The 71,218-nt window shown below is 48.5% G+C and overlaps 1 protein-coding gene and 1 long non-coding RNA gene across 3 annotated transcripts; one reads left to right on the plus strand and one right to left on the minus strand.

Moving 5' to 3' along the window:
- Positions 1-2,318: 2,318 nt before the first annotated feature.
- On the minus strand, positions 2,319-60,466 carry LOC310696914 (mitochondrial adenyl nucleotide antiporter SLC25A23-like). Of its 2 annotated transcripts, XR_014520786.1 has the most exons (11): positions 59,903-60,466; positions 34,746-34,872; positions 22,040-22,127; positions 21,811-21,922; positions 14,809-14,967; positions 12,430-12,582; positions 12,021-12,128; positions 10,905-11,072; positions 10,372-10,522; positions 4,231-7,985; positions 2,319-4,032 (listed from the first exon to the last, which is right to left on the minus strand). XR_014520786.1 is itself a non-coding variant. In XM_083483104.1 (10 exons), exons 1-10 carry the CDS (start codon positions 60,095-60,097, stop codon positions 7,801-7,803), a joined length of 1,446 nt encoding a protein of 481 aa, XP_083339230.1. In that variant the 5' UTR covers positions 60,098-60,466; the 3' UTR covers positions 2,319-7,800. The 2 variants fall into 2 exon arrangements, 1 of the variants encoding a protein (XP_083339230.1); XM_083483104.1 differs by having other exon boundaries at positions 2,319-7,985.
- On the plus strand, positions 26,165-43,980 carry LOC310697046. The gene is made up of 3 exons (XR_014520902.1): positions 26,165-28,964; positions 33,224-33,300; positions 43,890-43,980. It is a non-coding gene; the product is annotated as an uncharacterized lncRNA (long non-coding RNA).
- Positions 60,467-71,218: the final 10,752 nt, after the last annotated feature.

The raw sequence follows: 71,218 nt of genomic DNA on the forward strand, positions 1-71,218 counted from the left end.
TTCCTACTGCCTAGTGTGTGACAAGCTCTTTAAAGAACGGTTAAAGGTGTTTATTGTAAGGATGTCCTGGCTGTGTGCAAAAGGTTCCGTTCTGCTCAGTAGTGTTCACTGGGCCTGTGGATGTTGTTCAGATGTCCATCTTGTAACTGGATAGATGGGTTATTTGTTCCAAAGGTAGGGAGGAAATGTCCTAGTTCTTCAGAAAGAAAGTTATGCTAAATAATGCGCTGTGAAACCCCAGAAGATCATTAGGGGGTAGTTTTAATAAAACTTAAAAACTATGATAAAGTAACATTAATAATTCTGCCATATACCCTCTGAAATGCTTTTGCATACTCCCTGGGGGTTCATGTATCACACTTTGGGAAGTACAGTGGTACCTCGGGTTACAGACGCTTCAGGTTACAGACTCTGCTAACCCAGAAAAAGTACCTCGGGTTAAGAACTTTACTTCAGTATGAGAACAGAAATCGGGTGGCAGCAGCAGCGGGACGCCCTATTAGCTAAAGTGGTGTCTCAGGTTAAGAACAGTTTCAGGTTAAGAATGGACGTCCAGAACAAATTAAGTTCTTAACCCGAGGTACCACTGTATGGCCCTAAAGTGTTGCACCTCTTCCCAGTTTTGTATCAACCCTTAAGTCCTGAAGAGCAAACATGGGTGTGGTTCCCTGATAGTGCCTGGTTGCTTGTGTAGTTGAGGCAGCCCTGAAATGCAGGCCAATTTCTAGCCAGTTGCTCATGCAAATTATGAAGTCTTAGAACCATAGAATTGTAGCGTTGGAAGGTACCCCAAGTGTCATCTAGTCCAACCTCCTGCAATGCAAGAATCTCATCTAAAGCATCCATGACAGGCGGCCATCCCAGTGTCATTTGTTCAAATTGAACAATATGCAGTTTGCAAGTCCAGAATTTTACAGAGATGCTTAATGTTTAGAAATCATCAGTTGATATGTCCTCAGTGGGTAGAATGTTCATGTGTCTTGGTGACTGAATAATCTCTCCTGCTTTGTGATGGTAACACACCTCAGAAGTAAGGGCTTATCTATACTTAGCTTTCCTCCGCTCTTGCCAGGCACGGTCCATGCTTTAAAGCTCCAAGTGCTCCCCACCTTTTCTCTCTAGAGCTTTCCCTGCAAAAGCCTGCCCTTCAATGCTCAGTCAGAGCAAATGGCAATCAGTGAAAAAACTAAATTGATGTTTGCTCAGGTTGAGCACTAAAGGGTGGGTCTTCGCGGGGAATGCTCTGGGGCAAAAAAAATCCCTCAAACCAAACCAAATAACAGATATGGAACTTTTAAATGCGGACCAGTGTCTGGATAGTATGGGGAAGAGGTTAAATGTGGATAAGCCCTAAAAGGGAGCGGCAGCTGTAGCCAAATTCTGTATTTTCAGTTTTGGAGGCAGAGAGAGCTGTGGGTAAGCTGCAATAGAAGCATTATTGGGAGGCTGTGGCTCCCTTTGGGAACTTGGTGCACAGTCAGCAGGCTTTGTGACCCTGCTACACCGCTGCCTGCTTTCACCAGGCACTACTTGCAAATTGCATAAATTGAATATTACAAAGACACCCAGAGGACTTATTCACACCTCTGCTTGCCCCACCACTTTCCCCCCGGGGAAACACGATCTTCAGCACTGAATCAAAACAAACTGCAATTGGTTTTTCCATGGATTGCTATTTGCTCCAGTTCAGTGCCAAAGAGCTGCTTTTCTGGGGTAATGCAGCAGGGAAAAGGCAAAACCACTTGGATCCATGCCTCGATAATGAAGGATGAGCAGAAAACTGCTTGGGCCCATGCTTTCCAGGCATGGAGAACTGGAGGTGTGGACGAGCCCTAAGTATCCAGTACTCTTCCCTCCAAAGGAGCCACGCTGTAGTGCAGGGATAGTAAGCCCGTGGTCCTCCAGATGTCGTGAAATGCAACTCCCATCAACCCTGACCATTGACTATGCTGGCAAAGGCTTGCAGGAACTGGAGTTCAACCACATCAATGTTACAGGTTCCCCAGCTCTGCTATAACATGATCCCTGCAACTTCTCACAGTTTGGTGACGCGAGTGAGTAACAATACTATACAGTTGGAACAGATGCAAAATGTTCACTCCAATCAAGCCATAAAACCACACTGTACTGGCAAGCCAGGAGGGCTGGTGAACCTTGCACAGAATTCTTGTCTCTCTTGGGTCAGGAAGTTAAGAATAATGAATTTAAATGCAGCTCCTAGTACAAAGGCAACATAGATATGGTTGATTCCTGCCCTAAAATGTTTGTACTCTGCAACTGAAACCATTTTCATAATAAGCAGACCAAGAAACATAAAGGAAAGTTTAGAAAATTTATTAGTGTGTGTTCTTTTTTCCCTTTGAAATACCAACACAAAACGCAGCAGCAACAGATGTATGGAAGTAGCCTTGCTGGAGTCGGATTCAGGCAACATTTATAAAGAAAGAGTGCAAGATGAATGCAAAAGCTGTGGGTAGGACTTTCCACTTTGCTCTGTCCCTAAAAAATGGATTCTGTGTTAGAATCCAGCCCCCACACTGGTTTTCCTGGGAGAAAGTAACAAGAGGTAGCTGTTTTCTCTGTAGAAAATTTTAGTCAGGGATCATTTGATATTTACACCTTTTCAATGCTCAAAGAGTCATGCAGCAGGAAGCCCAGGGCCACAACTGGATAACAGGATATACAGCTGTTTTGCAAACTCAATGGCAGGAGGGGATCTGAAGGCTAACAGGTCCTTTGCCCCACAGTCAGATTCTCCAAACTTTTACTTACATCTACACCATGCTTTAGGTCACATACCAAATTAACCCTCTCACTAGGGTTGCTAGTCTACATCTCAAATATTTCCCCTAAAACACCTTTAAATGTGCAGCTGACAAAGGAGATGAGGCAGCGACAGCTTATCCCACTCATTTTCTTCCCGGTGTTTTTATTCACACACATTCTGGGCAGCACACCTGGGGATCTTGCTTGCCATAGCTAGCAGAGGAAGAAGCATAACATGGGAATGGGCAGCAGAAATGGCCTCTGCTTTTTCTCCCAATTTGTTGACGGGAGGGTGGGGACCTCAAGGCTGCAACTGAGCAATCCTACCTGTCCTCCCCAGTGTTGCAAGCAGGAGAGGGGCGAGTTGCCCCAAGCATGAGATGCCAGTCAGGCTCAAGGAATACTTTTAGTTTCACTTCATCCCTGTAAGCTCCCAAGTATTGCCTGTTTCTTAACTCCTGCTCTCTCCCTTTTGCTACTAAAATCAAAGTGCCATTAACCTCAAATCATAAGTTTCCACTGAAAACAATATTAAACATCTTTCTAGCATTGCCTCAGTTCTGTACAGTGGGTTCCCCACCTTTCTATCTCTTCTGGATTTTTGTACCATCAGCCCAGGAACACAACCAGATAGGAATACTGGCAGGTATATACATTTATAATTGCTCTTCATTTCTTATAGGTAAGGTCTCCTGTTAAATGCTCTGAAAGAGAGAGCTGGTATTCAGCAACTACTTTTTCCTTCGCTGCAATCGGAGAAGCTACAATTGTGGAACTAATGTCTTCCTCAAAGCTCTTTAAAGGGATCATAACCCCCATCTAACTTGGAATAGGTTCACCATGCCCATCAGGCAACACAGAATCATAGAGCTGGAAGAAAGGCAAAGGTCATCTCATCAAACCCACCTTCAATGAAGTAGTCACAACTAAAGAATCCCTGAAAGATAGCCACCCATATCTCCAATGAAATAAAGTCTGCCACCTTCCTAGGTTGTTCATTCCACTGTTGAAAATCTCTTACCAGGGCTTTCTTTTAGCTGGAACTCAGTTCTAGCACCTCTCAAGTGGGTGTCATTCTAAGAGAACGAGGGAGGTATTCATGGTGAGTTCTGGCACCTCTTTTTCTAGAAACATAGCGCTGTCTCCTCCCATCTGTCCTCACGTTTAGTTGGAATCGCCTTTCTTGTAACCTGAAGCCATCTGGGGCAGGGGAAAACAAGCTTGCTGGCTCTTCCATGTGACACCCCTTTAGCTATTTGAAGATGGCTATCATATCCCCTCTCCAGGCAAAACATACCCAACTCCCTCAACTGTTTTCATAAGGCTTGGTTTCCAGACCCTCGATCATCTGGGTCACCTTCCTCTGCACGTTCCAGCTTCTCAATATCCTCCTTAAATCGGAGACAGAATATTTCCCTTAGCCACAGGGAAATTCAGGTTCCTCACACTAATTACTGCTAGTGCAGTGAGCCACCGGAGAGTCGTGCAAGCTGCACAGTGTACTGACAACCGCACAAATTCTCTCCTCTTTCTTTGGCATCTCTTTCTGGTGAGGCTTCCACACTGACACAAATGCTATCTGGACGAGCCCTTGAGGCTGAGATTCCAAACCTGTGCAACACAAGAGGGGCCCAAGCCAACGTCATGCACTGCACTCTGTTGCCCCTTGAAACATGTGCAGCATTGACCCCCTTCCCTCCCAAGACACCACACATCCACACCATATAGCACATGGCTCCCCCCTAAAAAAATCCTGGGAATGGTAGTTTGCCCCTTGCAGAACTACAGTTCCCAGCGCCCGCAACAAATTACAGTTCCCAAGATTCTTGTGGATTCTTGTGCATTAAACATGACTAAAATGCAGTGCTCTTTCTACTTTTGAACACATGGCTTATAATCATCAATCTTGTTTAGAAACCTGTTTGTGACAGACTGCTTATATTTATTTATTTGTTTAAATTAGAAGTGATGAAATATTTTTATTGTTAACGTCAGCCGGAAAGTCTCAATTTTTATTTTTCTCTTTTTGTTATACAGTACCTTGGTACTCGGAATGGTTTGGCTCCTGAACACCGCAAACCTGGAAGTAAGTGTTCCGGTTTGCGAATGTTTTTCAGAAGCCAAACGTCCAACGTGGCTTCTGCTTGAGTGCAGGAAGCTCATGCAGCCAACCGGAAGCCGCACCTTGGTTTTCGAACCGTTTTGGGAGTCAAACAGGCTGCTGGAACGGATTACGTTTGAGAACCAAGGTACCACTGTGTTTGCATTTTTTAAAAAGTATTAAATACGGCCATGTATATCAACCCAAGAGACTGATTTCCTGACATATGAATTCCCAGACAAAGCCAGGGGCAGATTTAGGACAGCGCAACTGGTTCCCCTGGCCAGGGGGCAGGGGCCAACGGAGCCCCTTCTTGCTTCCTTCCCAAAGTCTAGTAAGTGTTTGCTTTGGGAAGGAGGTGTGAGGGCTCTAACAGGTTAGTGCTTTCCCAGCTTTGGGAAGCCTGGCTTTGGGAAGGCAGCACAAGCCTCGGGGAGGAGGGCAAATTCACACAGGGCGCCATATTACCAGGGTCCACCCCTGACACAGCTCGACACTACATCTGACACATTTGAAGAAATCACAGAGGCTTCACTGTAGTCCAGAGATCACAATCTCACCCTTGAGCCTAAAGGGAGGAGGGAACAATATGACCTGCAGTTACAAGGTTGTGTGGGTGTTATGGGGCAGAGCCTCTCTGCTGCCATCAACATTGCTACTGCTTGTCTGGGGTCTGAGGTCCCACAGCTTCAACTTACTGCAGATGCCACTGTTGACTTCCTATTGTCTTGGAAGCTGATGAAAAGTACAGGTGCACCTTTTTGAGCAAAAAAGGATCCCATTAAAACAACAACCATCCTATCCACATTTGTGTCCCAAGTACAGTCATACCTTGGAAGTCGAATCTGTTCCAGAAGTCCATTCGACTTCCAAAACGTTAAGAAACCAAAGCGCTGCTTCTGATTGGCTGCAGATAGCTCCTGCAACCAATCAGAAGCCCCGCCGGAGGTTTGGCTTCCAAAAGAACGTTCAAAAACTGGAACACTCACTTCTGGGTTTCAATCGTTCGGGAGCCAAGGCATTTGAGATCCAAGGTACGACTGTATTAAAACTCTGAGGGAACTTGGGTTATTGTTGCCTTCTTGTGGTTACAAAAGTGCCGTCTCTAACATTTGGCGGCCTTCCCTGGTCCTGCCCTTTGGTTGCAAAGCATGGGAGCAATGCTTGCGGGAAATCTCAGCAGCCAGCGAGGTTCCTGAATGTAGCTGCTGGTACTGGTGGTGGGAGGAATTTAGTGCCCTTCATATCTTCTTGCCCGTGATTAGCAGAAGCAGAAATGACTATGAAAAACAAAGATGAAAGCTTTTCTTGCCACAGATTTTTTTCCTGCTGTTAAATGTTTTTAGTGCGACTCTGGTTACACTGTACAGATCCCTTCAGCCGAGGCTTGGAACCCTAATGCCCCAGAACTGTACACATTAGAAGATAGTGCTGCGGGTTATCTTTTGAAAACAGGTTTTTATTTTTATTACTATTACTATGATTGCTGGGTGGTGGGTGGGGAGGAAGGTATTTCTGGGCAATCTTTCTACCTGCCATCCTGACTCTTCTACATCTTTCAAAGCAATATCCCACGGGGGGCGGGGGGGGGGAGAGGAAAAATAAGTTCCTACCTCCTTTGTATTGCAACTTGCCAATATTTAGAGGTAAGCAAGACAGAAGAGGGCCATGGAAACCAGGGAGCAAGGATTCAAGGGCTATTGTTGGGGGGTGTGTGTGTGTGTTTGTGTGTGTCACTTCTTAAGCCGCAGTGCTGCTGTGAACAGCGCAAACATCTCCCAGCAAGCAGAAATGTGTTCACACAAGAAATCCAGAGACCTCAGGTAATGTGTGTTGAAGACGACAGCAAATAGCCCTTGAAATGTCTTTCTCCATTGTCCACCACCTCAGAGGGGAAAGGGAAGGTTTGGGGATGGGAAGACATTTCAGTTCCATCTCCCGATGTCTAGGTCGAGAAGAGAGTGCAGACCAGTCTTATAAGTTAAAAACAAGTCAACGTGCAAAATATACAGACACCTTCCACATATGTAAATATAACGCAGTGCTGGGCTGAAATGCAACTCCTTGGCACTCCAGCGCCCCCACAGGATGTGGAAGAGAGAGGAATGGAAGAGGGATCAACGTGGTTCAGTTTTTGCAGCTGGATATCTGGGGTGGAGTAAGAACGTGTCCTCGGGTATCCTCAAACCCCAGATGCCAGGGTGTCAACAAAAGGGCTTGGAAAACTCCTGGTTGCAATCACTGAATTTTCTAACTCCTCCAGTGTATGGCAGATTGTCCCTGAATGCATCATCTCCAGTGCTGAGACACCGTGGGTGAAGTGGGGCGAAGAGTACCTTCCCCATTTTGCTTACAGGATAGCTGCTCATTCCAGATCTGGCCAGAAGTCACGGGCGATGAACGTCGGTGGGGTTGGTTTCCTGCTGGATCGCGGTATGGCTGGCAGAAATACGCAGAACAGGAAACATGCCGGGGGCGGGCAGGGAAGAAGATGACACACATGCAGCGAGAATGGCAGGCTCCTGGCGAGTAGCCTTGACTCAGAAGCAAGCCCGTTTGAGGTGGCCGTCCCCAGAGACTCCAGCACTTGGGAGACCTATGAAAATCTACCTCCGAAGGGCCATGGCACTTCCCATCCTCTGGTGTCTGGCGGTGGGACGGGGGACACCTTTGTAAGCAAGTGGGACAGGCATCCTTGCTCCTCCTTGCTGAGGAAGAACTCTGCTTTTCTGGGGATGAGGAGAACAAGGGCCCGCTCACTCCAGCACTCTCCGGCCTTCCTCCGCCCAGCTGCCCACTCCCTGCCCCACAGGGCACTAGAGCAGAGGAGGTACGTCCCCACCTACTGCTGCCTTCAGGACACACTGTCGGGAGGAGCGGTCCTTCTTGAGAGGCAGGTCCTGGCCACTTTGGGGAAGCAGGCTTCATCCGCTTCATCTGGACGTGACCCCCAGAGCCTGCTTCATGTTCTCATACACAACGTAGCTGATGCTGACGGCGGGAATGACCTTCATGAAGTTGGGGGCAATGCCGCGGTAGAGGCCCAGCACCCCTTCTCGAGAGAGGATGTGCCTGAAGAGGCCCAGCATGCTCAGCTGTGGGGCACCTTCAATGGTTGCTGCAGAGAGAAGGGAAAGGAGCAGAGAGGTCAGGGCCACATGTTTGAAAGCTTATCCAACAAAGTTCCAGGAGAGGGTCGCTTCTGTTTCTGTAAATGGCCCCAGCTTTTAATTAACGTTAAAGCTGTTTCAGCATAGGAATGGAATGAGAACGTTCAGTGAGACCCGACCAAGGAGGTTCCTGCATCAACAGTGATTGGATGGAACCCACCCCTGCTCGGGCCCACCCGACCTCTGTGTGGGAATGATCAGGGAGGCAGGAGAGGATATATTGTTTAATAATATCCTTCCTAACTTGCTTTAGCAAGTCCCTTTACTTAGCAGAGTACATTCCCCTTTTAAATGTGCACAGCAGTTAGGTGGTTGCAGGCTCGTATAAGCTTCTCAATATAGGATTCCTGGTAATCCCCTTTTCTCCCCCTTAAAAAGAACAGACACAACACAATCTTGTGTAAAAAGTATAAAAGAAGTTTACTCACACATTCAGTTCACAGATGGATCCCTGAAGGCAGATTTAGGTTACAAAGTATATACACGTGGAATCTATCCCATATGGAGATAATCCCTTTGTCTTCTGTTGGCTGAAAGCCAACAGAACATCTCTAGCTAAAAAGCTGTTGCTTCTCCAATGAATGGAGTCAAAGAGAGAGAGGGGGCTGTATGCCTAGTGCTTTTGTTACCTGCACAGGTAAGGTCATGCCCACCTCTAGTCACATGCAGAGGAAGCCTGTCCCAGCCCAGGAGGAAACATGAAGTTTTCTACTAGCTGGAGCAAACATCCCCTTTCATGTCCACTCTAGGAATGTTGTATTTGACTGCTCTCTGTGTATCTTGGTGAGGCCTATCCAACAATCCAGAGCAGAGTTGTCAACTTCAGTGCCAGCTCCAGGTTTCAGAGGGCCCTTGGCAAGATGTCCTCAGTAGGTGTCCCCCCCCCCCGGATCGAGCCCCCCACTCCTCCTCACTGACAGTCTCTCACTGCCCTCTTCCTTTGGGCCAAATCCCAAACTGCCCTGAGGGCGAGTGCAAGGCATGTGAACGATGGCGCTGTGTCACAGGCCTGGAGAACCTCTGCCTCCCGGGCCGAATCAGGCTGTGTTCTCTAAGCCACCTGCCCCACACCTGATATCATAGGACATTAGGTGTGGGACAGGAAAAGGTGTAGCTGCAAAGGAGCAACATGTGCTCCTGGTCTTTCCCTGCCATGCAGGGCTTGCTGTCAGTGCTAACAGCAAGCCTTCCTGGGATCAGCTGTGCTACAGAGTCTCCAACAAGGAACTCCATGGTAGAGCTGATCACTGCTGAAGGCAGGGCTTGCTGTCAGGAACAATCAGCTGACCAGCGCAGACAGCAAGCCCAGCTTGGGAGCTCAAAAGTGAAGGGGTTCTGTGCAAGGGAACGTTTCTCATCTGCAAACCAGCTTGAATTCATGGGAGGCAATGATGACTTCAGGTGATTGACTTGTGAGCAACCTGATGCCCACCTCTGATACTTGCCTCAACCACATCCCTACCTGCTTGTGCACTGTCTCACCAGAGTGTTACATGTTCTGGCGATCTCCTGCTTGGACTACTTCAATGCGCTCTGCGTGGGTCTACCTTTGCAGGCGACTCAGAAACTACAATTAATCCAGAACGTGACTGGTGACTGGGAACAGCCTCTGGGACCATATAACACCGGTCCCGAAAGGCCTACACTGGCTCCCAGTAAGTTTTCGACCACAATTCAAACTGTTGGTGTTGACTTTAAAAGCCCTAAACGGCCTTGGCTCTGTATACCTGAAGGAGTGTCTCCACCCACATCGTTCAGCCCGGACACTGATGTCCAGCTCCGAGGGCCTTCTGGTGGTTCCCTTGTTCCGAGAAGTGAGGTTACAGGGAACCAAGCAGAGGGCCTTCCTATCTGCAGAATGCTGTCTCATGAGATGTCAAGGAGATAAATAACTATACAACTTTTAGAAGACATCTGCAGGCAGCCCTGTACTGGGAAGTCTTTAACGTTTGATGTTTTACTGTGGTTTTATAATTGGAAGCTGCCCAAAGAGCCTAGCGCTGCCTGATGAGATCACAGAGCAGAGTCAGGTGAAGCCTGACGGTGTGTGTGTGTGTGTGTGTGTGTGTAGAGGTCTAAACTGAAAACTCATGGTCAGCCTTGAAACTCAGCAAGGATGAGGAGATATTGTTATGTTAACAGGCCATTGTTTCTTAGCCCTTCCAGGCTCTCTTCCCCCCTCCTCTCAGAGTTTCTTCCCCACACTCCTTATGTCCCCCTATTGTTAATGGGGCTTTGCAGTTAGTCCAGCCTCCTGCTCATTACACCTGAGTCACAGCCACCTTCAGTGCTCTCCTTGGAGGCCAGACTGTCTGGACGATGCTGCAATCTCACCTTGGGCTTGCATCCGGGTCCGCACCAGAGCTAGCGGGTAGCTGGCGATCTGGCCGCAGGTGCTGGAGACAGTGCCACAGCCCAAGAGCACCAGAACGCCTGGGTCAGCTGTGTCCTTGCTGTACTTCTGCAACCAGGTGTTCTTCAGCGTCTGCCGCAAAAGGAAGGGGAGAGGGGAAGTCAGTAACTTGGGAATCTGGCACAGGTGCATCCCAGGGCCTAACACAGATGGGGAGGTAGCAGCTTTCATGCCGAGCCTTGGAATCTGGCGAGATTTAGCCACTCAGCATGGGAGAGAAAGGGTTCCTGCAAGAGTGGTGGCAGTGTCTTTCAAAAGGGCCTCCAGGAGAAAAGGCTTCCAGGTCAGTATCCTTCCTCACAGAGGACTAGCAGAATGCTGTGTTACTTTTATGGTTGTTAGCTGCTCTGAGCCTGGCTTCGGCTGGGGAGGGCATGATACAAATTTATTATTATTATTATTTGAGGTTGAGTTTCCCTTGCTGTTTGTGCCAACCCCATGCCCAGTCACTCACCTCGTAAACTGCCAGGTCAATGCCAGCGTAGGGAATGATGCCCAGCATGTTTGGCAGGTAGCCCTTGTAAAAGGCACGGATCCCTTCCTTCCGCAGGACCTGCCTGGCACAGTCCGCCACCCCTGAGTACTGACCCGTCTTGCGGAGGGTGAGCCGGGTTTTTAGAACCTGGAGAGGGAGGGGGAGTCAGATGAACTAAGGCATGAATATCCCTCTTTTATCCGTCACCCCCTCATATTAAGCAACAGCACCCAGTCTGCAATCACGACAGCCATGTTTCTCTAGATGGCACAGGGAAAGAGACCGGTACAGTCATACCTCATGTTACGTTTGCTTCAGGTTGCGCGTTTTCAGGTTGCGCCCTGCGGCGACCCGGAAGTACTGGAAAGGGTTACTTCTGGGTTTCGCCGCTCGCACATGTGCAGACGCGCAAAATGACATCACATGCATGCGCAGAAGCGGCGAATCGTGACCCGCACATATGCAGATGTGGGTTGCATTCTTTTCAGGTTGCGAACGGGCCTCCAGAACGGATCCCGTTCGCAACCAGAGGAACCACTGTACATCTGAAATGAAACTTTGTTAAATAAAATCCCACCATACTGAAAAGAAATGATCAGGACCTTTCTGTCCCTTAAATACAAAATTTCCTTCTGGTGAAATGTCTTCATAGTATCTGTCCACAAATTAGCAGGGACAATGGAGAAATTGCACTGCAGAGGTCTGCTTGGTTGGGGCAGAGGGGAATACTTCTCCTAGGCCTGTATTAGTTAGCAGTACAATGGAACATCGGTTCTCGAACAACTCCATTGACGAAAGTTTCAGAACCCAAACGCTGAAAACCCGGAGGTAAACGCTTCCGTTTTTGAATGCACCTCGGAAGTTGAGCGGCTTCCGCTGTGTGAAAATTTTCTCGATTGAATTTGCTGACAGCCCTTTGCGCCTCGGTTTTCGAACGTTTCAGAAGTTGAACTGTCTTCCAGAATCGATTACGTTCAAAAATCGAGGTTCCACTTTAGTGCTAGGTTCTCACATTCATTTGGGCGGATATCATGGATGAAGTCAGCAACAGAATAAGAATCGGCCCCTCAAGCTCTACTACCAAAGAAAACTTACCTCCATGGGGTAGATTATGGTCTGTGCTGTGGCACCAGCCAGGGAGCCAGCAATAAATCTCTCCTGCACCCTCAGTGTTTCCTGCTGCCCACGAATTGCCCGCTTGATCTGCAACGATAAGCAATGGATTGCGAGCCACAGATAGATTTGGTGAACTCTCCCCTTAGGCACTTTGGGCTGAGTGAAGGCAATGCAGCTGAGTAAAAGAAGCGTGATCCTTTTAGGGCGAGTTCTTGCAATAAAGACATGCCCAAGGTGGAGTTCCAGGCACTTAGGTATGGGAAATACTGTGCAGCATGAAGTCATTGCTCTGTCCAGTAATGAAGGACTTTAAAAAAAGGAATTAAAATGCTGTGCGCACGTGCACAGGGACAACATCCAAAGCTGCAGCCCCGTCCCCAGGCCGTACCTGTTCGTAGGCCATGAACTTGATGGCAGACTCAGGTGCGATCTTGAGCACATTGATCCCGTTGCCTCGCCACAGGGAGCGGATGCCTCCTTCGCGTATCATGCCTCGCAGTCCGCCCAAAACGTTCATACTGTTGTTCTTGGAGGCGTGAACCTACAAGCAAGATGGAACCACAACATCAGGGTCTGGGCAAGGAAAAGAGAACCGCCCCTTCTTCTTGACAGCATAAGCAACAATGGGCATTTTTCAGGGGTTGGGGCATCAATGAAAAGCCAGTGTGTGTTGCGGGAGCTGCATCCCAGTATCCTTTGCAGCATTCCAAAAAGGCCCCTCAAATTTCACAATGGAGCCCACTGGGAAGGCACAGGAGGCAAGATTGCTAAATGCACAAGATTTAAAGACTCCCAGAAGGTGTTGCTGCTATTTTCTGGGAGAAAGGAGGAAGGATGCAGACGGAAGTCAAGGTTGGCGTTTATCCTATGGAAAAATTAGGAACACTAGGAAAAGACTCTGACACAGCCATGTTCTTCTTCATTGTGGCTGATGCAACTCTTTGATTGCACACAGTGTCCTCTATGGTGTGCAGTGGTTAGAGTGTTAGACTAAGACCTGGGAGAGCTTGGAAAAAAGCTTGGGATATGAGTGCAATAACTAAATACCGTATTTTTTGCTCTATAAGACTCACTTTTTCCCTCCTAAAAAGTAAGGGGAAATGTGTGTGCATCTTATGGAGCGAATGCAGGCTGTGCAGCTATCCCAGAAGCCAGAACAGCAAGAGGGATTGCTGCTTTCACTGCGCAGCGATCCTGCTTGCTGTTCTGGCTTCTGAGATTCAGAATATTTTTTTCCCTGTTTTCCTCCTCCAAAAACTAGGTGCGTCTTGTGGTCTAGAGCAAAAAATACGGGTAAATGAAATCTGTTTCCCTAAATGTTAAGGTTTGCTTAGGGGAGTAGATAAGGTTTAACACTTGTCAGAAAGTAAGCCACCTTCTGCGAAGGTATAAGCTCTGTAGGTCTTGCATGCACCTCTCCACTTCCCCCAACATCCAGTCTCTCCTCCCATTTGCTATCTTCAAATGCTGCGGGCGAAGAGATTGGTCTTTTTCAACAGTTCCCAAGGCCAGTCTTTCAAAACGTACTTCAAACAGTGGTCACGGTATTTCAAAATGTGTTTTGGGCCATGCCATAGGGAGCTGTGGTCTCCGCTGGGAGTTTAATGCCAAGGGCAGAAGCTAAGAGGCGCAAGAAGTTTTGAACTCACACGCCGACTTTCAGCAAATGGCCAGCTCTGCTGTAGTTGAGCCTGCAGATAATAGCATCGCTTGCACTCATCAGTGTGCTGTCTTTGGACTTGGTGGAATTCCAAGACCAGTAAACCCAATGAGAAGGCTAATTTCCCCTGTTTCCCCTGCCATATTTCAGGAATGTAGCTGTTTCCCCTGCCATATTTCAGGAATCAGGGAGGTACCGTATTTTTCGCTCTATTAGACACACCGGACCATAGGACACACCTCCCGCAAAAGCCAGGGATAGCTGTGCGAAGCCTCCGCAGGGCAGCAGGATGAAGGCTTCCCGCTGCCCTGCGGAGGCTTCGTGCTGCTAAAGCAGAAGCTAGAGGGAGCTCTGTGCAGTGCTCCCTCTAGCTGTTCTGGCTTCTGGGGTAGCCCGTGAAGCCTCCGCAGGGCAGCGGGGAGCCTTCATCCCGCTGCCCTGCGGAGGCTTCGCGGGCTACCCCAGAGCTGCTCAGGAGCGCAGGGCATATGCGCGCAGCCTGCCCGCTGCTCCCAGGGCTGGAGGGGGAAGCCCGGGTCCCCCCCCCAGCCCCAAAGAGCAGCTCAGGGAGCAGCCTGCCCACTGCTCCCATAGCTTGTTGGGGCTGGCGGGGGAAGCCCCAAAGAGCGGCTCAGGAGCGCGCATCTGCGCGAAGCCTGCCCCCTGCTCCCAGGGCTGGAGGAGGAAACCCCGGTTTTCCCCGCCAGCCCCAAAGAGCAGCTTAGGAGCGTGCCGCACTCCGGCAATTTAGCTCCAGGGACCACACATTCGCTCCATGAGACGCGCAGACATTTCCCCTTAGTTTTTCAGAGGGAAAAAGTGTCTCTTATGGAGCGAAAAATACGGTAAGTGAAAGACCCCTGAACCTGTTGGCTCCTGCCCTTTGGGGCAGCCCTTTTTCTCCTTTTATAGTCTTCGTGTGTAACATGCTATGTAAAAAAAACAAAACTGGTCATAACATCCTCAGCATGGCATTCTGGGACAAAACAGAGGCCCTTTTGAGTTTGTCATTGCCCCACACCACATGAACTGATGCCACCATTCCAGGTCCCAATGCAGAATGAAATACTGTTTCCCCTCCCTCCGTAATTCTTAGCAGCTCCTTGCCTGCATGAAGACTTTCAGTCGGTCCAATGGGGCAGTTCCAGTCCTGGAGACAGCACCAGCCATGGCTCCAGCAATGAGCTGCTTCCACCACATCCCTGTCTTCTTCTCCTTCTCGGAAAACTCATCTGGGACGGTGAGGCACTCGCCAATGTCAAGGACCTGCAGATGAATGCGGTCAGAAGAGGAAAAAGCTAAAGAAAAGACAAGCAGCTCTGCCCATATTTGACTGAGAAGCATCTGTTATTAAGGCGACACCTCCAGGGTGGAATCTAGACACATATAAAAAAAAGTTGTGAAAATGTTTTTTAAAAAAACAAAAAACGCTTTGAAAAACATGTTGAATTTGCCATAGCTCACCATCACCATCTAGTGTCTCATTTGTGTAATGCCCTTTGCAACACACTTAAAACGTTTTATTTGCAGCTGTCTAGCTGAGTCCCAGGTCTGGATTTACAAATATTCTAAATGCTCCAAAACGTCAATTTCCACCACATTTTAGATTCAAAATTTCAAAATGGAATTTTGTTTAATGGGTGTTTTCTATTGAGCATTGAAATCCGAGTACTTCTCAAGTATTCGTTGGACTTTCTTGCTTATTTTGACTCAGGCAAATGTAATATATGCCATTTCATAACCTCTCAACTTTCAAATACTACATGATGTCAGCTGCTGTAATGGTTCTAGGGGTTGCTCGTGTGTAAATCGGCGCCACACCTGGCTGGGTTGCCTGAGTGAACCCTTTCTGTCTGGACAGCCACTCGCCCGTGGCTGTCTCAATCGCTGGCAGAATCCGTCAGTGGGCGTTTCTTGAACTTCTTCCAGCAAAGAAGCTCTTTGACGCCTAGTCTCCGCCTATTTTCCCTGCGCGGAAGCCTTCTGCGCAAGGAGGGTGTGGGCATCGGAGGACCCGTGCTCTCCCCGCTGGTCCCCGGCGAGGAGTCTTGGAGCCACCTCGCCGATTCCCCCATCTGCCCCCTTTCTCCACTGGTGCTACGCTGATTTCCTTCCCCAGAAGATGTGCTGCTTCTCTCCCTCCTGGGACGCTCTCCAGCATCCCTCTGGAGCCCTCCCTCTCCCTCTGGCTCCGATGGCAGTTCACTGACAGCTAGCAAATGCTATCGCATATCAGTCGTGCAGTAAGAACGAAACCTGCTCCAAGCTTCCAGCATTCTAGCCAGTGAACACAAAGACACTGGGAATGACTGAGATGCTCCCGAGACTTTGTTTTCTTAAAATCGTTTAATTAAATCAAATCACTTTGACGCTGCAGTCCTACAAATCAATGGAGTAAACACAGGAGGGCTTGTTCTGAGCAAACATGGATGGGATTGAATTGCAAACATATTCAACCTTATATTTAGGCTTTTGCTCGTTTGGATTGACTTATAATGCTCTCCTATTCCATGCAGCTGCGGTGGAATGTTTCCCTGCCTCCCTTCCAAGAATTCTGCCAGTGGATCTGCCATAGCCCATCCCATAGCAGGGAGTGTAAATCACAGTAGATCACAGAAGCCTTGGCTACACCAGCCAGCTAATAACCTGCAGCAGATCCTGTTCAAGGGCAGCAGGAGTTTAATACTGAAAACATTCCTGCGCTCAAGGACTCACATGATTTAATAAGACTAAGCAGAAGATCAGACACATGCAAAAAAAGATCAGTTTGCAGAGAGCTTATTGTAGCGGCAAAAGGCACGGCCGATATTAATGTCGTCAGAGCACCAATGTCCTTGGATCTCCTCACTTTGGTAAATATTCTCTGGTCTGTTTCGGCTAGAGAGAACCCACACCTTCGCTATGCTTGCATTAACACACACCGATAGTTACAGCTTCCTTTATATACTGTACATTCTCCCTCTTCTCAGGATGATAGGTTTAAATAGATATAATATTCTCTCCCATATATATATATGAATGAATATGAAGTGATTATTTTAGGAGAGATGTGGGGTAAACGAGTCTGTGCAATATCAGCAGAAGCAACACAACACACACATGCACAACGTTCTCAAAAGCAAAGAGCAGTGCTGGATTTACGTATAAGCTAAACAAGCTATAGCTTAGGGCCCCAGTCTCTTGGGCCCCCCCCAAAAAAATTTAAAGGGAAAAAACCCTGAATGTACATTTCCAAAATATAAGATAAAAAAGAAATAAAATAAAACCCGTATTTTGTGTTGTGTAGGCTCCTATTTGTTATGTGCAAATGGCTTTTGATACCTATTAGGTCCATCAATTACCATACAGCATATATTCAACACAAAAATACAGCGACAATTTGTTGTTGGCAAAGGACAGCTGGACATATCAAGGGCCCCATTACCTTCAGTAGCTTAGGGCCTCATCAAACCTAAATCTGGCCCTGGAAAAGAGTGACACTTCTATAGTGAGATGGCAAATTTGTGCAATTTTTATTATTATTATTGAAGAAATAATATTTCGCTGAGAGTGAAATAAGGCAAGCAAGGCCGTGGCTGGGTTATAGGACACAAGGAAATATTTTAGCTAGCGTTGTCTAGAGTGTTTGTCTAGGAACCAGGGAGACTTAGGGTCAAATCTTCACACAACCACAAAGCTCACTGCCTATCGCCACCACAAGCGCCTGCCCACAGCTGCCACAGGAAGCAAGGAAACATGGCAACACCTGGTTTGGTCCTGAGCGACACAATGGAAATTGAGCATACTGGCTTAGAGAGGTAAAAGGGGTGGGGAAGAAACAGGGAGCCTGGATCCAATAGAGTAGACCTGTTGAAATCAATGGATCCAATTTAGTCACATTCATTAATGTCAATGGGTCTACTCTGAGTAAAACATAGTGGAATGCCAGCCAGGGATTCTGGAGAGATGCCTTGGGACCTCAAGGCAGTCTGTGGGTTAGGAGGGGGAGAAAAGAAAGCCCCAGCCACAGAGACTTAGCCCTACCATCTCATGCTCCCCCAGGATGGACTCGAAGCCTTTGGGGCGCCTGTAGTCACTTTCCCACAGCTCAGCCAGGGACAGCAGCCATGAATTCCCATGGATCCCCGAGGTGCTCTGGCCATCGGGGCCCTTCCTGACGGGAGACAGGTCTTCCATGCCGGGAATGCGTAGGAAAGTGCAGGGCACCACAAGGAGGGCACACGATAAACCCTCCTGCAATCTCCTAATGGGATTGGAGGGATAATCAGGGGGAGGGGCTTGGGTGCGAGAGCCAATCCCATTGGCACCTACGGATTAGGACTGCCTGGGCTCTTGGCCTCTGACCCATTCCACCCACAGGCTCCCCAGTCCTCTCTGTGTCGGGCACTCAACACCTGGAGTTCCATCGGCCGCCATCTCTTATCTCTCTCTCGAAGTGCAGCAGGGGAGAAAGGGATGCTGGTGAAATAGTCAGATCTGAGCTCAACAGGGCATGTTGGAGAGCGAAGAGTGTAAGGTAGGATTGTGCCTAGAGGGCCTTGAAAGTGACCAAGCCCCTTCTCCCCTGGCCTTCCAGCTGACACTATGGGCAAAGTCTGGCAAACAGGGAGGGGAGAGACACACATTGTGTTTAAATATAAACTTTAATCTTCCCTGTTCCGATCTGCTGATGAGATTAGCGTGGCTGGAACAGGACAGTGAAGAAAGAGGGCCTTGGCCAGCACCCAGTCCAGGGATCTAGGAAGGGAACTATTTCCCTTCCTATTTCCTCCCGCCTCCTGTAGAGTTCAGGAAGGGTGGAAAGGGAGATGGGGAGACATCACAGGAAGCTTCCGTCCTGTTCCCTGGAAATCCTTGGCTCCTGGCTATGCTTCACGCTCCCTGCTTCCTTGAGGGGCAGGCGATTCCAGGAGCAGCCTTTTCCCAATGGCAACTTTCTTGTGGGGATGGTTTCCTACAGGTTTGCTGCATTTTAATGAGGATTTTATTCACTGGTTCTGAGCGTGGAAAAGCATGAAGTACAAGACAGACAGTACAAGCCTGGTATTTGCTTCCGGCGGGGATGTCCCTTCCCCTAAAGTAACAGATTGATACTCTGGGAGTACTCCAGTACTTCAGGATTCTGATAGGTCAGCAGAGTAGCTTCTGCAGCTAGGAGTGCTTATGCCTAGCTAGCTTGGAATGTTTTGCCAGCTATGGCTATTCCTAGATCAGGATAGTCCAGCCTCCCTTGTTCATGCTCTGATGACCTCCCATATGGATTATGGTAATGTGCTGTGTGAACTGTGGGAGGCAGTGGAAGGCAGGAGTGCCTGGCATGCTCTGGTCCATGGGGTCATGAAGAGTCGGACACGACTAAACTACTAAACTACTAAACAACAACAACAACAACAACAACAATGTGCTGTGTGTAGGACTACCTCAAAGATGGTCTGCAGCAGAGGTTGTCAAACTAAGGCCTGCAGGCTGGATACGGCCCACCAGGCTCATTAATCCGGCCCGCTAACCTTGCGAAGCCTGCCGCCCGCTTGGTCAGTCCCCGCACTAAACAGGCGCGGCACAGAGGCCTTGCCGCATGGAGACTGACTTCAGCGACGCAGCATGGCTTCTGATTGGCTGCAGGAGGCAGCCGAGCAGGAGAAAGCAGCAGCGGTGCGGAGGCTGCCCAGGCCAGCGGTATCTGGGTGCCGCCCCTTCCTTCCCGCTAAGGTGGCCAAACGGGAGGAAGCGGCCGAGCGGGAAGGAAGTGGCAGCAGTATGGAGGCTGCCTCTGCCACCCAGACCAGCAGCATGGGCTCTGTGCCCTGCCAAGACAGAGGACACTGATGCTGCCAAAGACAAGGCGGCAGCGGCAGCATGAGTGGTAAAGGCAGGAAGGGGGCCTTTTGGGAGGGGGGGTACTGTGATAGGAATTTTGAGGTCTTAGATATATGCTAAATGTTCATAAGTGTACCAACCAAGCACGTACATAGATCAGCACAGGAAGACCAACCTGGAACCATTTTGATTCCGAAACTGAGTACCGTATTTTTCGGCTCATAGGGTGCACCTAGTTTTTTTTGGGGGGAAATAAGGAAAACATTCCCCCCCAGGCGCGGGGCTGGTGTGGGGGAAGCCCAAGCTTCCCCCGACCCCAGCCCCCAGAACAGGCAGCTCTGTGCAAGCCGTGGGAGAGCTGCGCGACTTCGCGCAGCCCTCCCATGGCTTGCTGAGAGCTGCGCGAAGCCCGAAGCCTGGGGGGTGCTGAGCTCAGCGCACCCCCAGGCTTCGGGGTGCAGGTAGCTCTCCACAAGGCTTGCGAAGTCGTGCAGCTCTCCCATGGCTTGTGGATAGCTTCCTGAAGCCTGGAGAGCGAGAGGGGTCGGTGCGCACAGACCCCTCTCGCTCTCCAGGCTTCAGCGAAAGCCTGCATTCGCCCCATAGGACGCACACACATTTCCCCTTCATTTTTGGAGGGGAAAAAGTGCGTCCTATAGGGTGAAAAATACGCTAAATGTTTTCTCTACAAGGTCAAAGTGGGAAACCTCCCCATTGTCTCTTTCCTCACAAATCCTGTCTTAAGGGCACATTTAAGATATGAATAGGGTGTGAGCCTGTGACCTGGCCCAGAAACTAAGTATTTATCACTACCAAAGAATGGCCAGGCTCCCAGGAAATCCAATCAAGTAACCTGCCAGACAGGAGAAAAACAACATTCAATATCTGTTTTAAGACCGCCTTTTCTGTGATGTAGGTATGATGTATCTGAGGGGTGGTCTTAGGTTACACCCCTTTTGTGATGTATGTATGATGTTTCTGGGGGTGGTCTTGATCTACAGGGTGGCAATTTAAAAAGGCCTTGCATGCCATTTTTCTGGGTTCTTCCTCCTCTCCTGCGGGTGAGGGGAGCACCCTGTTGCAACAGATCAATAAAGATCAAGCTTACTAGCTGCTCTGCTTCTCAATATTCTCTGGTTGGCCTCTGTTATTCTCTCCTACCAATAGGGAACCTATGTAAGGACTCTATATGGGCTCTTGGATACCCCATAAGGGAAAAGGGCATATTTTTATTTACAACAGTACTTTCAGGAGGTGGTGGGTCTGGCTCCCCACAAGGTCTGAGGGACAGTGGACCGGCCCACTCCTGAAAAAGTTTGCTGACCCCTGGTCTGGAGGCTGCAGGTGGTGCAGAATGCCTGATGGTACCCTGCGCAACAGATCCTGAAAGTGTTGCACTGGCTGCCAGTGAACTACCAGTCCAAATTCACATAAAGCCCTAAATGGCTTGGGGCCCAGGTACCTAAAACAGTGCTTTCCATTTATGGAATGTTTTCCCTAGGGAGGTGCATCTATCTCCCTCATTACTGGCTTTCAGGAAATATTTTAAAACATTCCTGCTGACTCCAGGCATTTGATGACTGAAAGGCACTGTTCCGGGCAACCCTAAGCATACTACTACTGCTACTACTACTACTACTACTACTACTAATTTATTATTTATACCCTGCCCATCTGGCTGGGTTTCCCCAGGCACAATGGGCGACTCCTAACAAAATATTAAAAACACGATAAAACATCAGACATTAAAAACTTCCCTAAATAGGGTTGCCTTCAGATGTCTTCTAAAAGTCAGATAGTTGTTTATTTCCTTGACATCTGATGGGAGGGCGTTCCACAGGGTGGGTGCCACTACCGAGAAGGCCCCCTGCCTGGTTCCCTGTAACTTGGCTTCTCGCAGTGAGGGAACCGCCAGAAGGCCCTTGGAGCTTTGAGAAGCTTTGAGAAGAAAGTGAGAGTTTCCAAGGCATGCTCTGGTTCATGGGGTCACGGAGAGTCGAACACAACTAAGACGATTAAACAAACAAACAAACAAACAAACAAACAAACAACATATCTATCTATCTATCTATCTATCTATCTATCTATCTATCTATCTATCATCTATCTATATCTATCATCTATCTAATCTATCATCTATCTATCTATCTATCTATCTATCTATCTATCTATCTATCTCCATTCTTGCAATCTCCATTCATATAACCCTATTTTTTCCATGTTGAGAATCAAGGAATCAGAGTGGAGAACAGAACAACCTCAGGTCTGGAGAGGACGAGGAAACTGGTTTACCGTTGAGTGCTTCCAGTAGTATACGATCTCCTCCATGTTCTCCAACGGGTTGAGGAGGAAGTGGTCTCGCCACTCATGCCAGTCAATGGTCATGGTGCCATCCTTGTCTATGCTGCAACACACACAAAACAGAGTAGAGTGAGACTGAAGGGGGGGGGAGCCAGGGCACACTGGGACTGGGGGGGGTCAGGGAGGTGGGAGTTCAAAGCAAGGGTAGTGACAGCCTCACCTGTGCAAAATTTTCTCCGCTTGCTGCAGGGAGATGTAAACGCCAAGGCTGTGGAAGGTTTGCTGGATCTCAGACACGTCAATGTGGCCTGCAGCACAAGAAGAGAAGAAAAGAGGATCCATCTGTCTGGAGGAGCCAGGGTGCATCTTAAGCTAATGGGTTAGGAGAAGCTGGGGAGCCAAGAGGGTTCTACAGGGTCCCCAATGGGAGGAAGTGGGATGTGCCCACAGCTTCCTGGGCTGCAGACCTGCAGACGCGCAAAAGGACCTAGTGGGTTTTGAGGGATTTCTTGAAAGGGTGGAAGTGGGTGGGTGAAGGGGTAGCAATTTCGTTGCTGGACCAGGGGTGCATGCTGTCACAGTGGGGAGGGAGACACCATACAGGCATCCATACCAGCCTTCGGGATTCCCACACTGCCAGCGTCCCACCTGGAAGAGAGACAGAGAGGGCTACAGAGGGGGGTGCCATCGCCAGAGGAGAAAGAAGGAAGCCTCCTACAGGAAGGAAGAACTCCCCAATATTTACAGCTCAGAGATGCTGTTGTGTGCGCACACACTGGAGAGGACTATTGCTAACGTGGGGACATGAAGCAGTAAGCATAGTCAGAAGAGGGTACCAGGCAATGAAGAAAGCTGCTGCTGACGATGATGATGATAAAGGTAAAGGTAAAGGGACCCCTGACCATTAGGTCCAGTCGTGACTGACTCTGGGGTTGCGGTGCTCATCTCGCTTTATTGGCCGAGGGAGCCAGCGTACAGCTTCCGGGTCATGTGGTCAGCATGACTAAGCCGCTTCTGGCGAACCAGAGCAACACACAGAAACGCCGTTTACTGATGATGATGATACATGGTTGTTGTTGTTGTTGTTGTTGTTGTTGTTGTTGTTATTACCCCACCCATCTGGCTGGGTATCCCCAGTCACTCCGGGCGGCTCCCAAGAGAGTATTAAAAACAAGATAAAACATCAAACTTTAAAAACTTCCCTAAATAGGGCTGCTTTCAGATGTCTTCTAAAAGTCAGATATAGTCATACCTCAGGTTGAAGCAGCTTCGGGATAAGTATTTTCAGGTTGCGCGCTGTGGCGACCTAGAAGTAACGGAGGGTGTTACTTCCGGGTTTTGCCACTTGCGCATGCGCAGACGGTCAAGATGATGTCACACGCATGCGCAGAAGTGGCGAATTGCGGCCCGCGGACACAGGTTGCATTTGTTGTGGATGTGAATGGGGCTCCGGAACGGATCCTGTTCGCATCCAGAGGTACCACTGGAGTTATTGATCTCTTTGACATCTGATGGGAAGGTGTTCCACAGGGTGGGTGCCACTACCAAGAAGGTCCTCTGCCTGGCTCCCTGTAACCTCACTTCTCGCAGTGAGTGAACCGCCAGAAGGCCCTCGGCGCTGGACCTCAGTGTTTGGGCTGGACGATGGGGGTGGAGACACTCCTTTGGGTATACTGGGTTGAGGCCGTTTAGGGCTTTAAAGGTCAGCACCAACACTTTGAATTGTGCTTGGAAACGTACAGGGAGCCAGTGTAGGTCTTTCAGGTAGCCCTCCCTATAAAGTTGGACTGCAACTCCCATCATCCCTGACTATTGGCTGTAGTGGCTGCGGCTGATGGGAGTACGAGTCTAACACCAGCTGGAGGACTGCAGGCTCCTCATCCCTGCTTCAGATGCAAGCAAAACCAGGAACTTTCTGCAGATACAGAACACTATTAATGCCCGCAGCTGATGTGTTTATTATACAGCTGTCCCTGTATGTATACAGCTTCACAATTAACTTTATTCTACCTGGAGATATAGAAGAAGCGGGAGCATTCATTTTGCTAGGAAAGCACAGGGTAGGAAACTTCCTCATCAGGAAATCCTGATTAAGTTTGTAGCAGGAACCCCCCCCCCCCAATCATTCTGTTTGTACAAACTTCACACACACTCACACTCACACATTACATACGCCACATTTCTGTTATAAATTCATAGAAAAATCAACCATACATCGGATTTGCACTGTTCCATTTTTTTATATTACTCCATATGACAAGGACTATCAAAGGGGGGTGACTTGGTTCTGGTCAGCCATAATCCCTTCACCATCCCAGCACATCCACAGGAGCCCTGCCCAGTTGCTATGTCAACCCAGTGTTTCCCAACCACTGTTCCGCGGCACACTAGTGTGCCGCGAGATGTTGCCTGGTGTGCCGCGGGAAAAATTAAAAAATTCGAAAGTTTTGTTTTTTTTAAAGTCAAATTTTCGATTGGGGCGCCGTCACTAGATGACCCCTGGGGTTCCCTCCCTCCCTCCCGCTCTGCTCCTCCCTCCTCCTCCTCCTCCTCCGGGGAAGCCCTTCCTGGCTCTCGGCCAAGGCTTGGCGGCTGCCACTCACTCACTCGCTCGCCCACCCGTCCCTCCATCCCTGCACCCGGCCTCTCCCCCTCCATCCCCGGCGCGGGGGCTGCCGGGATCCGTAGTCCCCTCACCCTTGGGCTCCGCGCCCGCGCGGGGTGCGTGAACTACGTTTCCCAGCGTGGCCTGGCGGGCCGGCCGTTTTGTTTGAAGCGCTCTTCTCCCGGCCATGGAATGAGCGCAGCGGCGGCGGGCGGGCAGGCAGGGGCTCTTCCGCGCAGCCCCCGCGCAGCCCCCGCGCAGCCTGCCTGCGCTCCCGCGGAGATCGGGCGGCAGGATGGAGCCCGGGGATCCCCGCGGAGGCGGAGCGGCGGAGGCGGAGGCTGCCCCCCAGGTAGGGCTGCGTCGGGGTTTTTTTATTTTTGCAATGCTGCATCCGCGCCGGAGGGGACGCATCGGACCGCGGGGAGACCCCTTGGCGTGCGTGCAAGGCAATGCATGCGTGCAGGCATTGCATGGAGTGCAGTGCAATGCAATGGCAACGCGGCGCCCTGCATGCATGCATGCAACTTCCACCGGCGCTCCGGACTTGGCAGGTGAGGGGGGTCCCCAGTGGGCGGCAGAGAGAGCCGGGAGGGCGAAGGGGAGCCGGGGGGAGCAGCGCTGCTCCCCGAGCCGAGCCCGGGGGGAAACTTCGGCGTCGTTGCGCCGGGTGTTGGAAGCGGAGGCTGGCGGGGGCCCCTCACCTGCAAAACCTGGTCGCCTCTCATATATTTCGTGCATTGCATTCATCGCCCGCTTTCTCCTCCAAGGAGCTCCCGGGGGCGCGCGTGGTTCTCCCCGTGTTATCCTCGCAACAACAGCCCTGCGAGGTGGGTCAGGCGAGTGGCCCAAGGGAGCACCCAGGGATTGTCCTGGCCAGGTGGGGTGATTTGAACCCTGCTCTCTGCCCGGTCTTCGTCCTCATTTAGCCCCCACATGTGCATGACTGTGCATGACTGAGGTTTCCCCCCCTCATCTTGGCTATGGTGTGAGTCTGTGCTGTTAATTAATGGGGTTCTGCCTTCGGAGAAGATGAGCCAGCCCTCAAGGAGGTGATTATGTAATTTGCTAGCAATTCATGTCCCTCCCAGTGTGACGCTGCGCGCTGACGTCACGGGGCTGTAATGGTGGTGTGCCTCGAGATTTTTTTCATGAAACAAGTGTGCCTTTGCCCAAAAAAGGTTGGGAAACACTGTGTCAACCTGATAATCCCAGACAGAAGACAATCAAAATCACAAAGAACTTGCATATGGTAGTGGATTCAGCATGGACTGAAACAAAGGACAATAATCAGATCTTCCCTCTGGGGGCAGGAAACTGCAAACTCCCCTTTGTCTCCTGGAAGTGACTCATGGGCAGGGGGAAAGGAGGAACCAGCCAGGTGACAGGACACTCAGGTTACCACCACAACTCCTCCCTCAACCCCTCCTTTCTGTAATGTATGCATGATGTCAACCCCTTCTGTAATGTATGCATGATGTCAACCCCTCCTTTCTGTAATGTATGCATGATGTTTCTGGGGGTGGGCTTGACCTAGAGGATGGGAATTTCAAAAGTTTTTATAAGGTCTTGCACACCATCTTTCTGGGTCTTTCCTCTCTCTTGCAAGTGAGGGGAACACCCTGTTGCAACAGTTCAATAAAGGCCAAGCCTACAGGCTGCTGTTTTGCTCCAAGTTATCCTGGTTGGTGTCTTTGTTTTTGTCCAAGGGAGCCCTCGGATTTTTCCGGTAACAAGTTCAAACTAACTGATGCTGCCAACAAGTACTGTAAGTCAGAGTCTGTCGATTTCAGTCTCTCTGCTTCCCATTTCCCCCAAAGGCTATGTTTGGTTTGCCAAAATTCCCTATTGGTTTGCTGCAGTCAGTACGACGGAGGAAAAGCTTGAGGCAGGAATGCACAGCATATCCCAAAGGAGGCCTATTTAAAGGGGGGCGGATAAGAAAAAGACTTCACTTGGCCCCTGGGGTCCAGATTAAAAAGAAACTGAGAGATTAAGCTCCGGATAAAAGAGAGGTATGTTGCTTTAGTAAGATACAACAAAATGAAGCGCTCCCCGAGGTTTCCAAATGCTTGAAGAAAGCACAGTGTGTGACTGAAATGGAAAAGCTGGCTGTTCTTGTACAAGAGAGAGGTCATTTAACAATTTCATCAAGAATGATCACATTTGCCCAAGAGATTGGAAAGAATGGTGTATCAGAACTTTGGTAGCACAAAATGTATTATTTGAATTCTGAGTATTAAAGAGGCGCTGCACTGCTAAGTGTCCCTTCCCTTCCTTGCATGCTTTCAGCCTCTGAAATGTGCTTGCTCCTAGAAAGAGGAAGCGCTGCTCACTGATTCTACTTTTGCCCTTGTTGAATAGGTTCTGTATAGTTTCAAAAACCTGCAAAGCCTGTTTGGCCAGAGGTGCGCAGAGGACAAAATAAACGCATGTCCTGTGTACATCTTGGCAAGCAGTGCCTCTCTGGCAGAATGTGGGCCAGGATTTAGATCTTCTGCAATATAGCATATTAAAAGCCTGACCTTAAGCTACAGAAAACATACTGTTTGTAAGACACTGCTGTTTTACTAAATGCAGGTGGACATTGTCTAAAACAAGCACAACAGGGATTTGTCGGACTGAGTTTGTAAGAGTTCTTTTGGCCCTTCATTAGAGTGCAGAACTGTATCAGTTCTGTCCAAAAAGCTCAGTATTTCACTAGGTGATTTCCTAAACTCTGGAAAATAGAGGATCATAGAATAGTAGAGTTCATAGAATTGTAGAGTTGGAAGGGACCCCAAGAGTCATCTAGTCAAACCTTCTGAAATGCAACAATTTTTTGCCCAGCATGGGGCTGTAACCCACAACAACCCTGAGATTAAGAGTTTCATCCTCTATCAACAGAGCTATCCCAAGGAATCAAGTATTTCCCCCTATCTACCTGAAAATTGCTAATTAATGTGTTATTGGTTTTGCATTCGTGGCTTTGCATTTGTGGTTGGCTCTAAACAATAGGACCTTCATATGAAGGACATATAATAAATCTAACAAAAACAACATAAAGGCTGCTTCCTAATTAATCAGAGGAATCTTTTTAGTCACCTAAGTTTTAGTCCAGTTAGGTTAACTGACTAAATATTTAAACTCTTGAGTCCTAATAAAAGTGCATGCCAGTCTTCTGGAAGATGCTCAGGTTCAGGCTTTGGAGAGCATCCAGGGTGTTTTACAGTGGTTGAAGTTTCTGAATAGTCATCTAGGGCAGCCCTGAATAACCTTATTGCAGTTGTCTAGGCTCAAAGCTTTAAAGGCAGGAAAAATGGCTGCCATGGCAGCCATCTAAATCCACTGGATTCTTCTATGTCTACATATTGTTAAATCCAACAAGCACACATATTTTTGGAAGCTAGCTTAAGAGAGATGTGCCTTCTCTAGCAATTATCAGCCTACAGTTGCCTCCACACAAATGTATACACACACAGTGTAAAAGGTACACTGGATAACCACAAAGGGCACTGGGCAACGAGAAATCCTGAAACTACGGCAGGGTGGGGTTGAATAACTGCTGGTTAATGGATCTTTAATAGCCTCCATTTGGATCTGGGCCAAAACCAAAACATCTCCCGGAAACGAAACAAGATCATTATCCACATTATGGTTGTTAGTTTCGGCTGGAGGCTGACCATAGTTTCTTCAACTGAAAGCAGTTTGAAAGAGGGAAGCAAAACTTTTCCCAACCACTTCCAACTTTCTTTAAATCAACAAGCTGTCTCTGGTATCGTGTGTGCACAGAGTCCATACGCTCCAACATTTCTTCAATGAAAATAGGGATGTCCCATTCCATAATGATATTTTTACTATTTATACCCCACACATCTTACTGGGTTGCCCCAGCCACTCTGGGCAGCTTCCAACATATATAAAACCACAATTAAATATTAAACATTAACAAAAACTTCCTTTTACTGTACGGGATTGCCTTCTGACGGCTTGGGAGTTGAATAACTCCATACCCTCCGACATTTCTCCAGTGAAAATAAGGACATCCTAAGGAAAAGTAGGACATTCTGGTATCAAATCAAAACCAGGACAGCTTCACTCAAGTCAGGGATATCCCTGGAAAACAAGGACACTTGGAGGGTCTGAGAGTCTGATGACTGACCCTACAAGTAGTGGACAACCTTTTTGTATACAGTGGTACCTCAGGTTAAGAACTTAATTCATTCTGGAGGTCCATTCTTAACCTGAAACTGTTCTTAACCTGAGATACCACTTTAGCTAATGGGGCCTCATCCTGAAGCAAAGTTCTTAACCCGAGGTACTATTTCTGGGTTAGCGGAGTCTGGAACCTGAAGTGTCTGTAACCTGAAGCATCTGTAACCCGAGGTACCACTGTATTTAAAGGAACAGTCAGTTGTTCTCTGTGCTCTTGTTCTCCTCCTCCTCTTTTCCTTCTTCATTCTAATGCCTTTCTTCTCTTACTTTCCCTTTAGGGCAATATTACAGATGTCTACTGCATGTTGCAGAGTCAGCCAAGAGTTGCAAGGTCACAGCAGGACAGGTGGGATCAGATGGGCTTATGATTTATTTAATAATGGGACAAAGGCTTGTTTCAATAAGTCTTTTGAGCTGTGCCTCTCTCTCCACGCCCCCTCCTATGAGTCTTTAAACCTGTGTTTTTGGGTTTTTTTAAAGGAACAGACAGATTAATGGAGAACAAGGCTATCAGTGGCTTGTAACCTCCGTGGCTGTATTGTATACCAGTTGTCAAGAACCACAAGTGGGGCAATGGCTGCTGCCTTAGGCATCTGGTGCCTTAGGCATCCCTTAGGCATCTAGTTGGCTACTGTGGCAACAGGATGCCGGACTACACGGGCCTGGGGGCTTTTCCTATCTCCAAGTAGACAGAACTGCCCATTTATGGCCTCTGGCCCTCTCCCTGGAGTTCTGGCTAGGCAGGAAGACTCGCTGAACAGGAGATGCAGGTGGTCATCTTGTTGAAACAAGCCCCCTTCAGACATGTTTTGGAAGAAACGGAATAGTTTTTGAACTGATTGTACTAGATGCAGGAAGGAGAGGCTTGGCAAAAGCAGTCTGGTGCATTCCAGATTTTTGTCGGACGCCACTAGGGCTTGCAGCACTCACTGACTTCGCGGTCTGTGCTCTCTCCAAGCTTTCGGCTTTGTCCCAAACATTGACCTGCCATCTGGTACGTTTAACAGCCCACTTTTCAAGTCTACCCTGTGCTCTAAAGGGGCTCTGAATCAGAAGCAGCAGGATCGCCAGTGGTGGTTTTTCACGTTGCCTCTCCTCCCCTGCCTTTTAACAGCGAAGCTTTGCCCCTCAGCGCCTGTGAAAGCTTCGCCTGCATAATGTCTGCCTTTCAAAAGGCAAGACTGGTTTACTACTGTATAGCTGTGAACCCAAGCTGTAACACTTTACAGTGGTACCTTGGGTTACATACGCTTCAGGTTACATATGCTTCAGGTTACAGACTCCACTAACCCAGAAATAGTACCTTGGGTTAAGAACCTTGCTTCAGGATGAGAACAGAAATCATGCTCTGGTGGCACGGCGTCAGCAGGAGGCCCCTTTAGCTAAAGTGGTGCTTCAGGTTAAGAACAGTTTCAGGTTAAGAACGGACCTCCAGAACGAATTAAGTACTTAACCCGAGATACCACTGTACATGAAATCACAATCAGAGGAAAGGGGGGGGGGAGGAAAGGCTAAGAAGGAAGACCCCAAAGTAGTAGGAACACATATATTCCCCATGGCCCCATGGCAATTTCCACTTCATAAAAAAGGTCATTGCCAGTCAGTTGTGGATTGTGAAGAGTGTGACCCTCATTCCTGTTGCAACAAAGAGCCCTTCTCTCATCTCCTCAAGCATCACTTGACACATTGTCAAGGGCATTTTCTGTCCCCGTGTGGTGGTCATCCTGTATATGGAGGGGGTCTTATCCCATGGAGAAGTGGGAATCAATCCAAGTGGAAGTCCACTCTGTGTACTGCATACAGCCATTCAATGCGGCCTTCACATGGCGGCTGTAATATGAAGCAGAAGCAGACTTGGCGCACGCACACACACACACACACACACACACACACACACACACACACACTCCATGTGTAGGTTCCTTGCTTGGCCAAGTCTGGGAGCAACTCAAAGCTTAAGATCATAAACCACCCCCACAGTGCAAAGTGAACACACGAAAAACTCACTGTACAAATATTAGCTTCACTCATGTGATCCACCTTCCACCTGCTCTATCTTCCACAGGAAATGCTGTTGAGGCACACAGTCTCCAGGTGTATGACTGAGGGCTTTGTATCCCTCTGCCCTATTTGTGGAGGGTGGGGGCAGGAAGAATGTGGACAATTCAGGGCTTGCTGTCATGCCCCCACGATACAGAGGACTTTGATTCCAGGGCCAGATATGAGCCAGCTCTGAGATGACTTGCTAAACCAGGGGTCTGCAACCTTTAAGACAAAAAGAGCCACTTGGACCCGTTTCCGAAGAAAAAACAACAACTGGGAGCCGCAAAACCATTGCAACATTTAAAACACATATATCTCTGGAGCCGCGATCTGACAGCGGGCAGGAAGGTGACGTCGGGGCGGTGTGTGACTAACGCACGCACCGCCCCCATGCGACGTCACAGCCAGTACAGTGTCCGCCACAGTGGGGAGTGTCAGGGTGCACAATGCGCCTCCTCCCCTCGCTAGTATCCGCCCCGGAGCCGCGGCAAAGGTGTCAAAGAGCCACATGCGGCTCCGGAGCCGCAGGTTGCAGACCCCTGTGCTAAACCAACCAGTCCCCAAGCTGGATCAGTCCCTTTGGAACCTCCACTAATGATGGCAACCTTGGGCCTGAAGGGGCCAAATGAGAGCCTCTCTAGCCACCCCTCAGGACTTTTCCTCCTCTTCCCAGGTCACGTGCCTCAGCACCCCTGCTTTGCACCCTCCTTGAGTGCTTTTGCCGGGTTAAAATGTGTCCTTGAACTCTGACAATGCCTCTTGCTTGAGGACAGGGCCGGCCCAGACATGAGGCAAGGTGAGGCAGTTGCTTCAGGGCAGCAGGCTCCAGAAAACTGGGAGAAGTGGCAGATCCGCCTTCTGCGCTTGTCGGCCCCCTCCTCCTCTGCCCACTGCCACATGGTGGGGGGCAGGGGCATAAGAGTGGGTACATGACTGGCACACAGTCCCCCCCCCCATTTTCTGGTTTGCCTCTAGCGGCAAAATGCCCAGGGCCCCACTTGAGGAGCGTGTGAAAACCAGCCACCTGGTACAAAGGTAAATTGACATTTCTGGCTTTGCCTATTTTTGCCTCTGGTCCCGCCCACCACAGGGATTTGGCGCCCAGAAGGGAACGTGAAGAAGGTACCCCTCTCCTGGCTTCCACAAGGATCATGCGCCATGCCTCAGAGTATAAGACACAGGCCTGGGAGTTCCTTCTGACTTGGCCATAATGGGAGGAAAAGGCACCCGTGCAGGCAGTTGTGTAGCGTGGGGGGTGCAGGGGGGGGCCGGCCGCACCGGGCGCACCATCTGGGGGGGGCGCGCTCGCACTTGCAGCTCTCTGCCCCTACCTGGCTCACGGGTTAGGGGGCGCAAATTACTTGCCTTGCCCCGGGTGCTGACAACCCACGCTACGCCACTGCGTGCAGAGTCTGGCATTCGGGTGTGTCTCATGCATCTATCATTTACAGTCATCTGGTAGGAATTGGAAAGAGCTTCAGGAGGCAAGGCCACCCACTCCTTGGGGCAGAGACTGCCAAGGAGGGAGGCCAGCCATGCCTGGGTTTTGTCTTGGAGCCGTCAAACAGGCGTCCTTTATTCAAGGCTGTGGAACAGAACAGGCACTTCCCGGCTCTCTTCAGCCTCACGGAACATAAATTCCTATGCTCTTTATCCCTGCGCCTCCATCTTTTCTGACATGCAGCTAGCACAAGTGAGTCCCAAATGGAGGAAGTTATAGGTCATTATTCGATCTGCGTTTCTTAACTGGTCCCTGCAAGGAATGCACAGCATGGCCCACATTTTAAGGCACACTATCTGGAGTTGGGGTGGGGAAGCTTGTGCAAACTGAGTTAAGCTGATGATAGGCTGAAAGGAAATAGGGAGCTTTGCAGTTAGGTCTTCTTGTTCCAGGATTGGGGTGGGGGCCCAGGGGGAGGGGAAGAATAGTCATGAACCTTCCCGTGACTGGTATAGCCTTATAGATGGCAGGATTCAATTCTAAAATATTTTACTTTCAACTATCGTCAGCCAGGGACTATTTGGCCACAATTTAAAATGTGGTGACACTTAACTGATGAGTTCCTGGTGTTTTATTTCTTTATTTTTCATTAAAATAAATCAGAACCTCATTTATTATTAAAAAAAAGAGGGGGGGAGGTAGCCAGGGAGGGGTCTACCCAGTCTGTTGTGGGAGAAACAGGAAGGTGTGGGAAAGGGCAGTGTTTGCATGATTGTAGATTTAGTTAGGACAACCACTGTGGTGTAGGGGTTAGACTAGAGGGTCAGATTAGGACCAGCCTTTCCTTTGTGCACTCATAATGTTTTGTGCTCAGGATGGTAACAGGGCAGTTACATGCAATTCCACTTTCAATACTCTTTGTACCTGCAAAGGTTTCACGGAGACCACACCGCTTCGTTTCCTGTCATAACATCCTAGCCACCCAGAGTGACCGGGCAACTCAGCCAAATGGGCAGAGTATAAATAATAAAAAACTATTGAAATTACAAATTATTCCTGCTGAAAGCCTGTAGCTTTTTATACCAAAAAATGTGTTTTGTTCCACTTCTTTTGTCCCATAGCTCAAGAGCGTCCCTCCAGGCAACGATAATGCAGTAACACTGGAGGGACATTGCAGAACATCCCACAAAGTGAAATGGTTCAGGGTCAATCTACCACTAATCCACTGCATCAATGGCATGCTGTGGATGATACTTGCTAAAAACAACAGTCTGAAGGAGCGCTCAATTCTGTACTCAGCCGTGAAGCAAACAAGGGTCAACTTGGGCCAGTTACCATCGCTGAGGATGGCCTACCTCACAGAGTGGTTGTGAGGAGAAATTGGGGAAGGGGAGTTCTATGCATGCTAGCTTATGCTTCTCGAAGGAAACATGTTATAGGAATTCAAAGGTCTTAAATAAAATAAATGTTAAGAAATGTACAAGGCAAACACATACATAAGTATATAACCATGTGTCTGAAATAGTGCAGGAGAACAATCCTGAAGCCATTTTGACTCTCCCAAATTGGCCTCAAATATTTCTCTGCAAGGAGGAAGGAAATGGGAAAAGCTTTCTTTGAACTGTAGGGGCTTACACCTCCCTGTAAATACAGTCTGGCAAGTATCTGTTAAGCTGAACACACTATCAATATGCGTAAGAGATTCAGGAACTAAGTATTTACCACCTCAAAGGAATGGCCAGGCTACCCAGAAAAGGAAATCAAATAATAAGGCGTTATCAGGTATCCTGGCAGACAGGAGAGAAGCAACACACTCAAATTTCTGCTGGGGACCACCTCTTTCTGTGACATATGTATGATGTTTTGGGGGGGTGGTCCTGAGCTACAGGGTAGGCAATTTCAAAAGTCTATATAAGAACTTGCACACCAATGTTCTGGGTTCCTCTCCTCCCTTCCTGCGTGGGGGGAGTGGGGGACCCTGTTGCAAAAATTTAATAAAGATCAGGCTTACTAGCTGCTTTGCTTCTCAATTTTCTCTGGTTGGCCTCTGTTATTTTCTCCTACCGATAGAGAACCTACTTAAGGACTCTATACGGGCTCTTAAAGGGACCCTGGATGATTAGATCCAGTCGTGGCCGACTCTGGGGTTGCGGCGCTCATCTCGCTTTATTGGCCGAGGGAGACGGTGTTTGTCCGCAGACAGATTCTGGGTCATGTGGCCAGCATGACTAAGCCGCTTCTGGCGAAACAGAGCAGAGCACGGAAATGCCGTTTACTTTCCTGCCACAGTGGTACCTATTTATCTACTTGCACTTTGACGTGCTTTCAAACTGCTAGGTTGGCAGGAATACGGGCTCTTAGATACCCCATAAGCAGTATTTTTCTTCTAACACACAGGATGCAAATGTAACAAAGTAAGTGAAAGTGTGTTTCAGGGAAAGCAGCCAAGTCACAAGGAGTCTAAAGGGTATTTGTAGCAACATCTTTACAAAACTGGTTTTCGTAAGCCTCAGGGTAAAACCTTGTGGCCTCAAGAATGGAGTGCGCATGCCATAAATAAATAAAAGAACAAGTGAGCAAATAAGTTTTCATTCCAGGCTGCAGCAGAGGTTGGGCTAGAAGCAGCTGGAGGTGCTTTCATACCATCATGGTTGCGGTCCAGGCTGTGAAACATCAGCAGCAGTTTGCGTTCGCGCTCCTGGAGGTAGCGGGCAAATTCCTCGAAATTAAGCTCCCCGTCATGGTCTGTATCACCCTCTCGTAGGATATCCTGCAGGCAGGGGAAGTAAAAGTGGGTTTTAGAAGGCGAGCACTGAGTTGCAGTCTTAACAATGCAGTCCAAAGAAAGGGAGAAGCACTGTTTTAGAACATCTGCAAAGCCACTGCATGAGGAAGGTATTCTACTAGGTGGTTGTTTGTCGGATTACAGAACTCAGCCCACTTCTTGCACCATAGATGATTAACTTTACCTGCGGATGTTGGAGCCGAGACAATACATAGCTGACAAGAGACGTAGGTGGGGAGGATTGTATTTAAGGAGTGCATGTATTTATTTTCATTGCAAGAATTTGCACAAGTACTTGAGATAAAGGGTGCAGATGCCAGAGCAACCACCATTAGGAATTAGTGCGTCTACGTTGATTAGGTGGCCATGAAAATACCACAAATATATTCTGTGCAGTTTGGTACAATGGCATGTAACTTTGACAGAGCACTCGTGTCCAAGTGCTTCCCATATCGTATATTATTATAATCCCTGCAACAAACCAGGAAGGTAGGATTTATCATCCCCCATATTGCAGATCGGGGGTGGGGCAGGGCGAGGCTGAAAAGGGAAATGACCTGCTTATTGCCACAAATAGCAGAGGTGAGATCTGAACCGTACTTCCAGACTTGTGGCTTTCCCCCTTTGGCACTTTGCCACACTGGCTTTCGTGAGGTCGGTTCAAAAGAGTGCAAGTGAGAGTCTGTAAAATATAAACAGAAAATGCCTCTGAGAAGGCTTCTTCCTGGCATGCCAGTTTTCTAAGTGGAAGGAATTGCTTCTGTGTGGAAGAGCACCCCATCACCAGTGGGCTGGAAGTGGTTTGGCATTCCTAAATATGGTGGGCAGGAAGAGGGGGAGAAGGAAGTCCTTTGGGATCAGAGACCTTGCTGGAAAGTCTCTATGGAAAGCAGGGGAGGGCATATTTGGTAGCAACATCACCCATTAGTCCATGGGTAGGCAAATTAATCGCCTTCTACCAGTAAATCCGGCCCACAGACAGTCCAGGAATCAGCTTGTTTTTACATGAGTAGAATGTGTCCTTTTATTTAAAATGCATCTCTGGGTTATTTGTGGGGCATAGATATTCGTTCTCCCCTCCCCCAATATAGTCCAGCCCCCCACAAGGTCTGAGGGACAGTGGACCGGCCCCTGCTGAAAAAGTTTGCTGACCCCTGCGATTAATTTGTTCCCCCTTACACTCTGTCTCACATATTTTCACCGATCGCTCTCACTTGATATATGTTTGTCTATGAGCCAAGAGGGTTAGATTAGAAGAAACATGAGCCCGAAAATCATTTAACTGGACAAGGCCAAACAAACTTGTTGCATGTTTTCTCTCCCCCCCACCCTCTCACACAGCCAGGCTGTCCTCTGCTTGGCCCTTTAGCAGGCTCTGTCCTTCTTTTATTCTCGTTCTCAAGAGGGCATGATAACATGATAAATTTCCCTTGTTTTAATTTAAGCAGCACAAAATGCTGGAAGATGTTCCAAATTCTTGTAAAGAAAAGGTAAAGGGACCCCTGACCATTAGGTCCAGTTGTGGCCGACTCTGGGGTTGCGGCGCTCATCTCGCTTTATTGGTCGAGGGAGCCGGCGTACAGCTTCCGGGTCATGTGGCCAGCATGACCAATCCACTTCTGGAGAACCAGAGCAGCACACAAAAATGCTGTTTACCTTCCTGCCAGAGCGGTACCTATTTATCTACTTGCACTTTGACATGCTTTCGAACTGCTAGGTTGGCAGGAGCAGGGACCGAGCAACGGGAGCTCACTCAGTCACGGGGATTCGAACCACCAACCTTCTGATTGGCAAGTCCTAGGCTCTGTGGTTTAACCCACAGCACCACCTGCGTCCCACCGAATTCTTACTGAAGCCCTATTCAGACAACACATCAGTGTATTCAATGGCACAGGGGTGGGTGGGATCACACCATGTGCCTCTTTTACAAGGCTGTTCTACGCTTCAAAAGAATGCATGGGCGGCGGAGGGCTAATGGGAGTTAAGAGTCCAAGAATATATGGAGGGCTGCAGGTTCTCTGGTCCTGAGTAAAGGTATGAATTGAAAATGCTGCAAAAGGTTTTGAAGGTTGTGGACCAACATAATACATCATTTTATCTCCTCTGATACAGCAGAGACAGGGTAACGTTAAATAAAATGCTCTTTGAACTAGACGGGCATCTCTTGCGCAATGCATCTTATCATGGAACTTTGAAGTGTCAGGCATAGCCCTACTGGCTTTAGCCCAAACGTAGCAGAGTTTTCCTGCACAGCGAAGAAGCTAGTTGCGGCGGTAATGACTAGTCAGCTAGACTCAGAATAACTATTTACAGGATTTATTAAAAGGAAAAAATAAAACCAGCAGAGTTTCTGCATACAAATAAAAGCAAAATAAATCCTTTCTTTCTTTCTCTCTCTCTCAAAACCATACACAGCACTTCTAACTCCTAACACACCTCACACCAAACTGTGCTAGCAATCCTAGATAACAGAGTTGAGTGCTGCTCGTTAACCAATCAGAGTGAGTAGTTTCTAGGTCAAGCAGACCTGGGCTTTCTGCCAAGAGTAAATTGACACCAGCTTGAGTTAATTGGTGAAGCTAGAATCTGCAAGTTTCCCACGAGAACCAATTAACAGAAACTGAACACCCCCTCACAGATTCTGCTGAACAATTAACACCAAATACACCTATGTAGGAGATTATTTTTCCAGCAAACCTAAACCCTTGCACATTCGCTTGTTCTTTATCTTTGCCAATGGTTTAGTTAATACATCTGCTACATTTTCTTCACTTGATACATAAGTACAGGTGATTACATTGTCCTGTACACAGCAACGTACATTTTGGTATTTTACAGAGATATGTTTGGAACGCGATTTGAAACCCTCTGTTTTACTTAAGGTTATACAAGCTTGATTATCAATGTAAACTTGTACTGGTTCTCCACAATTCACATTTAAATCTGCTAACAAATGCTTGAAATAAATCACCTCGTTGCACAATTCACTCAATGCGGCATACTCTGATTCCGTTGATGACACACTTACAACGTCTTGCTTGCGTGACCGCCAGCTGATTAAAGCTCCACCGACCATTATGACTAGTCCTGTGACAGATTTTCTATCTGGCAAATTTCCCCAGTCACTATCACAGTAGCAACTCAACATTTCATCCTCTGAAGAATTTAATTGTAACATATAGCCAATTGTCTGCTTGAGGTATCTCAGAACTTGTTTTACCCCTTTCCAGGCATTTAGTGTGGGTTTTGAGACCAATCTACTTAATATGCCTACTGCGTAGCTAATATCAGGTCTGGACCACTGTGCTAGATACAATAAACTTCCAATTACAGAGTGATATACATCAGGATGTTCAAATTCAGGACTCTCATCTATATGAAGTGTTTTTATGAAACCTGGATCCATAGGCACCGCTGCCCCTTTGCAACCCTGCATCCTGTATGTAGTCAGTAGTTGTTTAACTTTGTTCTGCTGACTAATTAGGCAGCTGCCATCTTGGGCCCAGCACACTTCCAACCCTAGATATGTCCTAACCGGGCCTAAGTCCTTCACTTTGAACTTACTGGACAATTGCTTGGCAAACCTTTTAGTTTGTTTATCTGTTTTGCAGGCATACAATACGTCATCTACATAAATCAGACAAAACTCTTGATCACTGCCTGTACCACGTACATAAACACAATTGTCAGCTGTACTCTGCTTAAAACCAAATGACACTAAGGCCTCATGGAAACATTTGTTCCAAGATCTTGCAGCCTGTTTGAGACCATATAGAGCTTTGTTTAATTTTAACACTCTATTGGAACCTGTCTCATAACCAGGCGGTTCGGCTAGATACAGGTTTTCTGATATTGGTGCATGTAAATATGCAGTCTGGATATCAAAATGGTTTAACAGGAGTTTTCTCTTTGCTCCAAGCGTTAAAATCAGCCTTACACTGTCCCCCTTAGCAGTAGGGGAAAAAGTTTCGTCATAATCTTTTCCAGGCCTCTGAGAATATCCTTGAGCCACTAAACGAGCTTTGTATTTGTACTCTCCTGTCACCAGAGGTTTAAGTTTGTACACCCACCTGCAGCCTACAATCTTTGCCCCCTCAGGCGCTGCTACTGGTGTAAAAACCTTGTGCTCATTGAGAGAGGACATCTCTTCCTCCATTGCCTGTTTCCAGAGCTCTGCCTCCTCTTTTGGTAACTTTAACACCTCCTGAAAACTCTTGGGTTCTGCAATTACACTAAACACATTTGCAGTATCTGGGGAAAAACGCACCGGAGGCACTCCTTTGTTTTGTCTTTTAGATCTTCTGGGAGAAAATTTTTCTTCTGACCCACTTTCCTCCTCAGAACTACGACCTCTCTTTTGTTGCTTAGCAACTGGTCTTTGGCTAACTCCACTTTCTTGAGAGCTCTTATCTGAACTTTCCTCCCCCTCAGACTCTGATTCTCTGTGTCTACCTTCAGAGTCAAGGAGCTCCTGGGAAGGTTCAAACCAAACCTCAGTATTGGCATGTAGTCTCTCCCAGCCACTATGTTCACAAAAACTGGCATTCCTGGAGATCACAATGCCATTTGTCCCTTCAGCAAAGCGGAAACCTTTTCCCAGCTCCTGGTAACCCACAAACACTAATTGTTTGGTCTTAGGATCTCCCTTCTTTCTCATTTGTTTCGGAATCAATACCCAGGCTTTTGATCCAAACACATGCAAATGGTCAATTTTAGGTTTTTTCTGAAACAATTTAAAGTACGGGGTTGTACCTATTGTTTGATGAAAGAGCCTATTTTGGAGATAACACGCGGTGAGCATGCTCTCCCCCCAATAAGACATGGGCAAATCAGCATCATCAAGCATGGCAAACATCATATTTTGTAAAGATCTGTTTTTTCGTTCTGCAACGCCATTCTCCTCTGGGGAAAAAACGTTCGTTTTTCTATGCCCAATGCCACGCTTTTGTAACCAATCTTTAAAGGCATTTGACATAAATTCGCCACCTCTGTCCGTCTGAATCCTTTTGAGTTTAATGGACAGAAATCTTTCCACAGATGCCACCCAGCCTTTAAACTTAGTGAACACGTCACCCTTATTCTTCATGGGAAAAACCCAGGAGTAACGCGTGGCGTCATCCACAATTGTTAGTGAAAAGCGCGATCCACCCCTGCTTACAGCAAATGGACCAATTACGTCCATGTGAACCAGCTGTAGCGGTGACTCACTAACTCTGTCATTTCTGGGGTAAGAGACTCTGTGGGTTTTAACCTTTTTACACACATTACAATCAAGGTACTTGTTACAACTCTTTAAATCACCCCCATCAGCCAATTCAGACATTTTTAGTACACTTTTCCAGCAAGCATGTCCCATTTTCCTATGCAATAAGTGCACACAGTTGTCATGTATAGCTTTGTTATTCACTGCAGGCTGAGATTTACTGACTACTGCTGCAACTTGAGATCCTGCTTTAAGCCAAAACAAGCCTCCCTCTGACTTAGCAGTGCCTAAAATCTCACCAGCCTTCTTAATAATGCAACTGTCTCCTTCAAAATACACTTTAAACCCAGCTTTTAGCAAACAATCTACAGACATCAGATTGCTCCTTAATGACGGCACACAAAGTACATTTTGCAGGCATTCACGAAGACAAGGAACAAAAACTGCACCCCCCGAAATCACTTCGGAAGTACTTCCGTCTGCTAGAGCCACCTGGCTGCGCTGTGCTGAGTTCTTGGAAACAAACAATTCATCTGAATTTACGATGTGGCGAGATGCTCCCGAATCGACCACCCAGACAGCTTGTTTCTCATCAGCAATCTTGACCTTGGCGGTCACCAGCTGAGCCGACTGTTTTTGTTTGAAGAATTTCCTTTTACGCTGCTGCTGCTGCTGATCTCGTCTCTGCTCCTGCACCGGCAACTGAGACTTGACCAACTCCGGACATTGTCGTTTTAGATGCGCTGAAGACCCACATCGGAAACAACGCCTAACAGCAAACGCTGACTCCTCACCAGTACGCTGCTTTTGCTTCACCTCTGGCACGGCATGAGAACTCCTTCCAAACCGCCCACCTGTAGAAGCCTCTGCAGCCACCGACCTTTCTTGCCTCTTCTGCCATTCTTCAATCAAACGCCCAGTAACGTAACTGACTGATAAATCACGCTCCTGTATGCCTTCTAGAGACAAAACTAAATTATCCCAGCTTTCCGGGAGAGAACTCAAAATAATAGCCACCTTCTCCTGCTGGTCTAACGCACAGTCTCTTTCCTGGAGCGCAGCAAACTTTAACTGTAAACTGTGTAGGTGTTCCTGCATTGTAACCCCAGGCTGTAACATTGCCTTGTAGAATGCCTTGCGAATGAACAGCTTGGAAACCGCTGTCTCACGCACATGGAGTTCTTTAAGTGCTTGCCACACACCTCTAGCTGTCTTGATTCCCCTCACATACGGCAACTGGGAATCTTCCAGCCCCAAGACAATTGTGGCCCTTGCTCTTTGGTCTTTATCGAGGTCTTCATCATCAGGCTTCGCAGGAAACTTACTCACCACTTGCCAGAGACGATCCCTCTGCAGCACTGCCTGCATGCGTTCCGACCACAGCAAGTAATTGGAGTCATTCAGACGCTCAAAAGCCATCTGAACTGGTTGTGAGGCCATCTTGAGAGCGATGTCCCTGGAACCCGGAACCAGCTACTCACGACCACCGAGAGAGAAAACAGGAACCACAGCACCCAGCACTCACACGCTGCAGCTGTTGTCCTTGTGTCCACTGTGTCACCAGCTCACCACAGTCAGGAACCAGCCAGTGTCCATCTGCTGCACCAACAGGAACAACAACTTCTGGAACTACTGGAACCAACACCGTTGATGCTGACACCACCACAACTCAGGCTGGCAGCACAATGCCCATAACCTCATGGAACTTTGAAGTGTCAGGCATAGCCCTACTGGCTTTAGCCCAAACGTAGCAGAGTTTTCCTGCACAGCGAAGAAGCTAGTTGCGGCGGTAATGACTAGTCAGCTAGACTCAGAATAACTATTTACAGGATTTATTAAAAGGAAAAAATAAAACCAGCAGAGTTTCTGCATACAAATAAAAGCAAAATAAATCCTTTCTTTCTTTCTCTCTCTCTCAAAACCATACACAGCACTTCTAACTCCTAACACACCTCACACCAAACTGTGCTAGCAATCCTAGATAACAGAGTTGAGTGCTGCTCGTTAACCAATCAGAGTGAGTAGTTTCTAGGTCAAGCAGACCTGGGCTTTCTGCCAAGAGTAAATTGACACCAGCTTGAGTTAATTGGTGAAGCTAGAATCTGCAAGTTTCCCACGAGAACCAATTAACAGAAACTGAACATCTTATGCAATAAACACAGGAGAGAAACTATATTTACGTTCAGGACTTCCAGGAAAGCTTCAGCACTGGCTTGCTGGAGTCTAAACCAGAACAGTTAAGAACAGTTAATGAGAAATCTAGAAAAAGAGCACCACCAGGGACCAGTTTCTATCTCCAGATACCATCTCATGAAACTGTATCTTCACAGCAAGTGTCACATTATTAAGAACTGTGCCTTTTCCTTGATGTTTGAAGCTGGTGATGTTTGCCTGCCTTGCCAGCTCCTTCTTTGATCCTATTTTTCCTGTGGCAGTTCTTAACATTCTGAATGCCCAAACCTTCAACTCCTTCTGCAGACTTTCTCTTATTGTTCTCTGCTGCTACAGTGGTACCTCGGGTTAAGAACTTAATTCGTTCTGGAGGTCTGTTCTTAACCCGAGGTACCACTGTAGCTAATGGGGCCTCCCGCTGCCGCCACCACGCGATTTCTGTTCTCATCCTGAAGCAAAGTTCTATTTCTGGGTAAGCAGAGTCTGTAACCTGAAGCATATGCAACCTGAAGCGTCTGTAACCCGAGGTACCACTGTACTTCACAAAGCAACCTCTTTTCCTCGTTTACATCCCATGCCTTGTCCTTCCAGGCATCCTTCCTCCCCTTCAACACCAGCTGAGTGATCATGCAAATAACCAAAGCTCCAGGTGGCAGCAAACTAAACATTTGCCAGGGAACCTAGTCCAGCAGTGGGTCCATCACCCCAAGGGCACTGCCATTCTCATTCCACAGAAAAGCTCCCAGGGCAGCTTAGAACAATGTGAGATTTCTCTATACGCTCCTTCTCTTTCAGATTAAAGTCTCTTCCTGCCCACCCCCAAATCCTGAATCTGGCACTGAATCAGGCATTATGCTTTCTTGTTACAAAAATATGGCCTAATAATCTGTAGAGATCTGGCACAGACATAATTTGATACATGAAGAAACCTGGCCTGCGATTAGTATACTTCATAAATCTGGACTTGCATAAGAAACACTCATTTTGCTCAGGTGACCAGTTTTCCATAGGGGGAGCCAAGGAATGAAGTTTGCAGGAGGGGGCAGGGATACATCTGGCCCCCAGAGCACAAGGACAGGTATTTCTACAAGCCCGCGTCATGTCCCTTACTGTGCTCCATTTTGTGAATTGAGAATAGAAGCCAGGATTCTTAACTCCAAATGCTTTCTGCCATTCGTAGCAGAGTGGGTGTTTCAGTACATTCATATGACCAGCCAGGGCAGAACTGGGAGCCAGGCAGAGCGAAGGAATGTAAACACAGCAGTATGAAAATAGCCCAGCACCACGTGCTTTGAACAAATTTGTAGAAGCATTTAAGGGCTCAAGAGCAGAGCTTTTCAGGCTAGGTATCCTAGTTCCACCCATCCTTCCATTCCAGGTTTTTGTTGTTTTTAACCACATGCTCTCCTTTCTACAAAACTGATCGGGTAGCACACAATTCCAACATCCATTCACCCAAGGCCTGGGATTTCATAGCCTCGGACGAAACAAGATGAAATATAAAGGTCTTAGCATCAGGACAACCGCACAACTGGTGCCCCTGTGATGAATCCAGCTTCAGCATAGCAGCTAACACTGGTGGCTGTCAAAGAATAACATTCTCTCCATTCATTTCATTCTCCTGCAGGGTAGATAGCGAGTCACCATGGATGCTACTGCCTGATGAAGGTTATGCAGAGGCAGGATGAACAGTGGGTTGATGCTGCTTCTCCCTTAATAATAATAATAATAATAATAATAATAATAATAATTTATTTATACCCCACCCATCTGGCTGGGTTTCCCCAGCCACCCTGGGCGGCTTCCAACAAAACACTAAAATACAATAACCAATAACATTAAAAGCTTCCCTAAACAGGGCTGCCTTCAGATGTCTTCTAAAAGTTTGGCAGTTATTGTTCTCTTAGACATCTGGTGGGATGGCGTTCCACAGGGCAGGTGCCACTACCGAGAAGGCCCTCTGCCTGGTTACCTGTAACTTGGCTTCTTGCAGTGAGGGAACTGCCAGAAGGCCCTTGGAGCTGGACCTCAGTGTCTGGGCAGAACGATGGAGGTGGAGACGCTCCTTCAGGCAGTTTAGGGCTTTAAATTAAGGTCAGCACCAACACTTTGACTTGTGCTTGGAAATGTACTGGGAGCCAGTGTAGGTCTTTCAAGACCGGTGTTATATGGTCTTGGCGGCCGCTCCCAGTCATGCATTCTGGATTATTTGTAGTTTCTGGGTCACCTTTAAAGGTAGCCCCACATAGAGCGCATTGCTCAATCCCCAGTCGTGAAGGTATTCAACTTTCCTCGCAGTGCCAAGTCCTGGGTGTGAAGAAGGGGCCTGAGTTGCCCACCATTTCCCTAAGTCAAGTTGTCATTTGCCTCCTGTCTACATATGCAAAATGAGTACTTAAAGGGCCTACCTGGGGAATAGGAGGAGAAAGAACCAAGAGCAGCGGCGTAGCGTGAGTTGTCAGCACCTGGGGCAAGGCAAGTAATTTGCACCCCCTAACCCAGGGCAAGGCAAGTAATTTGCGCCCCCCAACCCCTAACCTGCCGATCTGAGGCGAGCTGCCGCTGGCGCTGCTGCCCAAACGACGCCGCTTGCCCGGAGGAGGAGGGGGGCAGAGAGGCGAGGAAAATGCAACATGGCCCAGCAGCAGCAGCGGCGGCGGCGGAGGCGGGGCTGTGAGGAGGGGCTACCTGGTGCGTCCTCCGCGGCCCTGACGCGCGGGGACCGTGGCGAGCGCAGAGAGCCGCTGCCTGCCGGATGCCTTCAGCCCAGATGCGCGCACAGCTCGTCGGTTCCGCGAGACATGGGGCTCTGCTACAGCCTGCGCCCGAGGCTCTTCGGCGACTCCAGAGGCAGCGAGCGCGCCCCCCCAGATGTTGCGCCCGGTGCGGACGGCCCCCCTTGCACCCCCCACGCTACGCCACTGACCAAGAGCCCCGTCCCACAGGTGGGGAAAGGGCCTTGAAGAAGCTGGACTGCCTTTGCTGCTTCCTTTCCCTTCTAACATCAGGGGATCTAGTTCCCTCTGCAGCACCAGGGTCCCAAGGCTGCCCTGCTGATTCTTTGTGAGCAAAACTGAGTGCAGTGAATAGACTAGCATTAGTTCAGTTTTAGAGCCACAGTGTTTATTTTGTACAGTGGTACCTTGGTTTGCATATGTCTTCGTTTGCATATGTTTTGGATTACAAACACGTCAAACCCTTCAAACCCGGAAGTGCGTGTCCTGGTTTGCAAACTTTTTTTGGATTACAACCCCCCCTTTTTGGGGGGGGATTATAAACAAAAATTTTTGGGAGGCCCCATTGGCGAAAGCGTGTCTTGGATTACAACCTGTTTTAGTTTACAAACGGACCTCTGGAACGGATTATGGTTGTAAACCAAGGTACCACTGTATTCAGTTTGGATCTTCTGCCTGCTTTCCCTCTACCTTTAGTCCTAATAAAGTTCCTTCATTCCCCTCTACATTTTAATCCTAATAAAGTTCCTAAATTTGATTGGTGAAGTATGTAACCTCAGGGTTTTAGATAATGATGATGATGATGATGATTTATTATTTATACCCTGCCCATCTGGCTGGGTTTCTCCAGACACTCTTGGCAGCTCCCAACAGAATATTAATAATAATAATCATAATAAAGTATCAAACATTAAAAACTTCCCTAAACAGGGCTGCCTTCAGATGTCTTCTAAAATCCCTGGATGCCTAGACACCTGCCATTCAGGCTCCTGGGAGGTTAGGATTAGAGTTGTAAGTGACTGGCACACTCTTCTGAGGTCTGATAGAGACTTAGAGAGGGTGCAGTCTTCTGTTACACTCTGAGGAAACCACAAAGGTGCAGGTTGAACTGCAGAGTGCTGGGGCCCTGGCTCAGAACCTTTTTAAGAGTGATTGTTTAGGGGTGTATGGGGTGTTAGGGGAGGGGTAGTCCCTTCGGTGGGGGCATGTCATGCTCCTTCTGGGGTAGTTTATCCATCTTTGGCTCCGTCAGATTGAGCAGACAAGAGCAATAGTGGGTCCAATGGTCAAGAAGATGGTTTCTGCATGTGCCACAGGAGCATCTAGGAGACAGAAAACTGATCTTAAAGCTCCACTGCCTTGCAGGATATCTTCAGAAGAAAAAAAGGCTAGGGTGGCGCCTTGTACGCCTCCTTCCGGCAACTGCACCCTAGCTGGTGCCAAACATATTGTTCTGCTTTCCTCTGGACCACATCAGTGAGGCCAAGAGGGGCAACCTGTCTTCTGGGCAGCCCAGGACCTCTTGTACACACTGCCCAGGCTTGCACTCCGAGGTGATCACTTTGGTGCTGTTAACACAGCGATTTGGCTTCATCCCTGAAGGCACACTCCATTGTCTCTTGAGACAGACGGATGCCAGCCACAACAACTTGTTCAGTGCATCCTAGGTCCCTTCCCCTCTGGGGCTGCAGGAGTAAGTGGGAGGGTGGTGGCCACAACTTCTGGAGAGTAATATCCACTGGCAGCACTGCAGGGCTGTTGTGTTGCAGTTGGGCAGTGAAGGTGGGAAAAGCTCTCCTGGGCGTCCTTCCTTCATCACACTGGATGCAAAGTGTGGCATCATTGAGGGAAGTGAGGACCGGGGCCAGATGAGCCCCTTGGAGGAGAATGAGACCAAGTGAATGAGCCTCATAGGTGACCTTGCAGAGAGAAACTCAGAAGACAACTTCAGGTCAAGCATGCTTTGGTCCTGTGGGTTGAGAACTTTGCACCAAAAAGTTGCCAAAAGTTTGCTCAAAAAGGCAGTATTGTACTAACCTGTCTCATCTGTGCAATGCAACTTTCCACCTCCCCAAAGCTGCTTCAGAGGGTTGGGGTAACCCCTTGAACAGATTTAGGGGTGGTATGGAGGAGAAGAGGGGAAGCTCTGTTGCTCCAGCGTAAATCCTTGAGCTGATGGAACTACAGTGGAACCTTGTTTCCCGAACTTCAATTGTTTGACTCCCAAAACGGTTCAGGGACCAAGGCACGGCTTCCAATTGGCTGCAGGAAGCTCCTACAGTGAATCGGAAGCTACGCCAGACATTTGGCTTCTGAAAAATGTTTGTAAACTGGAACAATTACTTCCGGGTTTGCGGCATCCGGGAGCCAATTTGTTCAGCATCTAAGCTGTTTGGGAACCAAGGTTCCACTGTACAGCCATACCTCTGGTTGTGAACGTGGTCCGTGCAGGAGGCACGTTCGCAACCCGCAGCATTCGCAGCCTGAAGCACCACATCTGTGCAAGCGCATGATGCGATTTGGTGCTTCTGCGCATGCTTGTGATGTCATTTTGTGCTTCTGCGAATGCGCAAGTGCCGAAACCCGGAAGTAACCCGTTCCGGTACTTCCGGGTTCGGTGTGGTCCGCAATCCGAAAACATGCAACCAGCAGTGTTCGTAACCTGAGGTATGACTGTACTTATTTAGTGCTACATTGAAAACAACCCTATTGAAACCAGTAAGGCTTAGTTTCTATGTATTCTTCCCTCTATTTTGCAACTGTGTGACTGCTTGTACTTTGCTTGTCATTTTAAGCAGAGCCAGTTTACAGGAAATGGTTACTGCATTCTGTGTCTTGGTGCCAAAGGCGTAAAAAAATCCCTGGGTGCACCGACCCCAATCCCCCCCACTCACAGCTGAGAATGTGCTGCTACAGAAAAAAAAACAAAACTGTAGGAAGTGTGGTATTAGCCCAAAAGGAGTTCTGCTGGGAGGAAGTATGAGGGGCAGGGAATGAGGGAAGAACACACTTTTCTAGATTCAGTGGCTGCTGGAATCCAGGTCTCGGGGAAGTCAGTCACAGAGGGTGCTTTCAAGAAGCAAGTGAGGGATCGCTCCCTTCACCCAACCCCTAATGAGCTTAATCCCTGACTGACCCATCTTCTGTGTATGTCATGGCCCTGCTGGAGGACCCCCCCCCCCATTGCAAGAGGAGCTGGAGGGCCCCCAAGGCAAATGCTAAGGAGCAGCAGGCCATGCCAATGGACAATGAGACAGAGCAGAGGGACCTGGGACCTTCAGAGATCACGACACAAAAGCGTTCCTGCGCAGAATGAGAGGTTGTGGCTGAGAAGCCTCCAAGTCAAAGAGATAAAAGATACACATGCCAGAGCACCCACAGAGGAACAAGGACTCTGCAATAAGAGTTGTTCATGAGTAGACCAACTCCTCAGTCAGTCTGGATGGCTTGCAGCTGTGCTCAAGGGTGGGTCTTTGAAAGCTTAAGGCAATGATGGCCAAACCTGGCCCTCCAGCTGTTTTGGGACTACAACTCCCATCATCCCTAGCTAACAGGACCAGTGGTCAGGGATGATGGGAACTGTAGTCCCAAAACAGCTGGAGGGCCAAGTTTGGCCATCACTGCCTTAAGGGTAAAAGACCTTAGTTCCTTACAGCAGCTCCCTGAGCAGAGTTCCTTTACAGCCTGGCCTCTTGTGTTGTCCTGGTGTTTTGACCCTGGACTCCTGTTGGGCCTTAGTTTTTGAACTATCTGTGAGTGGACTTGGAACTGCTGGATTCAGTTTCACCTGAAGCAGAACAATGCAGTGGATTGTTTTCTGGGTTAGCTCTGCTCCGTGTTCCACTGCCTGCATTTGGAGCTCTGAGAATTAATTTCAGAATGCAATTGCCCACGTGACATCTGCAGCAGATTCCAGCTTGCATAGAGGTTGGATTGCTGCAACACGTTCCAATTGGGGCTGCCTCTGTTGATGGTTCAGAAACTTCAGCTGGTGGATGCTTCGCCTGGGCTGGCTCTTCCTCCCTTCCGCATTGGGGCGGAGAGCGAGCGGGAGGCGGAGCCGGGGAGGCTGTGCGTTGCTGCCACCACCGGCCTTCAGGAGGGGACCAACAAGGAGGAGAACATTGGGTGCCAAAGAAAAATGTTTTCATAGAAGTCATCATAAAAATCCTGGGCAACTTTGGAAATGTATAGGAGAATGAGCGTTTTGCTGATTGAAGCTTTTTATGGAGGTTCACACAGGCAGCTAGTAGATCTCCTACAAGAAGATAGGACGCAGAAGACTGTATCCTATTTACTCTCCCTGCAAAGAAATGGCATTGGAGAGCAAGGACTGCAGCACTCTACCTCATGCAAGCTGTGCCAGCCAGCATGGACTACAGATAATTCCCACAACTAAGGGATAAGAACGGTTCCAATAGATTGACAGCATTTGGTGGGGTTGGTTTTTTCAGAACCAGCCAGAGGGCCTTCTCGGTAGTGGCACCCACCCTGTGGAATGCCCTCCCACCAGATGTCAAAGAGAAAAACATCTACCAGACTTTTAGAAGACATCTGAATGCAGCCCTGTTTAGGGAAGCTTTTAATGTTTAATAGGTTATTGTATTTTAATATTCTGTTGGAAGCCACTCAGAGTGGCTGGGAAAACCCAGCCAGATGGGCTAGGTATAAATAAATTATTATTATCAGTGTATCTGAAGAAGTGTGCATGCACACGAAAGCTCATACCAAGAACTAACTTAGTTGGTCTTTAAGGTGCTACTGGAAGGAATTTTTTAGTATTATTATTATTATTATTATTATTATTATTATTATTATTATTATTATTACTGCTACTACTACTATCTTTGCTGGTCTTGGGAGACAAATAATGGGAGTGTGGGAAAGGAGGCTGGCTTGGGATAATAAAAGTTCAGAGTCAAGCAGCAGCCAAAGGATCTATCAGCTGAACAAACTTGATCTTTGTGCCACTACAGCCAACACAATCTGGACTGAGACCAGACTTTTCTTTGCAGCTTCCTCTTTGATGTCCCCCTAAACAAGGTGCTCACTGCTTTCAGCTTAGGAAGAGCAGCAAAGCTGCTGGGGGTGGGGGCGTTGTGGTTTCTCTATCCTTCAGCTATGGACAAAAACGAATCTGGAGACTGCAATTGGATCTCTCCTTCTCTCCTCAGTTCCCATGAAGGTACCAGATCCTGTTTATGATGCTGAAACCGGATCAGTTCCTTATGTATACACAGTGCAGGGGTGGGATAACGTGCAGGCAGGTGAAATGTGGTGTGTGGACATGTAGACTAGGGAAGGTTAGAGATGCCTCTGAGTCCCCTTCGCCATTTAGTGGTCATACCAGGACATGAGCCACCACTGAGAATCACAGAATTGTAGGGTTGGAAGGGACCTCAAGGGTCATCTAGACCAACCCCCTGCAATGCAGGAATCTGAGCTAAAGCATCCATGGCAGATGGCCACCCAACTTCCAAGGAAGGAGAGCTTCCCTTTTCCCTTTAAAAAGGAGCTGGTATTCCAGAGCTCCCAGGTCATTTCCTCATCTGTCACCAGGGACCTCCGTGACAGCAAAAAGGCCACCACAGACAGGTTAAAAATAACTGGGAGGGAGCCATGAGCAAACCCTCTATTTATAACTGCCTGTGTTTATTTGGCTGTTTCAATCCCCAAGTCTGGCCCATTTGGCTTCCTGCCTTGGGCACTTTCACATTTCTTTTTACGTATGTGTAGGGACACACCTTCATCACACACAGATACACACTCCAAAGGGTGGGTTTTTTCCCCTAGCAGGTATAAGAAGATCCTTTGCAACAAACCTTTCGGAGATCACAAACTTGCCCCACCTGCTGAGAAATCAGCTTTGGTTTGTGTGGAACAGGCACAGGCAAACTCAGCCCTCCAGATGTTTTGAGACTACAATTCCCATCATCCCTGACCACTGGTCCTGTTAGCTAGGGATGATGGGAATTGTAGTCCCAAAAACATCTGGAGGGCCAGGTTTGCCTATGCCTGGTGTGGAAGGTCTTCTTCACATAAAAAGAGCTGATAAAGGGCTCAGAAAGCTGTGCTTCAGACCCAGCAAGCCATGCTCTCTAACTGGCCTTTCTTCCAGTCCCAGAGGTGTGGGAGGAATCTATAGGTAGAGCTGATAATTTAGAGATACCCTTTTGTATTAAGAAAGAGGCTCAGAGGCTGTTGCACAATTCCTAAGAATGAAGCTGTGTCACATGATTCCTCACATCTGTGGACCCAGAATCTTTACTGTGGTGGTGGTGGGGAATGACATGCAGCAAAGTTTATGCATATTTACCAGAGACCATATTTTTCCGTGTATAAGACTAGGTTTTCCCCCTAAAAAATAATGTCAAAAATTAGGGGGCGTCTTATACTTGGGGCCATCCCCCCCATTTTCTTAAATCTGAGTCCCCCATGGTCTTATACATGGAGGCGTCTTATAGATGGAAAAATACAGTATTTTGTTGCCTGACGCAGAAGAGCAAATACAATACCTGCCGTGCCCCCCATCAGGGTGCACAGTGCTCAAGACTAGCAAAGTTATTTCTGGCATTAAAGGCAGCTAATCCCACAAACACATCTTCACTGGTAGTAAAAATACAACAATAACAAACAAAAATAGATTTTCTGCCCTTTAACCTCATCCTGCCTAATGGTGAGGCCCATCCACAATTGCCTTATCATAAATAAATCCTACAGAGCATAGTGTGCCTCACTTTCAAGTAAAGACACATACAGGGTTTCAGTCTCCATCATTTCATGACTGCTTTCCATATTTCAGGGGGAACCCTGACACAGGTTCTCCAAGCTCAGTGTTCCTAAGTTTGGCTCAGTTCAAACCCTGCTTTGTCATGGTTTCTGGTTCAAACTTTATGAGGAATTGGGAGCTAGATGTTTGAAGAGGAGAGGCAACTTTCATACCGTTTGCATGGATAACATTTCTTCCCAACTGCGTATGCTGAAGGTTTCGCCATCAAATGATGCTGAGTCCAAATACTCAAGTAGGCTTTAAAGCACCAATGGGTGTGAACCCATCCGTGACTCTGCAGTTTCCTGTCTGCAGACTTCCTGTGCACAGGGGCGGAGGAAGGGGGGGTATGGTGGGGGCGGGCCACCCCGGGTGTCACCACTGAATGGGGTGACAAAGTGCCAGGCGGCACTCACTGTGGGGTCTGCAGCGCACCCGAGCCATGCGTCTCTCCTAGGAGTGATGTGGTGGCTTGCGTGCCCACGGGCTCCACGCTGCCCCAAATGGTCTGCCCGCTGCCTCCCCCTCAGCTGTAGGGCGGCTGAGTGGGAGGAGGCAGGCAAAGCCTATGAAGGCCCCGCAGAATGTCCTGCCCCAGCTCGCCACACCCCACGGTGGCTGGCCCTGCCCCCGTCCCCAGGCACAGGGCACGTGCGCTGCCCCAGGGGCCAGATCGGCTTGCTCTGCTGCCGCCTGTGCATAATTCATTTGTAAGATTTGTGAGATAGCATATCCACATACAGTGGTGCCCCGCAAGACGAATGCCTCGCAAGACGGAAAACTCGCTAGACGAAAGAGTTTTCCGTTTTGGAGGTGCTTCGCAAAACGAATCTCCTATGGGCTTGCTTTGCAAGACGAAAATGTCTTGCGAGTTCCTGCTGGATTTTTTCCCCTCCCCCCCTTTTTCTAAGCCGCTAAGCCGCTAATCAGCTGATCCGATCAGCAGATAAGCTGCTAAAAGCCGCTAAAAGCGCTAATAGCGCTAATCCGCTAATCCGTCAATGGGCTTGCTTCGCAAGACAAAAAAACCGCTAGACAAAGAGAATCACAGAACAGATTCTTTTCGTCTTGCGAGGCACCACTGTACTGTATTTTTAGCTCCATAAGACGCACCTGACCATAAGACACACCTAGTTTTTAGAGGGGGAATGCAAGAAAAAAAAATTCTTTAAAGGGAGCGCTGAGCAGAGCCTGTATGCATCCCAGGCTGTGCTCAGCGCTCCCTTTCACGAGCCGCATGGAGTGTGTGTCACTGTCACTGATGGGCTGCCCTTCTCCCTCCTCGGGGAAAAGCCCCCAAGAGACACACACTCTGCACGGCTCTTTAAAGGGAGCGCGACTCTTGGGGGCTCTTCAGGGAGGTGGGGGAAGGGACTGAGGGGTTAAGCCAGAAGCTAGAACAGCAAGAGAGAGTGCTGCGCAGCGATCCCTCTTGCTGTTCTGGCTTCTGGGATAGCAGCACAGCCTGCATTCGCTCCATAAGACGCACACACATTTCCCCTTACTTTTTAGGAGGGAAAAAGTGTGTCTTATAGAGCGAAAAATACGGTAATTCAGAGTCTAAGGCAGATGTGGAGAGTCTTTGGCATCTCCAGATGTTGCTGATCTCTCACCATCCCTGGCCATTGGTCATGCTTTCTGGGGCTGATGGGAATTGTAGTTCAGTGACATCTGGAAGGCCAAAGGTTCCTCACACCTAATCTAAGGAAGGATATGTTCCTTAGTAAGCAGAAGGGGGAGCAGAACTGACAAGCTCCACCAACATTACACTGGCAAAAGTTATTCTTAGACAGGGCTGTGCAACAATTCTAAAACAGTAAGTAGGCCAGCAACCTCAGTGCATTCCCCCATATATGAGCATGCCTAGTCTTTGTGTGCATTTCTGTGAAGCACTTTCAGAAGGGACAACTGAACCTCTTTTCCAGCCAGAGTGAAAGAAACAGATTGGTCCCCCCCCCATTAAGCAGTGGTTGAACCACATGGCTTACAAGGGCCCTTCCAGCTGTATGATCACGGCATCCCAGGGCATGACAAGATCCTGAGGCAGCTGGTGGAAAATATGCGAAGGAAATCTGCTAATGAGTTTGCACAATACCCCTAGTTTGCACAATACCCCAGCATTTGATTCCAACGGCTTCGACAATGCATCCAGGAGCATTAAGGAAGAGGGATGCAAACCGAAAAGTAAATTCTAGACTTCACACACCATGACCCCCCCCCAAGACAAACATCATTGTACAAAGGATCCTGGGGCACATATTATGGAGTGCAGCTGCGTGGAGTTTTTGACCTGTCTTGCACTCCATTTCTGCAGCCATTTGAATGCATGCTGAGGATAAACACTATTAACATTCCTTCCTCTTTGTAATAGCTCACATTTCACAACATTGTCAGAGAAATGGGTTATTGGCTAGTGCTGAAAATGGCATAACTTTAATAAAGCTTGAGTACAGCTCTCCTATCCCATTGGGTCTCTCTCTCTCTCTCTTTCCTTTCTTCCTTCCTTCCTTCCTTCCTTCCTTCCTTCCTTCCTTCCTTCCTTCTCATTAAGGATTGAGAAACTGAGATGCAGAAAACTGGAAGAATCTCTTGGGTTACAATCTTCTATTCACTTACCGGGGAGTAATCTCCATTGAACTCAATGGGACTTACTTCTGGGTAGGTGGGTATAGTATTGCACTGACTGTCAGGCTATATTCCTAAATGCACATATTTCTGAATACATCCACTTTGCACTGTCAGTTAAGGTGGGAGAATTAAAAAGCGATATCTGTACTTCCAGCTGCCTCTTCCTACTTAAGCCAAGCTGCCTGTTCAAAGGATGAAAATAAATTTTGGAAAATTTGCCTCCATTTCTAATGTTAGATTTTGACCTTGAGATGTCACCTCAACATTTTATGAGTTGTGTATTTTTACTTCAAATGGGATGATTTGCTGAGACCTAGATGCTGGTGAGATCAATGCACTGGGTTATACCATCTCCTTGAATTTCTTTTTAGGCTGCTAGTTTCCTTGGCAACATGCTCCAGCTTTTGTTTTAAAATACCGAATTCAAAATAAAGAATATGAGCTACCAAACAGAAGTTTGGCTTCAAGCCAGTTGGTTGTGGAATTCCACTGTGTTGCCAGCTACCTAGCTCTCATTTGAGAAGATAATTGTTAAAACAACAACAAATGCTTATCCCTTACATCAAGAATAGAGAATCTCTGCCCCTCCAGTTGTTGCTTGCCTCTAGCTCCCATCAGCCTCAGCCATCATAGTCAATGGCCAAGGAGAATGGGAATTGTAATCCTTGAACTTGCTGGACTCCAACTCCCATAATCCCTGACCACTGACTTTGCTGGCAGAGGGCGGTGGCAGTCCAACAACATCTGGAGGGTTTCAGGTTCCTCACACCACTGGAATTTGAGAGCCCAAAGTCCACCACTGCTGTTCCTTTTCACCAGTGTCTTCCTTCCAATGAAAATGAAATGAAAAAAAGCAATAGATGTTTCCCATCCTTGGTCAATGGGATCATTTTTTATCACCCAAGTATTTGTTAATTCTATCAAGTTTCCCCATAGCATTTCTCTATGAAACACACACACACCATTTTCTGTGCCTTCACATCAGAGCCAGCTCATGCACACATTGAGAATTCATTGAGTGAACAAGCCACGGTAGGTTAACTTCCAAGCCACATGTGTCCATTGAACTCCATGTGAACTCAGTCCTTTTTTAACAGAGCTCTTCAGAAGAAGAAGAGTTTGGATTTGATATCCCACTTTATCACTACCCGAAGGAGTCTCAAAGCGGCTAACATTCTCCTTTCCCTTCTTCCCCCACAACAAACACTCTGTGGGGTGAGTGGAGCTGTGAGACTTCAGAGAAGTGTGACTAGCCCAAGGTCACCCAGCAGCTGCATGTGGAGGAGCGGGGAAGCGAACCCGGTTCCCCAGATTACGAGTCTATTGTTCTTAACCACTACACCAGTGTTTCCCAACCTTTTTTGGGCAAAGGCACACTTGTTTCATGAAAAAAATCTCGAGGCACACCACCATGCCAGATGGGGAAAGGTCACTTTTTACTTATGTAAAAAAAATTAAAAAAATAGTAACAGCATAGAAGGTAATGGTTAGGCTAGCATCCCTCTTCCAAATATGCTAGGTTTTTATTTGCAGGGACTGTTCTACATGGGAAAGCATTCAGCACTGTCATTCTCCCATCTGCCATCTGAATTGGTACTATTCTGGGTCAACTTACTCTGCTGCATGTGTAGATGAAAATGGCACCAAGTGTGGGGGAGGGGGCAGAACAGGTTTCAGATACAGGATATTAAGCATACACGTACTTCAGATTGAACTGGTTGCTTGCTTTGCAAGTTTTCATTTCCCAAATGACTGCCTTGGCAAGCGCAATACCTACCAGGCTCAACGCCGGTCTCGCGCTGCCGCTTCCCGCGCTCTCAAGGACCCGGGAGGAGGAAGGCGTGAAGGGAATCCCGAAGGCGCGAAAACCCTGCGCATGCGCAGGCCTTCCGCCTGCGACAGCCCAGTAGGCCGGCCGAAGCGAGCGGCGATGGAATGTGGGAGGGAGCTCGCTCGCCGCCCCGCGTGTGCCTATGTGGGGCACGTTACAGCCCCGTGACGTCAGCGCCACGCAGGCAGCCAGGCAGGCAGACGGCGAGAGCCCCGCGCTGGGCGGCCTCTCCTCGCCGCCGCCGCCCCGCCTCTCGCCACCCGACTCGCCCGCCTCCCTCCCACGGCACACCAGGCAACGTCTCGCGGCACACTAGTGTGCCGCAGAACACCGGTTGGGAAACACTGCACTACACCACACTGGCTCTTCAGGTGAGGTGAATACCCTCAAACACTCTTTTTATTATCTGACAACTCAGCAAGTGAAGTCAGTGGATGTGCTTACTGGTCAGCAATGAAAATATTGAGCAGCAACAGGCTCAGCACCGTTCTCCTGCAAAGTACCCCAGATATCTCTTCCCAAGGCAAGGATACCTTCATTATGGTTACACCAGGGATGGGGAACTTGTGGCCCTCCGGATATTGCTGGACTCTCAACTCCCAGCAGAGTCAGTAGTCAGGGATTATGGGACTTGGAGTCCAGCAAGTTCAGGGGGACCACAGGCTTGGCATCCCTACTTTAAACCTCTGCTCCTTTTCACCAGACTATTCCAAGCAGCAGAGCTAAATAAAGCAATAGATCCACAGGCAGACACTTAAAGAATAACCACACAAGTCATCCTGTGTTCTCTGGGTGAAGGTACAGAGATTGCCAACGATGCATTAGCTAGCTGCTGCAAAATAACATCTGGAAAAGTACAGAAGACAGGCAGCAAACAACAAAAATACTTTCATTTCACAGGAATAAATACGTTAATATGCATATCTTAAGGGCAGTAGGGCAAATGGTTGAGATAGTCATTGTTTTCTCCCAATGCTCCCAGAATTATAATTATATATTGCCCCAGGACTACCATTAATCATTAACCTGAATTCAACCTTGCTTAAAATAAAAAAATTCCTTCCAGTAGCACCTTAAAGACCAACTAAGTTAGTTCTTGGTATGAGCTTTTGTGTGCATGTACACTTCTTCAGGTACAGATATTCAGTGTGTATCTGAAGAAGTGTGCATGCACACGAAAGCTCATACCAAGAACTAACTTAGTTGGTCTTTAAGGTGCTACTGGAAGGAATTTTTTTATTTTGACTATGGCAGACCAACACGGCTACCTATCTGTAACTCAACCTTGCTTGTTGGTCAATGGAAATAACAGCTCATCAGGCAGTGGGTTTGGGTAGGCATATGGATTCATGGCACTGTTTGCTATACACTAGCCCACAGGTGGCTAGCCTGAGATCCTCCAGTTGTTGAATTCCCATCATCCCTGACCTTTGGTCATGCTTGGCTGCAAAGCTGCAGCTATGGGGAGCGGGGCTAGCCAGGTATTTTGCTCCCAGTGAAGCCTACAGAGGGGTGCCATTGAGGCTCCCAGCTTTTGTGTGTGTGTGTGTGTGTGTGTGCGTGCGTGCCAAACTGGGTTTTGACCAGGGTGAAATAAAGCCTAGTTTCACCTCTGCTTGGCCGGAGCCACAGGGAGTCCAGCGACGTCAAAGATTAGCCCCCTCTGCAGTACCATTGCATTGCCATTTGACTCCACCGTTTATTATTTTTCTCCCTACAACCATATACATATTCACAAACCTAACAACACTTTGTAAAGGTAAAGGTAAAGGGACCCCTGGCCATTAGGTCCAGTCGTGACCGACTCTGGGGTTGCGGCGCTCATCTTGCTTTATTGGCCGAGGGAGCCGGCGTACAGCTTCTAGGTCATGTGGCCAGCATGACTAAGCCGCTTCTGGCGAACCAAAGCAGCGCATGGAAATGCCGTTTACCTTCCCGCCAGAGCGGTACCTATTTATCTACTTGCACTTTGACATGCTTTCGAACTGCTAGGTTGGCAGGAGCAGGGACCGAACAACGGGAGCTCACCCTGTCACGGGGATTCGAACCGCCGATCTTCTGATCAGCAAGTCCTAGGCTCTGTGGTTTAACCCACAGCGCCACCCGCGTCCCTGGCAACACTTTGTACATAAGTGTATAAAAAATAAAAATCCACAAAAGCTTGTGCCACAACCAGAGCCGGATTTAGGGTGGTGCGGGCAGTTCTCCCGCACAGGACGCCAAGCTGAGGGGGTGCAAAATTGAGAAGACCCATTTGGGGACCCCAAATTTTGGCCTTGCTCAGGGCGCCATACTACCAAAGATTACCAAAGCCCACCCCTACCATAGCAGTACTGTTCATCTTTAAAAGTGCCACAGACTTACTGCTGCTTTTGCTGCAACAGACTTAACACAGCTACTCCCACTGCACAAAAGAGGCAATTACTTAGAAGCATGTTCAAAAGCTGTATCAGCTGTCCTGGAAAGCCCAGCTCCTAATCCTCCTGAGTGCAGGGCACACTGCGGTTACCCTGCGTATACATTCTGCACATGTTCAAAGGAATTTTTATTAGCATATTCCGCTTGTTGATCCCTGGCATTCAGTGTAGTTTCCATGACCCAAATTAAATCCTGCCTGGATATGTATGAGTGTGCACGTCCCTTTGCACTTGTCAGGGTGCAAAGAGAAGGCTTTTTTGTACCTTTAATGCTTTGTACAATTTGGGGACAGGTGTGTGGCACCTGTCAGGGTGAGAAGCTGCGGCAGGTGAAATTCCCCACCTCCTAACAGATCCCTCGAAAAAACACAGGCGCCCTGCCCTCCTTCCTAGACCTGGCTGGAAGGCATGCGCCCACTTCTACGCTGTCACCTCTTTTTGCCACTGCAAAGCGGGAGAAATTATTTTGTCACCGTTCTGACAACCGGGCGTGGGGGGGAGGCGGGGGCAGAGGGCTTCTATAGTGCCGGAGTAGGAGCAGGGCTGACTCATAAGGAAAGCTTCAGTGCAATGCCGGAGTCGTGCGCGTAGAGGGGGCGGAATCCGTCCCGTTCGCCGGTTGTGCAAGATGCAGGAGGCCCCTTCCCCAGCCGCCGGGCGTGCAGAGCGCCCAAAGCAATCCCCCGTCCCCGCCAGCAGACGGCTCCCTTCTGGCCTCGGGAGACCGGAGGAGACCCCCGCCCCCCGGAGAAAGGGAAGATGCAGAAGAGAAAGGGGCTCCTTCGACTTCGGGGAGTCGCCGCTTGCATCCGGCTTCAGCGGCGCCGGCGAACATCCCCCTCCTCGATCCCTGCGCTTCCAGGGTCCAGCGGGAGCCCCGTCCGGGGGCCACCCACTTTGCAGGGGGGGGTCTTTGGAGGGGGGGCGGGCACCGCGTGCCACCCAGACGCCTGCGATCCACAGAGAGGTGCCCTGCGCCCCGAGGGTCTTCCGCCCTGCGCCCCGAGGGTCTTCCGCCCCAGTGGCGTAGCGTGGGTTGTCAGCACCCGGGGCAAGGCAAGTAATTTGCGCCCCCTAACCCGTGGATTTGCTCCCCCTAACCCTAACCCCCAGATGTTGTGCCCGGTGCGGCCGGCCCCCCCTGCACCCCCCATGCTACGCCACTGTTCCGCCCTGCGCCCCGAGGGTCTTCCCCCCTGCGCCCCCCTCCTCCGTTTCCCCGGGGCCGCCCCGGGCGCCTTCCCCGCGCTGGCCACCCACCTGCTCGGCGTGGGAGCCGGCGTTCATGCCCATCCGGGCCAGGCCCTGGCGGAGCTCGTGGACGTCCACGCGCCCGTCCTTGTTGGTGTCCAGCTGCTCGAAGAGGCTGGCCCAGCGCTGGTGTCGCTCGGGGTCCCGGGCGCTTTCGGCGGGGGGCGCCTGGCGGGGCGCCGCTCTCTCCCGGGGCCCCAGCATCCTGGGTCTCACCGGAGCCCCGGCGGCAACAGGCGGGTCTTGCTGGCTGCGGAGGAGCCCGACGGGCCGGGGGCCACCATCGCGCCGCTGCCTGGCCTCCAGCAGCCTCGCTTCGCAAACGGAGACGCCTCCGCCGCCGCCCGCCCGCGCAAGGGCATTTAACCGACGGCTGCTTGGCGTCGCCTCCCTTGGCCGTTTCCTCCTCTCGCCCCTCCCCGCTTAGCGGGAGAAAACGGGAGGAAGGCGCGCTGCACGGGCGCCGAAGGGTTAATGCGCCTCCGGGGGCGGGGAAGGAAGGAAGGAGGGGGAGGGAGGGGGCCGACCGCGTCAGGAGGGCTTAGGCGCTCCGCAAGCCAGCGCTCGGCAAATGCGCAGGATCCGAGCCGCGCTGCGGCGCTGCCTTCTCCCGCAGCGGCCATTCTGTCGCCGGGTCTTGGCTGCGCCTGCCCGAAGAAGCCGCCCGGCCTCGTTCCCTGCAAGGAGACTCTCCCTGCTGCAACAAGTCTTTTTATTAGCATTTTTAAAATTTATATATTTCAGGTTTGTACATTTCGCGGATTTCACAATCATTTTGACATTTCCAAACTTGACTTCTTTCTGCAGTTCCTCAAATTTGTTTTTAATATCTTCTGCATATCCAAATGAACTTAATTTGCTCATTTATTCATCTTCTTTAAATATATACTCTTATGAAACTGCAGGTTATTATTACAATAATCCTGCCAAGGTTCCTGTCTGCTTACAATTTATCTGTAAATATTCAACCAACCATTTCCATTCTTTTATAAAAAGTTTGTTATCTTGATTTCTTATACTTCCAGTAAGTTTCACCGTTTCTGCATATTCCATAAGTTTTTGTATCCATTCTTCTTTTGCTGGGACTTCTGCTTCTTTCCATTTTGGGGCTAGTAATATTTTTGCTGCTGTAGTAGCATACATGAATAAATTTCTATACATTTGAGGTAGTTCTGTCCCTATAATTACCAAAAGAAAAGCTTCTGGTTTTTGTTTTTACAAACTTTATTTTAAACATCCTTTTCACTTCATTATGTATCATTTCCCAGTAAGTCTTAACCTTACTACATTCCCTGCAACAAGTATGCAGGCAGTGACTTAGAAGGCAGCTCCCACAGGGCTTCCTCCCCTCCAGGGTCCTGGGTAAGTGTGCGCGGAACTGCAGACAGGGCTGCAGATCAGGAGCTCAGAGAAACCTAAGACGAGCCCTCCTGGATCAGGCCCAAGACCCCACGTCATCCAGCATTGTGTTCTCACTGTGGCCAGCTAGATGTCCGTTGCAAGCCTGTGAATGGGGTGTGAGGGCTCTCGCTTGCGGCTTCCAGCAAACTGCAGGTAAAGCACAACTGTGAGGACTCACCGACTTGTTGAGTTGGAAGGGTTAGGCCAGGGGTCTGCAACATTTAAGACAAAAAGAGCCACTTGGACCCGTTTCCGAAGGGGAAAAAAACTGGGAGCCGCAAAACCACTGCGACATTTAAAACAAATATATCTCTGGAGCCGCGATCTGACAGCGGGCGGGAAGGTGACGTCGGGACGGTGCGTGACTAATGCATGCACCGCCCCCATGCACGTCACAGCCAGTACAGCGCCCGCCACAGTGGGGAGTGTCGGGGCGCACAATGCGCCTCCTCCCCTCGCTAGTATCCACCCCGGAGCCGCGGCAAAGGTGTAAAAGAGCCACATGCGGCTCCAGAGCCGCGGGTTGCAGACCCCTGGGTTAGGCCAACCCCCTGCAATGACTCGTAGCTCTCAATTGCCTTATCCTGCACAGCTTTGCCGATTCACTTTTTAAAGGGTTGGCAGCCCTCAATACCCTGGCAATTCACATGCCATTTCTGCCGTGATCTCACAATGTGGTTTCAGGGGAGCCACTACTTAAATTTCAACTCTCCACTAGAGCATGTGAAACTGACCTCTACACAGAGTCTGACCACTGGCCCATCTAGTCCACTCTACTGTCCAGCAGTGGCTTAGCAAGATTTCAGAGAAGGATGTGTTCCACCTGCTAGCCATGGTTTGGGGAACTGGACATTAGGTAGGTTCCCATTACAATCCCATCCCCCAACCCCAGCCCTACTTGAGACCTGAGAGGATCAAAGCCAGTTGAGATGTCAATAGTGGGAAAGGTGGACCAATGGGTTTTTAAAAAAATTATTATTATTATTATTATTGAATTTATATACCGCCCTATACCCGGAGGTCTCAGGGCAGTTCACAGAACAAAATCAAGATATAAAACCACAAAATATATAGAGTTAAAGCTCGGGTTACAGACGCTTCAGGTTGCGTTTTTTCAGGTTACGGACACTCTGAAACCTGGAAATACTGGAATGGGTTACTTCTGGGTTTCAGAGGTCGCGCATGCGCAGAAACGCTAAATTGCGCATGCGCAGAAACGCCGAATTGCATCCTGCACAGATTACGTTCGCAACCCAAGCGTCCACTGTAATCAAAATGAAAACAACAACCCAATAACACACCCACCCACCCACCCAGGTTGAAACAGGATAAGGTTGCTGCCTCGGATCAAAGTTGCCCATGGATGTTTAAATGGGCTGGTGCCAGCTAGCAAGGGGAACTTCGGAAGTTCTGCTGTGTTGGACCTGCCACCAAGCTAAAGGGCCCCTTTCCTCTTTAGGCTCTCCTCTTTGGTGGCACTGTCACAACTGCTGGTGAGAAAGGCACCTTGTCTCATCTCCTTCTTCCTACTAAAAAGACTTGAGCGTTCTTGGCAGAGCAGAAGGAAGGAGGGTGGGTGGAGTGGTATCTGGAGACTGGATCCAATCCCGCAGCCCATGAAAGGCTAGTTCCTGCAAGCTCTGCCCACCGACTGACGCTAAAGATAATCTCTTCCCGTGAATTAGCAGTACGCAGGTTTTCGTTTTTTCCTCCTTTTCTACCCCCTGCCTGTTGCTGTCGTTGGAAGTGTCGTAAGCATGCCCGGGTTTAATTCCTGCTTTCGTACATGCCCTGCCTCCAAATCCTCCAGCCTTGAATGCCTTTGTTTGTTCCTTCCACCGCTCTGGTGGGGCAATTTGTCTGGCTGGAGAGGAGGGGAGGTTGGGTGGAGAGAACGGAATGATGGATGTTTCCATCTTCCCTACCAACTTGCTGTGCATGCGGAAAAGGAATGTAAACCAGGGCATTGCCCAAGGAGCAATGCCTGCTTCTTGCCAGCTCTTGATTGGAGTAATGCAAGCCTTGGAGGAAGTGGAAAGAAAAGCCAGCCCAGACCTCTTCTGTTTCCCACCAAGAGCTGCCAGTTATAATTGACTGAATTTATATGCTACCCTATACCCGGAGGTCTCAGGGCAGTTCACAGCAAAGATCAACATAAAAACCACAATATATATAATCAAATTAAAAACAACAAACCAATAACCCCCCCCCAAAAAGAGCCACATTTTAAAAGGGCATAGGATGTCAATCAGATCAACCAAAGGCCTGGTTAAAAAGGAACGTTTTCGACTGGTGCCTAAACGTGTATAATGAAGGCGCCAGGCGAACTTCCCTGGGGAGAGCATTCCACAGAAGGGGAGCCACTGCGGAGAAGGCCCCGTTCTCGTGTTGCCACCCTCTGGAACTCTTGAGGAGGCGTCATACGAAGAAGGGCCTCAGAAGATGATCTCAGGGTCTGGGTAGGTTCATATGGAAAGAGACGGTTCTTGAGGTACAGTGGTACCTCGGGTTAAGAACTTAATTCGTTCTGGAGGTCCGTTCTTAACCTGAAACTGTTCTTAACCTGAGGTACCACTATAGCTAATGGGGCCGCCGCAGTGCCGCCGCTCGATTTCTGTTCTCATCCTGAAGCAAAGTTCTTAACCAGAGGTACTATTTCTGGGTTAGCAGAGTCTGTAACCTGAAACATCTGTAACCTGAGGTGCCACTTTATCGTGGTCCTGAGCCTTTTAAGGCTTTATAGGTCAAAACCAGCACTTTGAATTGGGCCTGGAAATTAACTGGTAGCCAGTGCAGTTGGAGCAGGGTCGGTGTGATATGCTGAAACTGTCTTGCTTCGATCAGTAACCTGGCCGCTGAATTCTGCAGTAGCTGAAGTTTCCGAACTGTCTTCAGAGGCAGCCCTACATATAAAGCACTTCAGTAATCTAACTTTGAGGTTACCAGAGTACAGGGTACCTTGGGTTAAGTACTTAATTCGTTCCGGAGGTCCGTTCTTAACCTGAAACTGTTCTTTACCTGAAGCACCACTTTATCTAATGGGAGCTCCTGCTGCTGCCGTGCCGCCGGAGCACGATTTCTGTTCTCATCCTGAAACAAAGTTCTTAACCTGAAGCACTATTTTTGGGTTAGCGGAGTATAGACAACAGTAGTTAGGCTATCCCTGTCCAGAAAGGGGCATAGCTGGGGCACCAGCTGAAGCTGATGGAAGGCACTCTGGGCCACTGAGGCCACCTGAGCCTTGAGTGGCAGCAAAGGATCTAGGACAGGCATAGGCAACCTTTGGCCCTCCAGATGTTTTGGCCTACAACTCCCATGATCCCTAGCTAACAGGACCAGTGGTCAGGGATGATGGGAATTGTAGTCCAAAACATCTGGAGGGCCAAAGGTTGCCTATGCCTGATCTAGGAGTACCCCCAAGCTAAAAACCTGCTCCTCCAGAGGAGGTGTAACCCTGTCAAGAGCAGGCGACCTCCCACCCATCTGGTCTTGGGAACCACCCACTAACAGTGCCTAAGCCTTATCTAGATTGAGCTTCAGCTTCTTCTTCTTCAAATGATCAAGCTTCTGTGTCTTTAGAAACACATGCAGAAACCTGGCAGCTCATTCCCTACCTCACACCTTTATCTCCAAGGCAGGAGAAAGAAGTCCCCTGCTTTATTTCTGTAGTAAGGTGCTTCTGTTAAAGCAGGGCAGGCCCTGCCATTAGGCAAGAGGGACAATCGCCGGAGAAACCCAAAGACAGGGGTGCAGAGCAGGGACAAGGGGTTGGAAGACAAGAGCTCTGTGTGTCATGCGGTTTGCTTGCCATGCATCGTTGACATTATTATTCTGCTCCCAAGCAGTAAAACAGAGCTGCCAGTCCAGTTGGCTTTTGTACGTGGAATGGGGCAGCAAAGAGTACATTTTGCTCTTCCCTTCAGGCAGCAAAAAGGTACTCAGCTGGCCTTGTGTTAAAGGCACAAGAGAAGGTAGGACTTTGGTTAAAAAAGAGCAGGAACTCTGAACTCAGTTGTGTGGTAGAAGTGAAATAAGCAAGAAAAATGGGGTCATCCCAGAACTGTGCATGTTGCAGTTTTATTTTTAATCCCTTTCCTAGCAATTTCAAACATGGGATTTGCCGAGTGGTTCATTGTTGAGCTGATGTTTTCTGTGAAATATCCACCGCATTTTTCGCTCCATAAGACACACCTAGTTTTTAGAGGGGGGATGCAAGGGGGAAACAATTCTTTAAAGGGAGTGCTGAGCAGAGCCTGTCTGCATCCCAGGCTGTGCTCAGCGCTCCCTTTTACGAGCTGTGTGAAGCGTGTGTGCAGCGCTTGCAGGCTTTTCGCCAAGGAGGGAGACGGGCAGCCCATCAGTGACTGACACGTTGATCCACCCTAACCACATGGTAATTATTGTTTTGCAAACTTAATTTTTCTTCATTTTTAGTTTTGTAACCTAAATATTTGGATTTTTCAGATCAGACCATGGCTTCTTCAAGTAGGCAAAAATGTGTCGGTGTCCACTTATCCCCAGTATACATATGACATATCGGCAAAAGTCAGAAATTGAAAGATAACTATAGCACGTACACGAAAATTGATTTCAGATTTGAAATCAGCATTGAAAGAACATATAACAGCAGCTGAAAAATCTCATGCAACAGAAAATGGGGAAAAAAATGTTCCCCAGTATATTGTGTATCCCAAGGGAATACATTTTTTTGCATACCTCCAACTGAACATGTCATGTTCAATGCTATATAAGTCACTTACATTTATACTCATATTGCACTACTTTGACTATGTGTTTAATAAAATATTGAATTATTGCGTTGTGAAAAACAAAGATTATGGTGAAAAGTGAAAAACATGAATTGCAAAAAAACCCCTAGAGCTTACAGAACAAAGCCAACTTCAGATATGAAATCAGCACATCAAAATTAGGTTAGAACAACCTCAGGTGTCAATGCAACAAAAATGTTGTTTCCCAGTGTCAAGGCACCCCAGGGTGCCACAGCACCCTGGTTGAAAACCACTGCCATACTGTTTGAGGAGGGCAGATCACTAGCATGGAGGGAATAGTGGTAGAGCTTGGCAGCAGGGTGAGATGGGGGGCGGGCGGGCTACACATCGCTTGAGTAGTCTTTGGATGGAGCTTGTACTCTTTTCCCCGATTCTTGCCATTGCTATCCTGGTGGCAAGTGAACTGGCAGAGTGAAGGGACTAGCAGGCTGAGCTGAAAACCAGGAAACCCCTGGTTTGAATGTCCCCTCTGCTATGTACGCGCTGGATGGCTTTACGTAAGCCTCCCCCGCCCCCTCTCAGCCGTAGTCCTCTGCAATATGGTAGATAATAATGCCAGCTTGCTTTAGGATTGAGTAAGGAAGATTATGACTGAATGATCAGGTGACGGGCTTTGAACGCTTGAAAGGACTACATAAAGTGAAACTTCACAGCTAAGTACGGTAAGTGTACAGTACTTTGATTTTTTTTATAAAAAAACTAGTTAGGTAATTAGCTCATAACATACTGCACGAACAATGTTTTTTGTGACTCAGGCTTGGGGGTCAAAAGTGAGGTGGGTGGTTGCTTGAGACAAGCCCTTTCTCCGTCTGTCACGCGTGCACAACAATCTTTTCTTCCAGGGTGCGGGTGGGGAAGAGGGAAAAGGAGCCACAGGTCGAGTTTCCACCATGGAGCTGCTGGCGACTGACCTCAGGAAGGGCAGTTGTGGTGGCAGGGGCTCAGAGGTGCCACAGGAGCCTGGGTGGCTGCACTCTGGAGCAGTTCTGCGCTCTGCTGGGGGGGCCACTCGTTAGCTACATGGTGCTAGCCATGGAAAGGTAAATAGCCACCACCGCCTCATCTTCCCTCATGTGGGGAAAAGAACATTTTTGCTTGAGCGGTGCTGGCATGACTTAGCGTGGCCAACGGCTTTTCCCTTCACCCACGCATGCGCACATGCTCTCCTGGGCTGACAGGAATGGTGCGCTTACCTCAGCCCCCCACCCCGTCTTACGGGAGAAATAATAACTGTCAACGCATAAAAAACAAAGGAAGCAGCGTGGGTGTATGAGGGAAAACCCCCCTCCCAAAAAAATCACATTTGGGCAATGTTGGGGTTGGTCCCAATAAGGTATTTTCCCCAAAATGTGGGTCATAATCATGGCAACATATAGTCCAGCCCCCCACAAGGTCTGAGGGACAGTGGACTGGCCCCCTGCTGGAAAAGTTTGCTGACCCCTGATCTAGTCTAACCCCCTGCAAGCCAGGAATATGCAGCCCCACGCTTACACCAACTTATATACACTACGCTTACACCATATAACTTACACCATATGTACACCACGCTTACACCATATAACCAAAAATAAAGATGAAGAACAATAGGTCAAGGGGTGCTAGGTATGGGAGTTGTATGTGAGAGTTGGAAGGATGCTAGAAAGTGGAGACAGAGCTGTGTCTGCTCTGTGCTGGATCCAAAGTTGTGACTTCGATGCTGCCGTGGAAACCTAAGAGAGAAACAAGATCTATTGGGGTGTCGATGCTGTGAGTCCCTATCTCCTGAACTCAAGTTAAATATACAGTGGTGCCCCGCAAGACGAATGCCTCGCAAGACGGAAAACTCGCTAGACGAAAGAGTTTTCCGTTTTGGAGGTGCTTCGCAAAACGAATTTCCTATGGGCTTGCTTCGCAAGACGACAATGTCTTGCGAGTTCCTGCTGGTTTTTTCCCCTCCCCCCCCTTTTCTAAGCCGCTAAGCCGCTTATCAGCTGATCCGATCAACAGATAAGCTGCTAAAAGCCGCTAATAGCACTAATCCGCTAATCCGTCAATGGGCTTGCTTCACAAGATGAAAAAACCGCTAGACAAAGAGAATCACAGAACGGATTCTTTTCGTCTTGCGAGGCACCACTGTATGTATAAAAATAAAACCATGTATCCTAAAAACGCTTCAGTCTCTGCTGACCTTCATTCCAAGGAAACTGAACCCTCAGTTAAAGCACTTGGAACCCCTAAAGTCTCTTGCCGCTTGGAGATTGGGATGGTGTGAAACAGTACAATAGTTCTCTGCAAGGACCTGTTGCCATCCAGCTTGTTGCTCATGTTGATCTCTTTCTCCTGATGCATTGCATTTTTTGTTTAGTCGTGTCCGACTCTTCGTGACCCCCTGGACCAGAGCACGCCAGGCACTCCTGTCTTCCACTGCCTCCTGCAGTTTGGTCAAACTCATGCTGGTAGCTTCGAGAACACTGTCCAACCATCTCGTCCTCTGTCGTCCCCTTCTCCTTGTGCCCTCCATCTTTCCCAACCTCAAGGTCTTTTCCAGGGAGTCTTCTCTTCTCATGAAGTGGCCAAAGTATGGTCCAGCTTTCACTTCCATACATCACTACTGGGAAAACCATGGCTTTAACTATATGGACCTTTGTTGGCAAGGTGATGTCTCTTCTTTCTAAGATGCTGTCTAGGTTTGTCATAGCCTTTCTCCCAAGGAGCAGGTGTCTTTTAATTTCATGACCGCTGTCACCATCTGCAGGGATCATGGAGCCCAAGAAAGTAAAATTTGTATTAAAACTTGCATCCGGTTTACTTTTGTGTGCCCTGGGCTTCCTTTGTCTCGGAAGGGGGTTGATTTATCTCCAAGGAATGATGGCATGTAAAACAAGTATGAGCTTCAATGTAGGTTGAGGTCTAGCGTTGAAATTAATTATTATAAATCTGCTTAAATTCCTGCTGGCATGAGAAACTATCCAAAGTATTTTGTTTCCCCTCAAAGTAGAAACAGGATGTGTGTGTCTGTAAAAAGAATGAACTATAAATATAGGCAACTCAAGTAGATATTGTAACTATAAACAACTATAAATAAAGTATAAATAACGATAGGTAAATAGACATGATTCTTATACCATCTGAATGGAATAACAACAAGAGCAGTCAGATATCAAGCAGTCTTGATATGGTTGTTACAGTATTTCATTGAATTAGAAACCAACATCAGAAAACTGTAAACTTGGGGAAGCTGGAGAGAATTCCCCATTAAACTAGGAAGGGTCTGCATCATTAATACTGTATATTTGTGAAAAACCTGCACACACATTGAGTCCATGTTTTTCAAGCTGAAAATATGAAATAAGCTCAGAGTCGAGAGTGGATTTCATGCTCTTTATTCAGCTCATAGTGGTGAGGAGGAATGAAAGTCCCCTCAACGTATCTGCTTTATATACATTATTTACACAATAGGCTGCACGTGATTGGCTAATTCTGGGATTCTCCTGTAGGCCAATCGGGTTGTGGATTCACTTCCATCTGGAGCTGGATTGGGTGGCTCCTGCAGACCAATCATACTGCTGCATTCTGAATCCTATTGTTCTAGGACGAATCAGACTGCTGCATTTTGGATCCTATTGTTCTAGGACCAATCAGACTGCTGCATTTTGGATCCTATTCAACTCAGTATATAACAAAAGATATATGCGATATGAGACTGCAATTCTCTAGGTGGGAGCAACTCCCACTGAACTCATAGATATGTCTATAGGACTGCAGGGTAAATGGTGTGATGCAACTGCCAATGCAATAGCAATAGCTGTTTAACACATGATATAATTTAGATGCATACTGAAATATACTGTTAGTGACTGAGACGAGGAGGTATGCACCCACCTATCAAAGAAAAGGCAGCATTTGTTTGAGCAGTGTGTGCAAATATGGAATGAACACAGAAAAGGTAGCGTTGTAGACTTAGGATAAACATAAGGTAAAGGTAAAGGGACCCCTGACCATTAGGACCAGTTGTGACCGCCTCTGGGGTTGCAGCACTCATCTCGCTTTATTGGCCAAGGGAGCCGGCGTACAGCTTCCGGGTCATGTGGCCAGCATGACTAAGCCGCTTCTGGTGAACCAGAGCAGCGCACGGAAATGCCGTTTACCTTCCCGCCGGAGCGGTACCTATTTATCTACTTGCACTTTGACGTGCTTTCGAACTGCTAGGTGGGCAGGAGCAGGGACCGAGCAACGGGAGCTCACCCCACCGCGGGGATAAACATAGAAATTAATAAATTCTAGGATTGGGATTATTTGGGGCAGGAAGGGAGAAATATAAACGGCAAAGGAATTCTTGGGTAGCCTGGCCAAATCAGGGCCATTAAGGGAACAATAGAGAGCCATTGAGGGTTGTCAACAAGACAGCAGGAACTTCTTGCCCCAGGTATGACCAGAGACTGGAGATTTGGAAGGTTGCCAGGATAACTGCTCTGTGGGTAGAACAAGGTGCTCCTGGGGAGGAGGAGGAGGAAGCAGAGCTGACATCGATCTTGGAGGAAGAGATGAAAGGTTCCCAGCACTGCTGTGAACCATGCTGGAAGACCTGGACTCCTTCCATGCAGACTGAAGGTGTAAATAGGCGAATAAATCCTATTTCTTAAAGCACGACAGTCTCCGCCGTCTCTTCTATTCTGCCAAGGGGCACAGACCCTGTGTGTGTTCCTATAACCCCATGCGCTCTGGCCACTGTTCGGTGGAGAGACGGACGGGCACCAGGCTTTTCTAACAATATTAACAACCCAAAGGTAAAGGGACCCCTGACCACTGGGTCCAGTCGTGACCGACTCTTGGGTTGCGGCGCTCATCTCGCTTTATTGGCCGAGGGAGCCGGCGTACAGCTTCAGGGTCATGTGGCCAGCATGACTAAGCTGCTTCTGGTGAACCAAAGCAGTGCATGGAAACACCATTTACCTTCTCACTGGAGCGGTACCTATTTATTTACTTGCACTTTGACGTGCTTTTGAACTGCTAGGTGGGCAGGAGCAGGAACCGAGCAACAGGAGCTCACCCCGTTATGGGGATTTGAACCGCCAACCTTCTGATCGGCAAGTCCTAGGCTCTGTGGTTTAACCCACAGCGCCACCCGCGTCCCTAACAACCCAAAAGACATCTG

This window comes from Podarcis liolepis (assembly GCF_965112155.1).
Source record: "Podarcis liolepis genome assembly, chromosome: 17".
NCBI lineage: Eukaryota > Metazoa > Chordata > Lepidosauria > Squamata > Lacertidae > Podarcis > Podarcis liolepis.

Coding starts and splice junctions, on each gene's coding strand:
- LOC310696914 (XM_083483104.1), bottom strand. CDS start 60,097: ATGCTGGGGCCCCGGGAGAGAGCGGCGCCCCGCCAGGCGCCCCCCGCC. Junction 34,873..59,902: donor CCGGCTCCCACGCCGAGCAG/GTGGGTGGCCAG, acceptor CCCTGCCTGCAG/GATATCCTACGAGAGGGTGA. Junction 21,923..22,039: donor GCGGAGAAAATTTTGCACAG/GTGAGGCTGTCA, acceptor TGTGTGTTGCAG/CATAGACAAGGATGGCACCA.